Source organism: Coptis chinensis, chromosome 4 (assembly GCF_015680905.1).
Source record: "Coptis chinensis isolate HL-2020 chromosome 4, ASM1568090v1, whole genome shotgun sequence".
NCBI lineage: Eukaryota > Viridiplantae > Streptophyta > Magnoliopsida > Ranunculales > Ranunculaceae > Coptis > Coptis chinensis.
In genome coordinates this window covers 90,295,922-90,362,809 of record NC_141459.1, presented here as the reverse complement: position 1 = coordinate 90,362,809, position 66,888 = coordinate 90,295,922, and the positions used below count along the sequence as shown (strand labels likewise).

At 36.6% G+C, this 66,888-nt stretch overlaps 2 protein-coding genes and 1 long non-coding RNA gene across 3 annotated transcripts; 1 reads left to right on the top strand and 2 right to left on the bottom strand.

The window, feature by feature from the left end:
* Positions 1–10,443: 10,443 nt before the first annotated feature.
* LOC147505564 (uncharacterized) lies at positions 10,444–18,088 on the top strand. The gene is made up of 3 exons (XR_015193357.1): positions 10,444–10,518; positions 11,891–11,959; positions 17,764–18,088. It is a non-coding gene; the product is annotated as an uncharacterized LOC147505564 (long non-coding RNA).
* A 975-nt stretch (positions 18,089–19,063) lies between these two features.
* Positions 19,064–33,831, bottom strand: LOC147505563 (increased DNA methylation 1-like). The gene is given in 12 exon segments (XM_086558059.1): positions 19,064–19,601; positions 20,589–20,744; positions 20,747–20,789; positions 20,906–20,947; positions 20,950–21,007; positions 21,619–21,708; positions 21,969–22,210; positions 24,616–24,695; positions 28,242–28,365; positions 29,817–31,517; positions 31,520–33,159; positions 33,506–33,831. Coding segments are annotated over 11 exon segments (4,404 nt in total). The 5' UTR covers positions 33,080–33,159; positions 33,506–33,831; the 3' UTR covers positions 19,064–19,293.
* Positions 33,832–45,331: 11,500 nt separating this feature from the next.
* ABCG10 (ABC-2 type transporter family protein) lies at positions 45,332–47,408 on the bottom strand. The gene is given in 2 exon segments (XM_086558058.1): positions 45,332–47,153; positions 47,156–47,408. Coding segments are annotated over 2 exon segments (1,863 nt in total). The 5' UTR covers positions 47,306–47,408; the 3' UTR covers positions 45,332–45,440.
* Between the last annotated feature and the right edge of the window lie 19,480 nt (positions 47,409–66,888).

Below are 66,888 nucleotides of genomic sequence, written 5' to 3'. Positions count from 1 at the left end.
CGGTGGTGGTATAGTTACGTTGAGCGTCATTAAGAGTTTTACTAGCATAGTAAATGACAATTGGCTTGTTCTTTCCGGCGTTGCCCTAAGACGAGCTCAATAAGCGTGAGTCACTCTGGCCACACATTAATTCAAAAGGTTTAGACCAATCGGTGGTTGAATTATCTGAGTCAGTAGTCGTATGCGCACTTTAAGGTCTCAAAAGCTTGTTTGCAATCGAAAGTGAAGTCAAATACGGCATCTTTAAGTAAGAGATTTGTTAAAGGTCGGGCAACCTTTGAGAAATCTTAAATAAATCTCCTATAGAACCTGCGGTCCTAAAATGCACGTATTTCCGAACTGAAGTTGGTATAGGCAAGGAAGCAATTTTTTCAATCTTTGCTTTATCGACTTCGATTCCGGCCCTTCAAAACAATGTGACCTAGTACTATTCCTTTTGTAACCATAAAATGGCATTTTTCCCAATTAAGAACGAGATTTTTCTCTTCACAACGCATTAAAACCTTTTCAAGATTTGATAAACAGCTTATCAAAAAGAATTACCATATAATGAGAAATCGCTCTATGAAGACTTCCATAAAACGCTCAACCATATCATCAAGATATGAAGCATACAAATATTGAATGTACCGGTGCATTGCAAAGGCCAAATGGCATTCGCTTATATGCAAAAGTACCAAAAGGGGCGGTGAACGTTGTTTTTCTTAATCGCCAGGATCTATGACGATTTGAAAATATCCTGAAAAGCCATCAAGAAAACAGTAAAATGCATGACCCGCTAACCGTTCAAGCATCTGATCAATGAATGGGAGTGGAAAATGATCCTTACGAGTGACTGCATTAAGTTTTCGATAGTCAATGCATATTCGCCACTTCACTGGAATGCGAGCGGATATGCATTCATCTTTATCATTTCGCACAACTGTAATTCCAGACTTCTTGGGAACAACATGGACTGGACTTACCCAAACACTATCTGAGATGGGGTAAATAATACCTGCATCAAGTAACCTTAAAATTTCTTCCCGTACCACATCCTTCATGGTTGGATTTAGACGACATTGCGGTTCACGTGATGTCTTGGCATTGTCTTCAAGATGTATGCGATGAGTGCACCACGAGGGTCAATGCCTTTAATGTCATCGAGACCATCCAATAGCGTAACGGTGTTCTTGAATGACCTTAATTAACCGTGATTCCCGATCGCCAGTCAATTGTGATGATATGATAATTGGGTGACTACCATCCGATCTAATTGTATGCGTATTTTAAGTCCGAAGGAATAGGCTTTAAGTCGTAAAAGGGAGGAGTGGGTATTAAAGATTCTTGAGGAAAGTCGCCTTCCACAGAGAAAACAGATTTATGTTCATCCAAGTCGCTGATAGGATGGTAGTAGAGTCAATTGGTGGTATTGATTCTAAAACTCATGTACCTCCTTTGAATAATCATCAACATCAAATTCAGAACCGCCAAAAGAATGGAATTGGTGTACTTCATCTTCGTGAAAAGAGTTTGTTAAATATTCTTGTGCGAGGGGTGTCAATCATGTTAATCTCACCATCAATATCATTCTCCTGAATTTGTTTCATCAACTTGAACACATTAACCTCGATTTAAAGATTTCGAAGGACATGGTCATGGACCCATCCCTACAGCTTTATGAGCCGCATTAGCAGCTCTGCGAGGAATGGACGCCCTAATATGATAGGAATGGAGTCACAGCAACTTCGTATCCAAAATGACAAAATCTACAGGATAAAAAAAAATCTTGGACTTTTACAAGGACATTTTCCACAATGCCTTTCGGATGCTTAATGGATCGATCGGCTAATTGTAAAGTCATCGTGGTAGGTTTAAGCTCATGTAGACCTAGTTGTTTGAATAAGTAATAAGGAAGTAAGTTCACACTAGCTCCTAGGTCTAGTAATGCCGTGAGTCGTGATACTTATCACCTAATGTGCATGGAACCGCTGGTCTACCGGTCCTTATATTTTACTATACCATTGTATTCAAGATGGAAGGAAACTGTTCAAGAAGGAAAGCCTGTTGAGGCACATTTGTTCTTCTTTTTTGTGGTGCACATGTCTTTCAAAAATTTTGCATGTTTTGGTAATTGTTTTAGGGCATCGAAAAAGGTAAGTTTATTGTCAAATTTTTAAAGGTTTCCCTAATTTCATCAAAGTTTTCATCCGGTTTATTCTTTGCCAAACGGGCAGGAAATGGTGCCTTAGGGCGAATTTGGCATAAAGGTCCACCTCGCTCATTTCCCAATTTTTTTAGATTGTGACGCCGAACTTGGTGTGTCCATTTGAGGTTCATTATCCAAACAGATTCCTTTGAACCTCCGGTATCGTTTGTTTTATCATCCGCATCACGGATTTGATTATCAACGGTTTTCCCAGATCGAAGAGTAGTGATTGCATTCACCTCACCTTGGGTTGGAGTACTTGTACCAGGTATATTAGTGAGTTCAAAGGCAGTGTTTGCTGGCTTAGGGTTCGGAACTGCTTGGCCAGGAAACACGCCTTTCTGGCTCTTGTCTTACGCTAATTGTTGAATTGATTGTTGGATAGACGTTAGGATTTGTGATTGTTGGTTCATGTAAGCCCGAAGAATATCTCACTTGTCCCATCGTAGTAGCGGGGAGGCATAGGTTGTGCAACAGCTTACTAGTTCACGATTATTGCTGAGAAGTTGTTGATTATAGCCAGAATTTGGATTAGCTGGAACAAGGCTGCGGTTGTTTTGATAGTTAGCATTTGAATTACTTTAAAATTGATTTTGACTTTGTTGGTATTGCTGATTATTTCCTTGGCGGTATGGAATAAAATTGTTGATTGGTCGAACGAGTGGATTTTGCGAAACCCGGAGGAGCCATTTGTTGGTTATTCGGGCGTTTAAATTAGGATGTTGTCTCCATGGTGCATTAGAATGTTGAATGCACATGCCTCCTCTCCGTGTTTGGTTAGGGGTAGCATGTAACAAGGGACAATAAGCATCAAGATGGTCCGGACTAAGACATAGAACACATGGGGAAGTGTTAACGCTCATGGCCTCGTTGTGGAAGTTGATCGCTTTACTTGAACTACAAAAGCATCTACTTTTTAGTGAGGGTTTCTATCGCTTTTTCAACTCGGGATCGGGTTTACCTCAAAAATAGGCGTAGCTTTTGTAACATTATCCTTAGATGACCTAGAAGAATCGGTGTTACCCCAATGTGTACCTTTTTTAAACGTTTGTCAAGAAAAGTATATGCTTCAAGAGTCTCCTTTGTCCATGAAGCAACCGCGCTTCATTATATCAAGAGTTTCTTTTGATGATGAGAAAGTCCATTAAAGAATGAACGAACAAGGACAGACTTTGTCTAGTTGGTGATGAGGACATTCTAAAAGAAGATCAAAAGTTTACTCCATGCTTCCGTAAAGGATTCATGAGGATTTTGACGAAAAGAATTGAATTTTCTCAAGCATTTCAAAGAGTTTTCTTCGAGTGTAAAATTGAAGCATGAAAGCTTGAACAAGTTTATTCCATGTGTCTATGGATTGTGGCTGTTGTCCCGCTAGCCAAATTGACGCTTTATCCGCTAAAGTGAATGGAAACAAACCAGAAGCAAGAGTTGTTCCTTAGAGACGGCTGGATGGTGAAATGTTGTGGCTACTTGTTGTAGCCTCACGAAGATGATTATGCGGTTTTTCATGATCCAAACCATGATACATAGGTAACAAACTAAAACGCTTTGGCGGAATTCAAAATCACCGACAATGTCCTCAAGTTTGATGCGTGAAGAAGGTCCTTCCTGTAGGTCAGATAGAAGTCCGAAAGGGGGCTTCACCGTTCTTTGGATTTTCGTCGCCATAATGAATGACGGAAAATGTGACAAGGAATCTTGTTGATTAATAGATGAAGAACTTTGTGGAGGTGAGAACTTACGAATCGCTTATCGTATTTTCTCTCCTACGATAAGTATGTTCAAATTCTTTAGTAGAACCAGACCTTAATCTCATGCAAGCATAAACTTAGATCTAATTGACGTAAGGAACTTATTATTACTTGAATTTTATAATTATGTTCAATCATTAGAGTTGAACAACGTAGGCCCTAAGTTGCTTAACGAAGCGTGAAAAACTAGAATACGTGTACATAAACCAACAACCAAAGTCACAAGAGAGATATGAGGGAGGCTTTTCCGTGCAAGCACGGTTCTAATTAAGTAACCTCAATCTGTCAAGTTTCCTAGACACCGTTGGAATATGATTAAAAGTTATGGAATTAAAATTTATGCAAGGTCATTTTTTATTTTTTTTTTTTTTTTTTTTTTTTTTTTTTTATGATTTATGCAAGGGTGAAAATACAAACATACAAATACGATCTACTCATACTATACTAGATGCAGTAGCATGTGAAGATACTCTACTCATAATGATAGCTATACCTAATAGGCAAGGTTGTATCATCGATAAATATTTCCATAATGCATGAGCAAATATACATCAAGTATCACGTATATATATCGCTAATTTGTAAATCGATATTACAGAGTCATATATCTACATTCTGACAGGCAAATTTGAATTACTCATAATGTATTTAGATATGGTAGCATGTGAAAATATTATAATGACGCATATATATACTAAAATGTGAAAACGTAAACTAAATGTGCAACGATTTTACCTAGACTAAAATACGACTTTTGTATTGCATAATAATTCGATTTCAATAATACTCATTGAGATTGCAAATGTCATATAGAGAGCAGCTTCACCCCTTAGGGTTTAGAAACAACTTACCCAACTCAGATTTTAACCCTCGTTGGAATGTTCTCCTCTTTCATGACAAAATCGACTTATTAAACAAGACCATTTTCTAAAATGATGATTTTGGAGGGGAAAACAGTTGATTTTGACCTCAAAAATGACCTCCACCGAGCAACACTGGTGGAGACAGCGTGCGCGCCGTCGAGATCTTTCCGAATTGAGCTCACACGCGTTATTCAGAGAATTGTAGCCAAAGTTATGGCCAAAATACCAAAACACATCCTAATTACTATGTATAACTCCTAAGTTATAGATGCTAACATGCAAATAATCACTCACTCAGTAATATATATGCTAAACATGTGACTTAGATGTATATATATAGATAACCATGCAGAACAGTTCTATTTTTATGTATATATACATTAATATGTAATTCATGACCAGTTAACCGCATATATATACTCACAGGCGTATTCACATGATTCATGCATATTACTAACCTAATACGCAAAATATAGTCCATTAACTATAACACAATAACTACATACATGTGAAGCATGCAAAAATATTTAAAATTTGAACCCTGCAAGCTTCCCGCAAGTCCACCAAATAAAAGAAACGTGCCGCACAATGACCAAATGTTTCACAAGAAGCTTAGTGATTCTTGTAGCCTAGTTTCCGTGTCCTAGCATTTGGAACCCGTCCGGTTAAACCAAAACCGAATGTTTATCAAGAGCAAAAATGCGGGAAATTTAAAAACGAAGAAAACATAAGAAAAAGAAATATATGAAAGGATGAGCATGGGGGTTTCCCTTGAGCAATTCCAAGTTTGCAAGCTACAGTCCTTGGTCTTTAGAATGGCAGCCATTTGATCTTTGCACTTTTCAGTGTTTTTAGAAGTTGACTTACTACGTGCTAAAACTCAATAATTCCTTACTCACTATTTTTTTTCTTTGAGAATGTCAGTCTAGTTCGAGTAGGGATTTCGTTCCAACTTCTAAGACAAGAATTTAAATGATCACAACTGGAATCTACACTTTGGAGAACTAAGTGAGAAGGATTTTATAGATAGATTTTTTTTTACACAAGTTATCTAAAATTTGTAAGTTTGTTTATAGTTAAATGAAAGAGAGAGAGAGATAGGGAAGGATTAATCCTACTCATGCAAGGCCTAGCTACAAGTCTTTTAGAAACAGGTCACTACCATCTCAAATCCCTAACATAATATACCTATCTCTAAACATATCATGCTAGCATGTAGAATTGAAATGATATTTCATCTCTGAAATATCATTCCAACTCCTAGTTCTACTTTACAACAATTGATCAGATAATTGTCAATCTCTCATTTTTTGGGGACGGGATGAAAAATAGAACCTAAGTCTTTTAAGTAGTGATTTTGGAATCCTAAATTTGTAGCATGATCCTCACATGAGCATCATTAACCCTCCCCTTTGGAGAGTTTTAGCTCATGATCCTAGGATTGAATTAAACTACAAGAAGATATGTGAAATGAAAAAGAAAGAGAATGAAACAAGAAAACTACAACCTGTTTACCTAAATGAAGAAGAGTTTATTAAAAACTAGAGAGAGTTCCCCCATTAACAAGTTACAAGCTTTTCTCTAAAAACTAAGAACTAAAAAAACAAAATTAAAGACATGGATGTAAATGAAAAGTAAAAGTCAAAGAAGTAAAAGCTTCCAACTCCCAAAATCAGCCCCCCTTTACATAAGAGAGCCTTTTTCTCTTCTCCCACGTGAAACACTCTCCTCTCATTTATTTTTCACTTATCCACAACTAACTCCCATTTGACACCTTTCATTTTTTTTAGATAATCATCACCTAAATCTAACTAACTCATTAACTTCATGCAAGGTGTCAAAATTGCACCAATTATTTGCACCTTTGTCTTGACTTGCATGATGACTCATCAAATCTTATGGGCCCGCCTAGTGGGTCCACGTCACTGATGGTCCGATGGCAACCGGTCTTTTGGCATTTTACAACTTCCCGCCTATTTGTAGAGTTTATCGTGACCGATCGTCGGAGCAGCTCACTTTCGTCGCATTCGAGTCCCGGTTCAAGATATGAGCTTGAAGTTTGATGCTTCGTGCATGTAATCCCGCTTTGATTGGATTCTCGTACTATTTGAGTCTTTGGGCTTTAGTCCGAATTTGTTGGGCTTCACATGGGCTTGATCGGAAGGCATGTGTATACTCCCTATTCCGTGCTTAAATGTTGGCTTTATCATAATTTTTACATTAGTTGCTCCAACACTGCAAAAGTCACGAAGATCGCGATTATTTCATGATTATTAAGCACAAAATTGACCGAAATGTTATGTCTCTACAGGTTTTTATAATACAGTTTTGGGTGCTTATCAACACCATATTTAACTGAAGCATCTGAACCTAAACCAGCAGAACCTGAACCCTGAGAACCAACAGCCCCATTAGCATTATCACCAGAACCATTAAAACTAGACTCAATAAACTCAAAATCCTCTGAGTCATTTAAAACCGAGTCAACTAAAATCGAACTTTTTGAAGTCTTAAAGTATAAATCACCTGGACCATAAGAAAAAGTACTTGGATTACTAGAATCCTTGCTAAAAGAGTGACTTTTGGTTGAGTCAGAAGGAGAAGGGGTAGGAGTAATCCCCAAAGAACCATCATCCTCAGAGCTTGACATGATCTTTTTTCCTCCTATATCCCAATCAATGAGATACTAAGTTCTCAGCCTCTTCCCTTTGACATCACCTTCTTCCTTATCAAAGTCCTCAGCTTTCCTTTTACTTTTGAAACTAATCATAATCTTTTTCCCCTCATCCTTACATACTTCCTTGATTTCATTATCATTTTCCTTGTTAGAGGGTTCAGGAGAAGTGGGAGAGTGATCAGGAGAAGGGGTAGTATGATTACGAGAATCAATTTCCAGAGAATTTTCCCCTTGAGAAGAAACCGAAATATCACTCATTTTTATTTTCTTAGACTTTCTAAACTCTGATGAGAAGAAACTGAAATACCACTCTTTTACAGGAATAAAGTTGAATATCTTCTGAGCTATCAGTGCATGCTTGTGAAGTCCCCAAGATGCAACTGTTCGTCTCATATTCTTGAGATAATACAAAACCACCAACTCCCGAAATTTTCTTGGAACCCACATGCTTCCTAGAGTTGCCAAACCTTTTGAGAATATCAGCTAGATTTCCTGACAGGTTTTCATATGATGGGGGCCGGAGAGAGGAATCAGAAACCAAAATATCATAATTAAGGGGTTTTGCATGCTTACTAATACGAGGCTTAGCCAAAGAGACTGGACTTTTCCTAATCTTTGGGCTTAAAATTGGGTTTCGAAGCTTTGGATTTCGAAAGGGCTTCTCCAGACTGGAAAATACAAAGTCCATAAAAGCAGGAGAAAAGTCCAGAGAGGGTTCAAAAATCATAGCCTCATTGCTGGAAAGCCGAGGATTAGAATCTTGAGAAGGCCCAACATCCATATTGGAAAGATCAGACCCTTTAGAGAGCCCATTAGCCAAAAGATCCAAATCCGATGAAAAAGGAGGTTCCAACCCCTCATAAAACCCTTTAGCCAACTGGTCCGAGTTGAGCCTAGAATCCATATTATCCAAACCTAAAACTGCATATCCAGGATCAGAATCCATACAATCACTCTTCAGGCCCAATCCAGAAACAGACAAAGAGCCACCTGTCATAATCTCAGCTTGGACGCACTCATGAATAGGAGCACTCCCTTGACATTCTTTTGTCAGAGCAGTAGTAACCGAAATGCCAGGTGGCAACCTTTCACTAGTTGTTTCCTTAGAGACAGTAACATCCATATTGGGGGGAATATCGTTAACAATGGATGGCAAAGCACCTACCTCCGTTACCCTCATCTTCTCCATCAGGACTGCCTCATAACACCCAGAATCTTCCGAAGAAAGAACAACAGAGGGATCCAAAAAACATTTCCTATTATTTGTTTGTATCTTAAAATCCATAGGAACAGATTTATTCATCCTCTCCACCTTAGGATCCCAATCTAAAACTTTTCTGGACTGTATACCAATCCCAAATTCAAAAGAAGCAGCTCTAATCCGATTTGAAAAAGGGAGCACAGAAGCAACAAGGGGTTTTTTAATACCAACTTTAAAAAACAGAGGATGATTAATAAAATCTTTACACTCCTTATAATCATGCCCAATCATCCCACAACAATAGCAAAACACAAGAAGCTTTTCATATTTGAAGAAAATCTGAATGGACTTGTTTTCATGGAGATTTACCTTAGCATTACTCACCATCCTTCGTTTGATAGGATACATGACTTGAACTCGAGAGAAGGAGTTCCCAAAGATCGTAACCACCAAATGTAATCAATAGCCACCACTAAACCTAATGCGTAACCCAATCTTATGAATATTCTCCCAAGTAGATCTTTCCAAAGGAGACCAAAAATCTAAATCCATAATCTAAACTCTTGAAAATTATAGTTATTTGTAGGGTTATCAGGAATTCATTGCTTGAGAGACATAATAAAACCATGGACAGACCAAGGACCATTTTCAAGAACAAATCTCATATCCTGTTCATCTTCAAACCAGAATTTGAATAACCCCTTAGAAAGAAAAGTAATCAAGATTTTTGAATTTGTGTTCCAGGACTTTACTAACTCATTTCTAATATCAACTTCATCAAACTTTCTAGACGTAAAAAGCTTACCAATCAGCGATTTCTCCCAAAGTTTTTTCTCCCTATCATTAATGGAGTCCAGGCAGATCTCACCTGAGAACTTGTTTATTTTCCACATAGATTCCAGCTGAAGATGAAGACGGCGTAACTCCTCCTCTTCAGATTCATCGGGAATGAATTCAAGATCCGGAATACTCATATTTGGAAAGACATACCTAGAGGAGGCAGATCTCAAAAACTAAAAAGAACCAAGATAATAGAGGGAAGATTCAAGAGAGAGAGATATAAGAAAGGAAAAACTAATAAGAAACAGGTGTGGAAAGATTAAGAAAGGAAGAGAGAAGGAGGAGGGGGGAAGAAAGTTGTTACGCTCATATTTTCTCTCTCAGCATAAAGAGTTTTTTATAGCCACAGCAATCTGTAAGTCACTATTGTACCAGGAATATGCAATGTAATAACAAAATAACGGCATAGCAGTGGGTGTGCAGAGCAAAAGATTACAAGAAAATTATTTTGTTCTTTTTCGGTTCCTTAAAAAATGAGAAAGACTATTACAGACGATTAATCCAATCACATTAAAATTTAGTTGATCGCATATCTCACCATATCTAGCATCAATGAGCAAAGTCAAATTTGTGGAACATAGTGCGTAACGGTCGACCTCAACCTGTCGGTTCCATTTTTTTGTGTTTTATTTTTAACTCAACCTGTAATGCTTGAAGTCCCAAATGTTCATCTCTTGTCCCCATCTATATAATAAGCTAAGGATTTTTTTAGCACTACAGGACAAAATTACAAACAAAGGACGGTCTAGATCTATTTTAAGAAAATCTAACGACTGTTGTGTGCGGACCACTTGTGAAATTAGAAACCCAAACCTTTGAAAAACCCTTCAAAAACCAACAAAGTTCGTAGACAAGATAAACAAATTGTTGAGTGCAAAAAAGAAGGCTTGATTCAGAATGCTGAAAACATCTCTTTCTCTACAAGCTGAAATACATTGGTACCCCAATTCTAATGGTTCCTCCTTTCTACACTTTCAGTCGATTTGCATCTCTTAAAGGTTCTTTTTATCTCCATCTCAATTAAAGTTGTAATTTTTTTTTTGTTGTTCAATTATCATCGTTGTTGTCTAAATTTCATTGTTGGTGTATTGGTTTTTTTGTGTGTGTGAGGGTGTTGTCTTTTAATTCTACGTTGTTTTTAATTGTTTCTCTATATGTATGATGGGCCCTTTGTTGATACAGCAACTCCACTAATGGTTTCGACTTTCAAGTTAAACATCTAAAATTCTAGACCATTAACTGCATGAAGTCGAAATGCGATATTCGTATAGGTTGTAGCAAGAGAAGATAGCCAGCTCAAAAGTGTATGTAGGAGCCTAGGAGGTGCAAAATGTTATGTTGTTTACTAATTTCTTCGGAACAGATAATATTATCCCATAGCTCATACTACAAACTTATGGAGTATGAAGGAAGCCCATCGAGAATTTAAAACATTATGTAAGGGAGGTTGAGAAAGCACAGTACCAAATTTCAAAGAATATTTGTTGGTGGGTGCTATTCCTAAATCATATTCCTTAAAGCTGGTAACAATTGGCTTCTGCAATAACGTAAGAAGAAGATTGATGTCTTCTATAGATCTATAGGCTTTTGCCAATTGCTAACAACAAAGGCAGAAAATATCCGATATATTTAGACTACATTGTCGATATGCAAGAGCCGAATACATTCTTTTAGGACTATAGTTACAAATTCTGTTAGCTCCCTGGTTTTGATGTGTAACCAAATTAATTATGATGGGACTTGAGTTTGGTGTTTGGGAATCAGTAGGATGACATCAAATCTGTAGGTGCAAGCTTGATTTGTTAAAAGAACTTTTCGGGTACGCTTCTTCTTAATATCTACCATTACTTTTACTACTAACAGTCTTGAGATGGTGAATGAAAATATAAAATCGGTTTTGTAAATGCTGTTGATTTACATAATGTGTAAAATCATGTGGTTAGGATGATGATACGATTGATAATGTAGACTTGAGTTAAGTGAATGGTGGGAAATTACGTATGTGATTCCCGTAGACTTGCACTATCTGAGTTTATTTTCATTCATGTCCTTGCAACAACGAAACAGGAAAGCTTTAACCGAGTACTCCTTCCATCACTTTTCTTCTCACGACAACTTTGCAACCTCCATATACCATTTTCCTATTTACAACTGCTTTATATTGTATGATGTATTGTATGATATTGGTACTGCTTCCGTTAGATATTTGGCAAACTGTTTTACTTCATGTTATTTTAGGTAGTATTTGAATTTTATTTTTTACTTCCAAGTGAGAGGATTAGAGTCAATAGCTTACAATAAGGACTGTATTGGTGTGGTTTTGCTGACAATCACTCATCTGATGATATTAAAATCCCATTTTTGGTTCAGGAGGATATTCATGAGCTTCTCTTGAGTTTCACAGAAGTTAGTTAGAGCTCCCTTAAACCAATATTCCAGGTATAATATTTCACCCGTTTTTGTTCTTAGAACTCCCCTTATTAATCCATCATTTCAGTTATGATACCATTTAACTTTCTGCATAATTTCTTTCCTAGGCAATCATGGTGAAAGAGCTTAATTCATGCCGTGCAAGAGCAAATTGCAACAATATGAAATACTATTATGTGATTTCACTTAATTTGTGTCATAACCACTTTTAAATATCACTTGAACATAGTCCCGAAACGAATTGGTTTTTTTTACATAGATTTACATACACCCACACACATATATATTTGTCCAGTTACATATCTAACATTATATTGATTGTCTGTTATTTACGAAAGTACAACTATATCAACATATTAATGGGCGTATCTTAGGTCGCGACTTCATTACCACAAACAGGAGAAATGAAAGAGAGGGGAAAGGAGTCGTTAATTCACACAGTCAATTCCATAGCACGACATCCTGTTACGCCTCCCAATCTGATATATGTGCCTCCCCATCGAAGATATGCTACGCCCCCGAATCTGGTATATGTGCCTCCTAATCGAAGATCTTCTCCTTCTCCATCTGATGTGCTTCATAATCGAAGATCTACTCCTTCTCCATCTGTTGTGCCTCATAATCAAAGATCTACTCCTTCTCCATATGTTGTGCCTCCTAATCGAAGATCTAATGCAGCTCCCAATAAGCTATCTGTTGTGCCTCCTAATCGAAAATTTACTACAGCTCCCAATAGGCTATATGTTGTGCCTCCTAATCGAAGATCCACTGCAATTCCCACTAGGCTATATGTTGTGCCTCCTAATTGAAGTTCTATTGCAGTTCCCAATATGTTATCTGTTGTGCCTCCCAGTCAAAGATCTATTGCACCTCCTAATCGGAGATCTGTTGCACAACATCTTCGAAGAGAAAAGGAAATGCAAGTGCCTCTAGATCACGATCAAATGACTATAGCACAACAAAATCGTAGACAGAGAGAAAAAGATGTTATGTCTGATTACATAGCAGATTCCTTTAAGAAGACGAGGTCAACGTACGAAGTTGGGTCTTCTTCATCAATGTATGATATCTCTCATAGAGAAAACCAGCCTTCATTCACAAAAGATGTAACAATGCAAAGTTGTGAGGATAACACTATGTAAGTCAAGTGCTTAAATTCTCACTCTTATGTTAAGTTTCAACATACCGTAAAGCGTGATATATCATAGGTCTATTTTTGCAGTGATCATGATATGACTGGATTTGATGAAAGTAAAGAAGAAATTCTTAATTCTCATAGCCATGCACTTCCAGTTCCAAATCGCCGTCACTTTTTGGGAAAGATGGATGTTCTTTGTCCATTTTGTTCGGCCCTTCATTGGAAAGATGAACAGTTATCGAAATCAAGGCGCAACCGACCTTTATTTGGAACTTGCTGTTTACAAGGAAAAGTTAAGCTACCGCTTCTTTCTCCACTGCCTCCGGCACTTAAATCTTTATTCGAAGGATCTAATAAACGTGCAAGATTATTCCATGAGCAGATTCGGCAATACAACGTGTGTAATGCCTTTACCAGTCTTGGTTGCAAATTTAACGATCGTGTGTTACATGGACGTGGTCCTACTTCATTCACTATTCATGGGGAGTTGCGGCATCAAATCGGTTCATTGTTGCCTGATCCAAGGATGGAACCTAAGTTTTCACAACTTTATATTTATGATTCCCTAGCTGCTTTGGATCACCGTCATAATTGTAATCCGAATTTGTCAAGGGAAGTGTTGAAAATTGTACAAGAAACTCTTCTGCAAACCCACAAGTTTTGTGATATCTATAAACAAGCATTTGAGGTTTTAACTAAAAATGCTTCTGAGAATAACAATGTTCTGGTCCATCTACATTATGATCCGCGTTCGGATAGACGAAGGTACAATCTTCCGACAACTGATGAGATTGCAGTGATATTGCCTGGAGATGGGAGTAAGGTTGATGCCATGCGTGATATTATACTTCGCTTGAGAGGAGGGCATGAGTTGGAACGGATAAGCGAATGTCATCTCACTTATTTGCCTTTGCATTATGTTCTTCTGTTTTCTTATGGGGATTTGGGTTGGTCACCTGATTTGAAGTTGTGGTACGTCAAGAGAAATGCTCCAAGCAATGCAAGACTCACCTAATTATTGTATTACGCCTACCGTTTGTTTGAACGACCCACAGAGTACTCATCCATCTTACTGGGGTGTAAATTGTTGCATGAATTTTTGGTTGATGCTTGGGCTGCATATGAACAGAACCGGCTGCGATACATTAGACTAAATCAAGACACCATCTGTTTGGATGTGTACAAGTGCTTGACAGATGTTGCACTTGAGGGATTAAGTCCTGATCAAATTGACCAACGGTTCATTTTGCCTTCCTCGCATGTTGGAAGTCCAAAGCACATGTACGAGATTTTTCAGGATTCAATGGCTATCACCCGGCACTATCAGCACCCAGATATTTTTCTTACGGTGACTACAAACCGTAATTGACAAGAAATTAAAGATGCGCTCAAAGAACACCAAACTTCGACACTTCGGCCTGAAATAGTTGCACGGGTATTCGAGTTGAAACAAAAAGCAATTATGAAAGAAATCTTGAAGAATGATATCTTCGGCCGGGTGGTTGCATATGTCTATACCATTAAATTTCAGAAGCGCGGTCTTCCACACATGCATTGCCTTTTATTTCTCGCGCATGATGACAAGATCCGAAACAGTGAGCAAGTGGATAAATTTGTATGTGCTGAATTCCCAGACCCCGACACCCACCCTACATTGTTTGAAACAGTGAAGAAGTGCATGGTTTATGGCCCCTGTGGTGATCGAGATCCGAGTGCTTCATGTATGGAAAATGGTCGATGCACCAAAGGCTATCCAAAAGAGTTTGTGGAGGAAACAATTATGGATAAAAAAAGGTACTCCATTTACCGGGCCGACATTAATCGGCAAGAAATATTTTGTGAAGAGGAAGAATAAAATGGTTAAAGTTGATAATGGAGATGTTGTTCCCTACAATGCATATCCGTGTCCGAAATGTTTGACGCCATATCAATGTTTGAAGTTTGTGCATCGTGTCAAGCTATTAAATATATTAAGAAGTACATCTACAAAGGCTATGACAAAGCAACAAAGGTGGTGGCGGCAGAACAAATGATGAGATTCAAAGAATATATCAATGCAAGGTATATTGGACCAACGAGAAGTTGCATGGCATCTATTTCAGAATCCAATGCATAAAGAGTTTCCAAGTGTCCAACGATTGGCTTCATTTGGAAGGCATGCATAGGGTTTTTTCAATAGCAAAGAGCCCATGGATACAATTCTTGCCCAAGCCGGAGACCAAACTTCAACACCGATAGCTTTCTTTAAGTTGTTGTCTGGTCAAGATCCGGATGCACGAAAGCATATGCCTATCAAGAATTTCCACGACACTATGTTTTCCACAAAGACTCTCAAGAGTGGACTCCTAGGACTCGTGGGACCTTCCATTGGTAGGATGTATTTTGCAAGCCCTAATGCCGGGAGATTTTATCTACGCTTGCTATTTATTGTTGTAAAAGGGCCTACATCCTTTGCATATCTTTATAAAGTCGGTGATACCGCGGTACAACACATACAAAGAAGCATGTATTGCCCGTGGGCTGTTAGAAACCCGATAATGAGTGGATACAATGCCTAGAAGAGGCTTACGATAATGAAAACCTGGATATCAACTGAGGAGGTTGTTTTGTGTAATTCTTTTAGAGTGTCATCCGTTACTTACCGGATCTACTTTGGAGCAAATTTGCATCGAGTATATGTGATGATCTTGGACACTAGCTTCAAACAAAACATGGCATCCTAGATCCAACTGATGAGCAAATAATAGATTACGGCTTATATCTGGTGGAACAAATCCTTTTAGAATCTGGGAAGACATTGGAAGATTTCCCGCCCATGCCAAAGCAAAAAGAGGATTGGAGCAAAATTGTTGGCAATAGGCTCATTTGGGAGCAACGCCAACTTCAGCATGAAGGCATAGGAGAAGAGGGTGCAGTTGATGTGAGTCGTCTTAATGATGAACAACTTCATGCTTACAACGCGCTATGACTCGATTCAAGATATGGTGACAAGGGCAAACTTTTCTTATTGAATGGAGCAGCTAGTACAGGGAAAACTTTTTTGTATAATACAATTGCAAAGGCCTGCCGCAGCATGGGTCCTATTGTCATCATGGTGGCATCATCGGGAATTGCATATTTGTTATTGTCTGGTGGACGCACTGCTCACTCTACATTTAAGATTCCAATTGATGTGATGGATACCACTTTTTGCGGCTTTGCTAAACATTCCGACCTTGCTGACCTATTTAAAGAAACAAAACTAATTGTTTGGGACGAGGTGCCCATGCAACATAGATACTGTGTTAAGGCTGTGGATAGAACATTTCAAGATATTTGCTGAAATAAAAAGATATTTGGTGGTATCACTACAGTTCTTGGTGGTGATTTTCGACAAACACTACCTGTTATACCGTTAGGCCAGAGAGAGCAATTTGTTGGTGCATCACTACGGCGCTCTTTCTTTTGGAGTTATTTAGAATTTTTGCACTTGGTACAGAACATGCGGCTTGAAATGGCGGAGTCCGAGAATGTCGAATTCACCGATTTTTTGTTGGAGGTGTGCTATTAATGCCTTCTAATTAGAATGTTTTTTCTCTATTAGTTCCATATATAAACGAACTATTTTAGAAACTAATGAATTCATTTTTTGCTTTGATTCATTTAGATTGGTTTGAATCCCAAAGAATGCGTACAATTGCCGAATGGAATCCGCATGTGTACCAATATCCAAGAACTCATCTTCTCTGTCTATCCCCAATTGGATGTTATGGACACACCGTCTCCAACTTTCTTAACTGATCGTACTATTCTTGCTGCCCGTAATGATGATGTGAGTGCAATTAATGAGGTTGCACTAAATTTGTTCCCTGATGAAGCGCTCGAGTATTTGGCTGCAGATAAAATTATCGAAGATGATATTGATAATCCAAGTGGGGCTCACTATCCCACCGAGTTTCGCAACTCCCTCGACCCTTCTAGCTTACCACCTTTCAATCTCAAGTTAAAACTTGGATGCCCTATAATGTTGCTCAGGAATATAGCACCTAAAGATGGCCTTTGCAATGGGACCGCGACTTTATGGTGCTTCAATGTCTTGATAAAGTCCTTCAAGCCAAAATTTTGACTGGAGAGAAAGCTGGAAATCCGGTACTCATCCCAAGAATATCTCTGGCTCCCTCAAATTCAGAGTTGCCTTTCAAACTATCAAGGCGACAATTCCCTGTTCGACTAGCTTATGCCATGACAATTAATAAGTCGCAAGGTCAGTCAGTGAAATATGTTGGCATTGATTTGAGGACACCGGTTTTCAGTTATGGACAACTCTATGTGGCTATGTCCAGATGTACTTCTTCAAAAAGAATATCCGTTTTTCTTCCACCTAATGCAAGAAATTGTACCACAAATGTCGTATACCCAGAAGTTATTCTCTAAGGACATCGATACCAATGAGAAAAGGCGAGTGAGAAATTAAAGAATGCTACTTTTATTGGTTTAGAAATTAAAGAATATGTTGTATCCATATATATGCTATGTAAGTTTTTATGATAGTTTTTTTTTTTTTTTTTTTTATGATAGCGTGGATACTTAAAAGTAAGAATAGAGATTATTTCATTTTGAGAACCATCTCTTTTGTAAACAATATGCTAAATGTATCAAGTCTAAAAAAAATCATGTGTATGTGGTTTGCTTGCAGGTACCAAGTTAAATTGTCATAATTTTTCAACAACCTGATTGCAATCATTGCTCCATGGCGCATTTATCCATATGGTAGCAGAATAGTGTGAACTGTATGCATAGAGGGGAGAATGAGAGAAATGAAGAACTTGATCAGTGGGCATAGAGTATTTATTTTATTTTATTTTATTTTTTCCTTTCGTTACTAGAATTAGCCCCAGGTAAAAAATTATGCAAAGTTTTTTTTAATGTTTAATGAATTGTCTTTTAGTTTTATAAGTAATTTGTGTTATCTATAAATATGAAGTTATATATTTTGGTATGGTTGATCTATGAGAATTGTATTATTTGATTTTCAGGTTATGACAAGATTTAGGTTTTTGAAATATTGAAAATACAAAGGAGACTCTGCTGGATTTTTTTATTTTTTTTAAAAAAAAAATGATGATGCTCTTAATTGAAGACTCTCTCCTCTTATTTTCCTCATTCTCATTCTGATATGTGTTGAATTAATGAATGTATAAGAGTATGTGTAATGAGTTGGTTTGTGAGAAATGAAATGCATAGAATTGCAATCATTAAGCTCAAAGTATGTGTATGAAATGATTATGAAGTATAAAATTGTTGGAAATAGTTATATCATCGATCCAATACTACCATAGAGATGGTCTCTTGGAGTGTTGTTCAAAAACAATGTGTCTAGAGTGCAGGGGCATTCACTAGTTTACAATAAGGGAGGGTAGTCGTACAAGAAAAACCATCATTGCAATGGCTGCACCACTGCCATTCAAGTGTTCAGCAACATAGTCCACAAAACTATGCTCTGTCACTCTGAACCATACATCCTAGCTGTAGAAGAACATGATTTGAGTCTTTATACCCTTGTTTTTGCTTCACTCTTCCACCTTAGCTCAAATAGAGCACACCATGGACTTTTATTCATCAAAAAAAAACACCAAACATAATACCGATTTGCTGCAAAAGTCAACTATGGCACGCATCTCCTAGTATATCACAAATCCCTCTTTAGTTTGCTGCCAAGTATATCCATCTATCACAGTCTCCATCTCCAAATGTAGTTTACTGCAATTATTACGGAAAGTTTTAAACATTAGTCTGTAGAAATGGCATTTTCTACTTGGGATATGGCAATCCAGTTCAGGGGTTAAAGGTCGTCAGGTCAGAAGTTGGATCTCAATGTTCTCAGCAAACAACAAATTTAACATTGAGTTTCATCTGAACAAAGACCGCATAGTCTTCAAAAACCTTTTCCCTTTTCCATTGAATCTACCTTGAACAACACAGAATACATCCTAAACTTGAATTACAAATGTGTATTTTTTATTTTGATATAACAATTGTACGCTTGTTCCTTTTCAATTTCTATTATATCATGTTAATAGTTTCTATTCTCGATAAAGCCTTTCAGGCCTGCCGCACCATACATTTTGACCGCTCCCTAGCATTGCACGAGTTCTCTAATATAAAAAATCTACGTCCCGCACAATACATGGGCTCTTGCTACAATTGTGTTGAAAAAGGACTCCCATCACATGTATCCAACGTTTCTTCTTTTTAGACTGCAGCGATCAACATTACGAAAATTTTCATGTTCTCTAACTTCAAGAGTTGAAAGACAATCCGGGGACTGTGGTTTCTCAAGACATCTGTGCACAAGGCTTCCCTGCTCTTCACCCATTTGCAGCTTCTTGAATTCAAGCACACTTGCAGGTTCTGAGCCAACTTCTACAAAGCGACAGTTTTTGCTGGATTGTAGTGCAGACTCTTTGAGAATAGCCTTACGAAGACCATATTCCTCTGATATATCTAATCCTGAGAGCAGACCATTACTCGGACCTGCATTTTGCAAGAAACTTTTAAATGTCACACTTGCTGCACCTTTAAGGGTAAACAAAACCAAATGAAACGATTGGAATAAATGAAATTTAAATTTGAACAGAAGAAGCAAATTTGACTACCTCATTCTTTTTCTATCTGGATTACGAAAAATATTATAAATTATAGGACCAACTATATATCTGGAGGGTCCTCCAGGTCGTATATATTTCATTTTATTTTGTTGAAGAAGAAAATTTTAAGAATCAATCAGAAGAAAATTTTATATGGTTTAAATGTTTGAGTCGTTAGATCTAAACACCAAAAAGCATCATACCAAACCCCCCTCAGCAAAGGAGCTCAATGATACACCACAGAGACCATGAAAGAAGACACTGAAGCACTTCTCTTCTTTATTCCTGTTTCTGATTAATCGGTGGGTGAGATTTACTGCGAGGAAAGGGGATTATGGATGAGCCATTTGTTGACCAGTGTGGGATTGTGTTGTGAGGGCATCAATTTCCGCCTCCAGGAAGTGTATACTACAGGTTATTGCTATGGTAAGCCATCTCACAGTTGTCCAAACCTATCGGTTTTTTCGCCCAGCTAACACCTTCGGTTACAATGATGCTCACGTGGTATCTTAAGCTTCTACATTCTTGGTTTACAGGAAGTTTCATCCAGTTCGATGATCTACTTCAACGATCCCTGCCTTCAGGGAGTTGAATATGGAAAACAAGCAGAGTTGGTGGACGAGGCAAAGAGGGTAGAGCCATGATAAAAGCTGATTGGTTTGAGGTTTGCAATAAGTGGTGGATAGGGCAGGGCGATTTGGATCAGTAGCTGCAGCTTTGTTTATTTGCTTTTTAGCTTCATGATCTGTCGCTCCTTTTACTTCTGTTATATTATAATACTACCAAGAAAAACTTATACATGTAGATACCCAACCGGTGACTGGCAAGTGGCAACAATTAACCAGAGAACTGGAAAACCCACAGAAAGGACTACCTGCTTTGATATCCATAACTTCTTTCTTATATAAGCTCTTTTGTAGCGTTACTGTTCGAGGGAATGTCATAAAATTGATGCTGCTTAATTGCTCTTTCTCTTTCTCTTCCATGGGCGTGAAGCCAAAACCACAAGTCCATGTATCAACTAAACTCGAATAGCAGATACCACAAGCTTCTCAACCTTGCATGATATTAACATCTGCAATGCCAAGATAAGAATCTTAGAAAAGCCATAAACATACAAGGAAATGTAAGCAATAAGCGCGGCAGGAGTGTGTATCAATCATTGAACATGAGAGGTAATGTTCAAATTACCTCTTCAATTGCATTTATAAGGCGCCTACACATTCCCCTGGCGGGCGATTCTCACTGCGAGTGGCAACAAGGGGCATCTCTGCAACTGTGACTCCATGCACTCTGCATAAGAAACGATTGAGACAAATCTTTATTCTATATTTGAGAGATCAAGTTTGAGAAATTGAAACTGGAAAAGCTGCTTTTAAGCAACTAAATGATGTAAAAAAGAAAAAACGACAAAATGATGTCATTCATGTTGTCCTCTGTAAATAGTTTTGATAGTTTACGAAATCCCACCATCTTAAAACCTTACCTATGAAAGACCACTTCATGAGTGCAAACTCCGGGTTCAGATTTCTCATTTTATTTTTATTTTTGGGGAATGACTACAAAATGTTAATGGTAACTGTAGAAAGTAAGTTCACCACACTTATAGTATTACATTTCTCTTCTTCAAGATTTTGCATTCCTTAGAAGAAGAAATAGTATTAAGGAGAAAAACATTGTTGATAATTCAAGTCGGAGCCCAATTTTATATAATGAAAGGGCACAAAACACCACCTCGACCCCCCCTCCCTCACACAAAACCCCTAGGTGCCAATCAAGCATTCCATTTACCAGAAAGGAGAACAGTTCATAAAAGGTACAATTCCTTGGAATAATACACTAACACCGCGTAGGGGCTTCATTATAATAAGACAAATACTTTTATCAACATAATAAACTCTTACCTGATAGTTGCTGCTACTGAAATAAGCTCATCCCCCTTTTCCAAAACTGCAGTGTAGAAGCCTTGAAAATTCAGACGTGCAAAAGCAGAGCTGAAAATCACAGACAACAAATAAGTTTCACATTCAAAGTCAAGAAGGTACAGGACAAAGACCATAACGATGGAATAAAAAATTTCAGTAGAAACACATCACTGTACAATAGTATGAGGCCCTCTTTCAAAAAATACTTGTTTTTCTGGCAAAAAATATAAATAAACAGCAAACAACCATATTGAAGATGCAACATGCAAGAGAAAGAATGAGTATCAATATCAGTAAGAAAGGAACAGACTCTAATATAGGACACTCACCCCCAATTGTACAAGGCTTGTGGTATCATGTTTATTCCGGTTCTAGGATCCACCATTGGAAGAAAGCATTCCTCCATAATAGTAAGAGCAACAGCCAGTTTTGAATTGCAATCTGCTGTCAGAGCAAATCTTTGCGCAGAGTGAACTTTTGGGTCACCGTGGTTGCATCTCAGAAGAACCCATGAAAAGCCATCAGCAATAAGGTTTGAAATGCCAACACGAGACTGAAGACCGGAATAAACCTGCATGTACCAAATAGTCACTTTCTTTGCGTAACATAGAAGATAAAACCAAATAATAAGGTCACAAAATGGTGGACACGAAGCAACTTGAAACATCAAAAAGCAAGAGTTGCTACTTGGTGCAAATCAGCATGTACAGAAGATATCCATGGGTTGACCCCACCACCTGATACTTACAATCCCAAGAATTTTGAATCAATTGACCTGGAATGAATCGAAAGATGAACCAATGAGTTTTACCTTCTTGTTAGTTGGTAAATATCCTAGTTTGAGGAGGCCTAACCTTTCAATAGTAGTAAATGTTTGTTTACCAAAAATCCAGGGTTAGCACGTACCCTCACCCCTTATTTGGATCCACCCCTGCTAACCTAGACACAATTCCATCCACATACACGCACCATAACTCTTATTTCAATAGTAGATAGACTTCCGCAATTCATACAAAATCTCATCAACAAAGGAAACTGGATTCAATTGTCAACAAGGAACCCTGTTTTTCCACATTTATATATTCCTCACCCCTTTCTGCAAAGACTACGTGCTTTTTGAGACTTAATTCCAGTATACACTCTAGATAAGTAGGCAGCCATTAAAGGTCCATTCTCTTCCTCTACCACAAACAACACCCCTTATAGCTACATTAGTGTGGTTTGGACATTTTTTGCCAAACAGTATTATTACTTGTTAGAAATGAACCAGTGAGACCTTTCCACCAATCATACAAATATTTCTATCATTCAATCCCATGGTTTACCATGTAAACGAAATTACACATAGGCTGAGAGGCATGTTAAAAAGTAGAAAACTGAATAAAATCTGTTACATGGACATGCTTCTCTTGTAAATATGCAAAAGAAGCACATTCTCTGTATGGTGGAAACATCATACTTATTGTTTACTCAAAGCCTGAGTTCAAACTTCCATAGTTTTGGGAGAAAGTAGAAATCCTAAAGATAAGAGTTGAAAGTGAAGTGCTTAATACTGCACAACCAATGAAAAGGCACCTAGCGTGAAAGGATGAAGGTTGCTCCAAGAAGTTAGTCCCAAACTCCCAGTGTTAGGCTCCATGAAAGGCCTCAAGTAAAGACTGATCTGTACGTAGTACTGAGGTCTTTTGAGGAAAACCTAAGTCCTCCAGGAGGGCAAAGTGGGGACAGTAACAGCAGTAGAGTGGATCAGGTAGTCACAGTATCATATCCTAGCAGAGGATCTCTCGTCCTTGAAGAGTCGGAACTGGAATACCTAAGGGTGTAAGCTGGAAAGGCAACTAACTCAAAGTGGTGAAGGTTACACCAGGAGCTTAATCCCACATCTTTTGAATTCCATTCAGGACTTTAGGGAGGTGAATTATCATCTAATTGTTCACAGCCCAAAGTTGGAAGAGTTTTTCCTCTATAGTTACAACTTTATTATCCTAAACCCTTCAATCTGGTATTTCCCCGGTGACAGATCCTTAGACATTGGGCCTCCCAAGGCTTGCCCAAAGTTGGTAAAATTAAAGAACATTATGATGTAGTTTCCCCATCAAGGTTGTCCTTGTCCATATAATGGTAACTGATTTTTTCAATCTTAATATAACAAAGCTGTCCATACGATTAACTGACTTTCAATCTTAATATAACAAAGCTCTCTGCACATATTGTGAGACAAAGAAAACAAAACAATGAACTGAAGTTTTAGCTAAAACCAAAAATTGGACTAATTACGAATAACTATGCTATGGGACGAAAATCCTTGTACAACAACAATCCAAACATGCATTGCCTAACAAAATGTAACGAACATGATGCTATGTCGTCACAAACTCTTCCCTAATAGTATTGCCTCTTTCTTGTGAATTTTGAGGAATAGAATAGCTTTCAATCCACAAAATCAATTATCATACAACTATAACATTCATGAGATCTTTACAACAATATGCATTTTGAATAATATAAAATATTTCAACAATAAAAACACAAACACACACCGCAAGATAAATCTATGTCCAACTGCTTTTTTGTATCTTATTAAAATATTCCAGGATAACTCTTATATCATCCAGAAGCCAGGCATGGTTCACATGTACTTCTCGTTCACATGGATACTAAGTGGCTGGCTTTATTGGTAGGGGGGGGGGGGATGCAAATACGAAGCTACGAAAGAGAAAGCATTATCACTATACGAAATGAAGCAGCGGCTTCCTTAAATATGTATATTTTATACACAAAAATTTGGTACGCTGTCTGGCGCATATTGTCAATCATCTTTCTCAGAATGCATCCACCGGGTGCACATGTAACAAAATGTATGATTGGAGAGCCAACAAGGTTATATGTGCTCGGGAACATCAAAATTTTCTCTACCTACACCAAAATCCAGTCTTATGATTTAAGCATATTACAAAGAATCATACTGGAACATACCTCCTGACAACTTTCTCCACAAAACCAAGTATCAGAAACTTCTTTACAACAGCCACCTTTTGTGAAGCAAGCGCTGTGATCTGTTCAAAAAATAACAAATTATTAGGAACAGCATTACCAAACTAACATAATACTTTCTTCTATCAAAGCAGTAGACAGAGAGGAAACGTAATAGATTAACGTTATACACATCATCTACACGACTACATCTATGGAACCTTCACCAACCAAGGGTAATTATATAAACAATTATAACATGATATTGAAAAGAAAACAGCAATGGGAAAAAAAATCTAATCTTCTGCCATCCTAATGAAAGACTTGTATAATGATTTGCTTAGTTGTTTGCAAGGCGTGATGTAGCTTTTATTTGAAAATGGAGTGCTTATGGTCCATTTGGAAACCGACCACCTCATCGACCATTTGGGAACTTGGGGAAAGTTCTTAATGTCAAATATTGATCACCTCATCAGCTAGGAGTACAGTAGTAGAATGAAATTCAGTTTCTGAATCCACTGGGCACTTTTTTCCTCCGTGTGATAGAAAGGTCTATATGGGTGCATTCAGTAACCTATTTAGCAATAGTGAGGTTCACAAATCCAAAATTGCAACAATGGAATGTAATTTGCTCGGAACAGGAAAAAACGAGGATTGCAGGAGAAGAGAAGAAAAGTCTGCAAGGAAAGACCAACACATTCAACTCCACGATTTCAACTATTACTACCTGAATCCTAGAAATAGAAACAAAAACATCGTAATAATTGGATAGGACTAGCAACTGACTCCATTAAACAAAACCCAAAAAAACAAAGGTCCAAACTTCACTTACTATCAAGTAAAATGACTTAAGTTCCAATATCAAAACAATAATATGAATGCCTTATTAAATAATGACAGTTCGATTTAACCTGTTCATCACATAGCAAAGGAAAAAACTATAGCCGAAAATAATTTAAAACAAAACAGAAGGGAACAAAAAAGATGACTGAAACGCATATACATGCTTGTGCTGATCTAAAAATTTAAATAAAAAAACCAATAGACTATAAACTCTCAAATAGCTTATGCTCAACATAGAAATGAATTGCAACTGGAAAGATAAATAGACAGAAACACCATAACAAATTTTCACTCTTTTCACAGATGCCACTTGTTGGTTGTTACCTAAAAACCAATCCCATGGAATGATTTATGGAAACTGTGTATTCAAAATACCAAATTCTCTAACAGTGTAGTCCATCGTAGTTGACCAGCACGAGATACATATCCTTTATCACGAGTGGAAAATTTATTTAGTGCAAGGGAAAGCATGAATATTATCCGAGAAGAGAAATGATTACTACAACTGCATATATGAGAATGACTGGGTGGGTAAGATATTAAAAATGAGATCAAAGAAACATGTCATTGGTTAGGAGCAAACAGAACTTCTAGAAATACACAGAAGTTATTGTGAATGCAAAGCTAAAAATGCATTTCAAATAAATATCTACAAATAGACATAAGTAGCACTATGTTGCCAGCAAATCAACATTAAGCAGGCAGCTCCCACCCCACCGGAGCTACTTTCATCATGCCTTTTATTCCCCTGAGAACCTAAACAATCAACACACGCACTACCTTACCAGTAAATTTAATCCACACCAAAACACCAAAAAAAAAAAAAAAAAGAGAGAGAGAGAGAGAGAAAAATGTAATAAGTTTTCTTTTATACTTTTCAACAAAGAGAACTATATAAGCTCGAGGTCTTCAACCTAACTTCCAAAATCAGGTGCTCATGCATGCAGTTTAGGTTTGAAAATTAAGAGTTTTTAAGGGGGAACAATTAATTAGAAATACAATTTAAAAGCATAAAGGGCAATACTACTAAAAAGGAAATAAAATTATTATTAGAAAATGTGTATCAAGTGTACGTAAGATAAGGAGACAAAGACCATATTTAATTAAAAAAAAAGTCCGTCAACTTTCATAAAGAGTCCTACTTACAAAATGGGGAAGACTCGATATTCTAAAGTTCCATATCCAACAGAAGATACAAATTAACAAGGGCTGGACATGCAAGAATTATAAGTTTAAAGATTTAGCATTACGAAGAAAGTTAATTAGACATATCAATGTTATTGTTTGATCTGACCTAAATTACTTGGCTTCTCAGGAATTATGTTTGGTTTAATCGAGGAATACATTAGGGAACTAATAGAGCAGATATGTACATAAAGGCAGACCAGTAAAATGTTATTAGATAGAAACTGCTTTTAATAAACTATTATGTAATTCATTGACACAGTTCTCTCACTAACTTTCTTAACGAGGCAAGCTCTCGAAATCTGGAAGAACTTCTATACAAAATGTGAATAAAGAGGACGCTGTGGGAACCACTGGTTTCCGAGTAGCTAGAGTACATTTTAACAGAGTTACTTGTGGCAAAGTTTAACTCAGATGTCAAGTATAGAGGAGGATGTCATGATAACTCTGAAATCCTGTTCATGGAGTAAGCATGAATAAATTATTAAGTATCTACCATAAGACATGAATTGAGACTTATCAACTTGTCATATGCATAATCCAATTGGAAGCAGGGAACAGGGAAGTATAGTTTGTGATTATTGCTAGAATGCTAGATATTCTCGTGCACTAGGAAAATAGTAAAATAGCCAAAAATGTTAATTTCTCGAAAGCTCAATAGTGTTTGTACTACAAAAACATGCCAATTTTGGAAGAATACACCCCAGATGATCATATCTTCATACCCTATTTAATCAATGAATAATCTACGCCAATCACAAAAAAAGTGATCCATACTCTCAAGTACAAAAGAAGTGAAGGGACCTCTTCAATGAAAAAGGATATGTTGTTTCTTTCATTAATTTGTTACTGCCATCCTATCATTCCCTTCAGTTCCCTGATCGTTGGATCTCCTTTTCCCACTCTTGTCTTTATATTTTTTTTTCCTTCTTCTTTTTCCCCTCTTAAAGTAAGTATGCTTGACCAGTTAACCTTCTCAATTCTCAAAAATACTTGCAAGTGCCAACTAGCAAAGTTGGTAAAACCTTTGGGTGATGATACCAGAGGTCTGGGGCTCGAACCCCACCAGCATCAAAGAGTTACTGATCTCATTTAAAACAGGCTTGCCAATAAATAAAAAAAACGGTTAATTACATTTTCAAACTTTTAGTAAGATCGGGGAACTTGAATCGTCTTTCTCCCAAACCACGTCCATACAGTTACTTTCTTTTTATCCACTTTTTCTCAATAGGTAATCTTTTCTATTATCAGCTTTCCTTTTTTTCCTTTTCTCGATCAGTAATGTGTATGTTTAAGAAGGCAACTTTGTAGGATGAGATCCCACTCCGATACAACAAAGGTGAAGTGAATCACAAGAGCAATACAAGAAAAAACTACAACGGAGAGAAATTAAAGCAGTCAATTTTTGACAATGTAAAGTTCTGTTCTACTTTCCACAGTTTAAGATTTAGTACTCAACTGTACTGACCTGAGGATAAATATATAGCAATGAATCATTGACGATTTTGTTTTTTATTCAAAGAAATGATCCACAAAGCAATCAATATTAAATCAACTGGATAATTAATTTAATCACCACAATCTAAAGGGGAAAAAGTTACATTTATCATCGCACTGTGAGCATTTTAATAAGATCGCTGTACTTGAATCCTTTTTCTCCCGGACCACATCCCTGCAAATCTGACAAGTACAGCTCGGGCAATACCAGTTTCCTTCAGGGAGCTCCTGAAGTCAAAATTTGAAAATTTAAACCAATATCAAAGACCATGCAGAAAGTTATATTACTTAACAAAAAGCATAAATAATTGTGAACAGATGTACAATAAAGAAAAAGCAACACAAACTTCATGAAGGTAATCCAAGAGAAACAAATAAATGATAAATGCATTCTTACATATGATGTGGTTGTGCAATTTAAAGAGCTTAGAAAAGAAGCCACATACTGATGATGGTCTTTTCATTTATAGAAAAAAGAAGATGAAGTAGCAAACCATGGTGAAAGGTAAGAATGTAACAACCCACACAGCCACACATACACATACACATACACATACACATACACATAAACATAAACATAAACATAAACATACACTAAGTGTACATATGAAGATCATGTCAAGAAAAGGATCAGTCAAATTGAATATGTTGAACTTGTCATAGTGGTGATTAAGTTTGGTCCTTTGGTTTTATATATCAGTCTACACTTATTTTTAACTCTATCCATAAGGCTAGACATGCTCAAATGAGCTCCTTTTGAAAGGGTGATCTTCATGCTGGGGAGATCATCTCACCAAAAATCAGCCCATAATTCATGTGATGAGTACACTTTTTTACTGTGGAAAACTATCAACTTTTTACGGTGGTACACAAGAAGATTGTCTGAAACATGTAAAACAATGTTTTGTCAAGGAATAATGTTTTTATGGTTCTGGTCAGTAAAATACATATCAGAGAATAAAATAAACTGAACACAAAATGCTTTGACAAAAAATAATATGAACAGAAAAATCAACAAAGAGGTATTGCGAGTTTTGCGACCCAAATGCTCCATAATAGTAGTCAAAGGTTCATCAAATATGCCACATAGACCACTTCCAATGCCTAATGCTCCAAAACAGTTACTTGACATTTTAAATTTTGACTGATAAAAATATTAGGATTTTACCATATCAGTCAAGCATGTATATGAAACTAAGTTGACATGAAAAATTTATGGTCAACTCGGGAAGTATGCCCATGTTTCTCCACAATAACAATATGACTCAGAACCTCTTCAAGGCGGGAAAGTTCTCTAGTTTTTCAGTTTTTGTAGTTTATCAATTTATCAAAAAAAATGCTACTTTATGCAAGAAAATGAATTTCATAAGATCTTTTGAAGCAAGAAAGTCCTGTTATCTTTTACCAGAAACAGAATGAACGTCGTTTCCAAGCTTTCAAGGAGTGGATTACTATGACTTTATTTGTAATTGGGACTCTCTTGTACTTTGAGGTTGTATGGGTATATATGTAGGATCTAGTAGCTTCTTGCTACCTACGATCATTTATGTAGTATGTATATGTATATGAGTTCAATATTGAATGAATGAAATCAAATTTTACCGATCAAAACAAAAAAAAAATGAACATCTTATAAACAAAACATTGTTCAAAAGGAACAAACTAGGTGAAAGACGAACCTTATCAGACAAGCAAGTCTGGTGAAAGGTAGACGGGCAATTATCGCAACATATCAACTCACCCCCATCACCACATATTCCACATGTATCATCATTCTCATCTGCCTCACCGGCTTCTAACTCTTGTCTTCCATTTCTCCGGGCCTTGTATTCAGCTGACCATGCCTGAAGCTGGCATAGGGTGATTGATCTACCGGACTCCATGAAAAGGTTTGAACAGGGCCTGTACAACTTGAAACCAGCATGAACCTTGAACTCAGACACAGAAAGAAGTTTATTGCAGCACTTACATAGGATTCCATCTTTTGTCACCCAGCCATCTTTAACTACTGCATCATCCTTTGGGCTCCGATACTGGAGAACTTCATTCACGTAAACAACACCCACATCAACCAACCAGGACAACACTGTTCTTGCTCCCGAGGAGGACCACTTCCCATCTGTATACTGCTTTCCAATTAGCCCAGGACTTCTTGGGAGCAACTTGCAACTGCCTTTTCGACTCTTGTGCCTTCTTTTCACACCTTTTTTCTTACCAGCTTTATGGGTAGACTGTTTGCTCGGAGAGCTGAATTTTTTGTTTACTACAAATGCCGCAATCAAAAGGTCATCATCTTCAATCTCGCGTCCAGGAAACCTCTTTCGTTTCTTTCCATTGTTGAAATTTGGTTTTCTTGACTTGGTCATTTTTCTGAAAGTACGAGGGTCCAGGCACTCATTATTCACATGCAAAGGGACTTCAGCTGCAGCATTGCGGAAGCTCGATTTCACATAAATATTTCCATTAGAAGAAATAGAAACCAATTCTTCATTATTACTTCCCTCATGCTGAAACTTCTTACATTTTGACCTCCTCAGAGAATGATGACGTAAAGAGCCGAGAGACAAGGATTTCTCACAGGTTTGACCGTTGATTGTATCATCTTCACAGCATTTATGCCCTTTTTTTGACAGTCGACCGATTTTGACATCTTGGCAGTTTCCTGATTCAATGGTGTCGGGCACAGATAGATCCAACTTCCCAGGTTCACTGTATAATTTGGTGAGTTTGATTTCTGATATTTTCTTGCATTTCTTATATGTCTTCTTTGTCTGAAAATTTCTGAAAGCTGCAATTTTTTGTTCCATCTCAATGTTGGAGACTTTAGCAACATCCGCAGAATCTCGGGCCAAGGTGACATTTTGCAGTGGTCCTTCCAGCTGGAAATATCTTGACTTTGTCGTGATAACTTCTCCATATCTGGAAGTTGTCACCAGATTTCGTGAATGACCTGCAGAATAATTCAAATCTGAAGATGTGCTATCTGAGTCGTATGGACTCTGATTTCCCTCCCACTCTATAATTGCTCCAAATTTTTCACCACTTTCTTCGCAATCATTAACTGACATATCTTGAATAAGTTTGATAGAACTTTGCTTTATACACCTAGATTTCTGTCCACCAACATTTGGAATAGTTATACTGCTATCCTGCCGAGGGAAAACATTGACTGTCCCTTCAACATCAATATCTTCACTTTCATAAGCAACTGGAACATCATGGAGGTATGTATCTTCTTGGGGAAAGGAAACACTCGGCTGACAACCTTCCAAAGAACCATGATATGAAGTCCTTATCTTACTCCTGAAGGTTCCCGGACACTGTTCACCAATTGCATCATCACTTTCTGTGTCTACAGATACACTTCTTTCCTCTCTCAAACCTATAGATACGCTTTCAAAGCTTTAAACAACCGTCCCTGCCTCTTGTTATCAAAAATGGGAGAACTACCATTCTTGTGATACTTACTGCAAACTCGTCGATTACAATCAGCCTCTTTCTCTGCAATCTTTCTAGCAAAGCGAGTACCATGAACACGAGTCCCTGCCTGAAAAAGTGTATTGCCCATTACAGAAGAAGGCGTCCGATCCTTCAATGAGAATTTCCCCTTACGTCGCTTTCTTGATCTGAGCTTTGCCGCTAAAACATCTTTTCTCATCCTCAAATCGAATAATGAAGTGGGGACTGCTTTAACCGGTTTTCCATCTCTTAGAGAACTTAGTTTTCTATCAATGAGTATTAATGTAACAAAGGGATCCAAAAGAGTCCATTGACGAGCCAAGGCAAGAGAAGCTTCTACATGCTGCATTTCTCTTTCCATATATGCTAGTGTCTCTGATATGTCAAGCCACAATTCATCGATTGTAGACCACTGCTTCCCACTTTCTTTGTTCAGCGAATTGGACTTACGAGAAAACAAACTTTCACCACATGATCTCCAAGCTTTATGCAATTCATAAAAAGCCTTCCCCTTAGGTGATATATAAACATTCTCCTGATAATTTCTGTTTTTTCTTTTTCGCTTATCAAGAGACCAGCCCATGGAAATGAATAATTGATTGAGATGGAAACGAAGACGTTTGCGTTGATCCTCTATGCAGTTGGGTCTGTATGTCATATCTAGTATATCTGTGTTCAGAATAACAGAATCCTCGGAGCTTCCATTGTCACCTTTGATGGCTCCAGAACAATGAGCAGCACATGCATCGTCAACCAAAAGCTTCGATACAATTCCCTTGTGAGAAATCGGTGATGCGATAGGTATACACTCGGTAGCTTCCTCTCCATCTGTCCTAAGAAATTCTAAGCATTCACTTTTAGAGACTTTTACAACTGTTTGACTCCCACTGTCTACTTTCATATGTTGCTCAGGAAGATAAAAGCTTGATACAATACACTGACAGGAAGATTCAACCAAATTACATCTCAATACTCGATCGCCATTGGATGAATCTAGACGAAGCATCCCTGGAGCTACCTTGTCAAAGGAGCTCAACTGATATAGATTTTTCTTCTCATTGGGCAAACAATCAGACAATTTTTCATCCACAGGCACAGAACGCTCAACAACTGAAAACTTAATATGCTTACAACTCACACCAGAGAAATTCCTTGGACCGCAATAAGAATCTTCTCGTGCAAAACCTGAATTAACAATCTCTCTACTTTCTCCTTCTTCATTCTTCTTCCCATTAAGATAACCATTATCTGCTCTACAAGAATCCTCCAGACGTGAACCTTTCACTGAATTCTCGCTGTTTGAACTGAAAACAACATTTGCATGCTTGTTATCCTCACGCCCAAAATCAAGACATCTTTTCTTATTGCTTCCAGCATCGTTTCCATAAAATATCTCTTCGAAGATCCGACGTTCCGCAATTGAACCCTCAAATCCATCATCATGTAAACCCTCGATTTTATCACCAAATAACATTCTTGTCATCTCCTTCAAATCCCACTTGTGCTAAAAAAACTTTCCTTCCATCAGAAATCCAGTAGCTCCAACGCACAATAGTTCCACATCTGGGAAAACACAATATCATAACAGAGAAAGCAACGAATATATAAAAAAATATATATATATACTGCATTACTTTTATATATCATTTACATAATAACACAAGTACATGAATAATACCAAAGACAAACAGAGCTCAAAATTACAAAAAGGAAAAAGAAACCGAAAATTTGCAAATTAACAGTTGAGTGAGTGAATCAATGATTTGCAGAGGTGAATCAGAGTTGGCACAACATAATACGAATAATGAAATGGGATCTATCTATCCAAAGTTTAACCCATATCATTTGAATCAAATCAAATTTCAAACAAACGGATAACAGATAATAAAAAAAATAAAAAAAAACTGACCTTGGAAATGTCGGCGAGAAATTATAAGGGAAAGAAAATTAGGATTTGAAGGTTGTTGTTGATGATGTGTTTTGCAGCTGAGATTTGTTGTGGGCTGAGCAGCGGAAGAAGAAGAAGTGGCAAATGTGAAATGAGGAGTAGCCTCGCACTCCCTTGGCGTCATCGCCTTTTCTTTTCTTTTTTGTTTTTTAAACTCAAAATTAAAATAATAATAATAATAATATTTATTTCCCAACAAACACTCTTGTAATAATAAGTTGTAACGTAAAACTGTTATTACAGTTTTACAAACTAGTACATTGCGCAATCAGAGATCAGAATGTCAGGGAGAGAAGATTGATTTATAAAGAGGGTTAATTAAACGTTATTTTTTTTTCAAATATAGATGGGAAGCAAAATAAAATTTAAAATTTGAGTGAAAGACGAGAAAAGATGACTATGGTAACACCATATAATTATTGTAATTATTTGGCCCAACTACCGCATGAATCCTAAAAACACGATACAGTATATTGGAGGTTCAGATAGAGAGAATAATTATAAGGTTTTAAAATGGATTGATGCATTATGTGCCCTTTCATACAACTAGCAAGATGCATGTGTTCTGCACGTGGTTTACAAACAAATTTATTATAAAGTATATATGAAGGTTAGAGCATCTCTAAGTGGTAGTATAACCTGCTAAATTCTTCAAATTTGAAGGAATACTTCATAATTTTCCGAAATTCCAACTCTAGGTGGTAGTAAATTCGGTCGTATAACTTGTTCGTTCGCATTCTTGTTTGCAAATTTGACAATTTGAATGCGGATGTGGAGCGACATTGTAAATATCACCCCAATTTTTTTTGACTTTGACCAGCATGACGCGCCAGTAGTACTGTTGCACGCCTACTAATGTCGCGCGAAGTTTTTTTTTTTTTTACTTTTTAAATTTGGTGCGACAGTGGGAATGTCGCGAGAGTTTTTTTTTCAACTTGGGGACGACAGTCGCAATGTCGCGCAAGGTAGTCTTATTCCAAATTTGCAAATGATATTTGCGACCACCTAGAGTTTATCAAAATTTGCGACCAGCTTCTTCAAAAAAATTCTTCAAATATGAAGAGTATGCTACCACCACCTAGAGATGCTCTTAGTAAAGTATGCGAATTTGGGTGATGTGAACATTGTTCATGTGTAATATGCATATATAGCTAGGGACTTCTTTAAAATTTGTTTGACGACCATTACATTTAAAACACGTCCTAAAGCACCAATCTATTATGGAATTTATTATTGATTGGGTTTTTTTGAAGAAAATGAATTGCATCATAACTTTTGACATGCATTCTGATATTGACGGGGTAAGTTTATCATGCCCGAAATATAAATAACACTTATAAGCAAAAGGCAGAGGGAGACTCCACTTATTGGTTTGAAGCATAGAGTGCCAAAAAGCGCCTAAAGATCATGCATGGTTTTGTTCATGTAGCAAAAATCTATCTTTGTTGCTTTCATCACTACACTTTGAGGGGTGGGTAAGGCCCAATACAATGAAGCTTTGGTCCGATCCGGCCCATCTTACAATACTATAATGAATAAACCAGGAAATACCTCCAGTAATAATAACCACTACTCTCGGCATCCAAAAAAAAATACGAATACTATACTAACATGTTTGAGTATGGAATTAGTTCCCTTCTCCATAATCCACATACCTTATGATGCTAAGCTAGCATGTATTTTCCGTCTTCAAAATCATGATGTTCAATCTAACACTTTACATTTTATATACAAATTAATTGGTGACTGAAATTACAAACGCAATACATGCAATCAAACACAATTCCAAAAGGACTAAAAAAAATTACAAATTAATAAGTTGTTCCTAACAGTCACTTCAAGATAATTTATAAAACAATCAGAAAAAAGAGCAAATACTTGTCAGTGCGGTTATCATATGAATTAAGAGAATAAAATCCCTATAGAGTAGATAGATAAAAGACCGAATAGAAAGAAAAAATTTAAAAAGAACATGTATATTGGCTTGCACTCATCACCATGCATACCAAAAAGGGTGAACGCATATAAACCTCCATTATCATTTGCAACATACGCTAAAGGAAATATCATAGCAAATTGTAAATTAAAAATGATTTGTTCAAGTTTTTTTTCACAAACACATACATAAACTTGATAGTAATATTTTTTTTTTTTGGTAAGACTGTTTTAAATGAGATCAGTAACTCTTTGATGCTAGCGGGTTCGAGCCCCAGATATCATCACCCAAAGGTTTTACCGACTTTGCTAGTCGGTACCTACCAAACTTGATAGTAATCGAGACATTAGAGGACCGAAACACTTCTTCATATTGATGAACAACTCAATTTAATACTAAGCATATCTATAAATCACTTTGATACAAAACAAGATTTGGAGGAAGTAATTAATCGATGTTTTAGGGGAGTTAAAAAAAAACAAAAAAACAGTTAAAACAGTAAAAGTTTCAAGCTTCGTTCCCCGTCTCGATATCCATGGAGGGTACATAATCGGAGTCAACATTATCCATGGCCTCGTCATCACTGATAACTATAACCCCTAGATTGGCAAGTGCGTGCTGCAAATTTTGAACTTGGTGTTATAGTATTAGGCTTCAGTTGCGAACTTATGATATTTCGTTCCGAATAATTACTTGGTTTCGAAGATTTTGGACTTGCATACGTGTTTCACGTAGTTCACGAAAGTTAAAATCAATGATCTCAATTGAGGTAGCTAACGGCCGCCCTTGCCGACACTTGTTTTGAATTATCCCTGTATAGTGTGGGCAATCCAAAAAATCTCATTTTTTTAGGCTACAATTTAACCCATACCTCATACCTGCCGTTGATGAAATTCGATCCGTACGATGGTAATTGCATTCTTAGGATCCGGGACACCTCATCGAGTAAGTTCTTGAATGAAATAGGAATCTTGTTGTACTCCATAGCCTGTAATTAAATCTCCAAAAAAGGAAAACGAATTTGTTAGAAGAAGTTTACTAAATTTGAAATAATATAAAATTTTCAAATATAACAGTGGATAACACAATAAAAAAGTATAACATACCTAGTTTGTCCACTTGAAGATTTAGAGTATGAAAAGGCAAGGAGACTAATAGTTGAGGAAATGTAATAATTGTTTTGTTGTTGTTGTTGTTGTTGTTATGTGTGTGTGTGTTTTAAAATTGAAGATGCTCTAATAACAATGACGGTGCCAAAATGACCACTAATAGATATATTCACAAAAACAAAATAGGCATATATAGTGCGAGGTTACATACCGGTGCTTTGCCGAACATGTTTGCCAACCTCTCTAGCTAGCATACGATACCATTTCATTTTACGATTGACAAAGCCTGATGAGAAGTTTATCAAACTATATATATAATAACGATGAACTGAATAACATATAAGCCAAAAAAAAAGATGTAACACTCTCAAAAATATATTGATTTGGACAAATTCATCAAATATTTAATTTTGTCGTCTAGAACTTGTCAATCAATAAAAATCTCAAAAAATACAAAATAATCAATAAAATATTATTATAATAGTGGTAAGTGAGGTTTCGATCCACATCTTAAAGTAAATAACCAAGGGAGAAGAAATTTCATAAACCAATAGCTAACTTGGTAATTAATATTAAAACAATTGTTGAGAATTTATAATTTATTATCTAAACTAAAAATAAAAGTAACTTGTAAGGAAATAATAACTAACTAAATCAATTAATTTTCAAAGATCAATTTATCAAAACCCTTGGTAGAAAGTGACTAACTCACCAACAATTATTGTATTTCATTTTTATACCTCTTGTTAATTTCTCTGAAACTTCACTAAATCTTAAATGCTAGTTCTAGAATTAGTGGAAAATATAACTTTAAGAACATGATAAAACATCTCAATATTAAATTCAATCATCTATTCTCTTTGACTCAAATGATGAATTTTTAGGCATTCAACGTCCATAATAAGAAGTATAAAAAATCCCAAAAATCCTTAATAATTAATAAAGTTGAGTCTAAAAGATTTTTAACAAAATAAATAAACTAACAATGATAGAAACCATGCACATTTAACCTTAGTGTAAAAATCAATTAAAAAGATATATCATTGTATTTCATGAAATATACATATAGTAAAATAACAAGAATTTCATGGAGATCTTTCACTTCCTACCATAAGGTGGAAACTTAGCCCTCCATGCTATTAATTAACATGAAATAATAATTAAAGAGAAGAGATATAATAAGTGTTGAAACCGCCTTTATATGTTACACATTCTATAACACTCTTCCTCACTAATTAAATGAACTAATTAAAACTACAAAACAAAATTTCTACTAATTGAATACTATAATGGAGATAGAATGGGAGTGTCTTCAATGCCAATTTTCTTCTCTATTTATAGCTTCCACAAACAAAATTTTGGTGCATATAATATCTTATTCACACAAAATGGAAATAATCTTTATGATATGGGAAGAAAATATAAGATAAAAAAATATAGGAAATGGAATATAGAAGAGATATTATCAAGGCATGAGGAAGGAAGAAAATATTAATTGGTAATCAAATAAAAGATAAAATGAAAATTATATGATTTTGAATTATGAATGGAGTGATTGGCAAGAATATGGAAGATATGGGGGAATATATATGGTGAAAAAATATATAAGGTATTAAGGAATGATTTGATATAATAAAATCAATTGAATAAATAATTAATGGAAATAGGGATATTTAATGTGGTGAAAATAGTAAAAATATATGGTGGTAGTTGCAATTATCATTTCTTGATCCATTTCCTTTCATAAATATCAATTCTCTAACATTTTATTCCATTCTTGATAGCATAATTTATTTCATAAGCTCTCATTTATTGATTCTTTAAATGATCCTCATTGGCTCATGGGATCGGGTTTTGACCAACATCTTCAATTCATTTCCTACAAAAAAATATTAAACCAAATTAATAAAACTTATTTTGCATAAGACTTTTCCAAAAGACTACACATATACATGCAAATAATCCGTTATGGCAAAAAGAATGTGCATAATGCAATGAAATAAATATAATGTATGGTTTTATGTAATAAAAAATACTAAATTAAGCATGAATGATATAAAAATACAATTTTAGGACTATCAAAGATTACCGAAGTATTGAATTTGTAGAAACTGCGTTGCTTGAGCCAAGGTATCCTCATGTACAATCACGTCTAAAATATATTGAATGTAGACTCACGTGTTACTGCAAATCTATTAGGAAAATGTTAGCACCAGCCACTAATGTGTTACTGAAAAAGTGAATCGAATTGATTCGGTCAAATCAAAACGACAATGGATGGAGGATGTATCCACTCTCACAGGCATTTTTACAAAATAAGGGTGATACTAAACTACATGAAACAATGGTCAATTGAATAACATCTACTTCGATCTAGCTCGTAGGCAAAAATACATGTTTTTATGATTGAAATCTAAACTTATTCATTGCAACAGTTACTTCCATAGGATAAAATTAAATAGCCACACCTCAACAACCTCCAAAGGATAAAATTAAACAACCATGCCTCAACAACCTATGAGATTGTAGCACAATAATGCAAACACCCAATCCATTGCTCCTTGAAATTACACTTTCCTCTAGTCTTCCATGATAAATACTTACGTTTTTTTTTATGAAATGATGTTGGAGTTGGGCAGACCCCACTTGTATTAAAGCATCAAATAAGTTGAAGTTACATCTTCCTCTAATAGTACTTAGAGCATTACAAAGGGAAGGAATGAAACAAATGTAATCATGAGAGAAAATGGAGAGCTTAGCTAAATGATCAACAACTTTATTAACCTCTCTGTACACATGGGTGAAGGATATATCAGAAAGACTTGTAGAATATCTTTTGATGGCAGCAACAACATTTAAGCAATGCCATGGTGCATACTCAACACTTTTCAGAATTTGAATAGCTCTCATAGAGTCAGATGACACCATTATTTTGTTGAAGCTCCTGCTAACACAGTCACTCAATCCCACCTCAATCGCCTTCAGCTCTTGAAATAAGACTAACCTGGTACAACCACCACCTGAGTAGGCAAAAATAGCCTCTCCATTTTCATCTATGGCTATACCTTCATAACTTGCTCCATGAGAATTCAGGGAACCATCTCCATTCAATTTTATATACCCTAGTTGAGCCATCTACATTGTTGAATCTGCCTTTGCTTGTACTTGAAAGTTAATCTAAGTCTCTCTGCAACCACTCGAAGCTTGATAGAATCTGTTATTTCATCGACCTTTACTTCCAAATAGTACTTCATATCAGTCATTATTATCCTGCTGACATCCCTAACATCCATAAAAGCCCCTTCAAACCTTATGTTGTTGCACTCCTTCCATATATATCCAATCACGACACAGACAAACACTTTATAAAGCTCTACAGTTGTAGACTTACCTCGCAGAAAATTGAGAATATAACACCATTCCTGATTGCTTGAATGATGCACATGATTGCCTAATCCTAGTTCATGTTTAACTGCAGCCCAAACTGTTTTAGAATAGGGACATCAAAGAACATGTGCTTGATATTTTCTTTACTATTGTTACATAAGCAACAAGAGGAAGAGTTTAAGACTTTCTTATGGATAAATCTATCTTGGGTAGGTAAACTACCCGAGAAGAGTTGCAAGCATTAAAAGAATATTTGGGAATCACCAATTTTCCCCATACTAGCCCAAACCACTTCACTTTTCGTCTAGTCCTTCTTAAACTCTGGTATGCAGATTTAACGGTGAAGTCACCTGTTACAGACTCAGTCCAAACTACTTGGTCCTCATGAAGCTCATGAAAGATTTCAATACTCAAGATATTGGATTTGAGTGTACCTTCTGGAAGATTAAGGACTAAAGAATTCTGTTGGCCTTGTTCCATCAATTCACTAACTTTTGCATCTTCTGGTAAGGAAATAAGAGCTCTAGCTTCAATATTAGAGTACAATGGCGAGCCCATACACCATATGTCATGCCATAGGAATGTCTGAGAACCTTTTGCAATTTATATTTCTGATGAATCTCTGAGCATGCTTCCTATTATTTAAAATGGACCTCCATGACCAATAACAGTCTCTAGGAATTGTCATAGTCCAAAAGTATTTGGATTTAGTTTGTTCCTTCCAAATCCAACAATTTCATATATTATTCTTTCTTCTTGCTATCTTGTAAATGAGTCCACATAAATCACTTCTATTCCAAACAATTGAATCCACTATACCTAGTCCACCTTCTTGCTTACTATATAGTAAATTCTCTCTACAAGTCTGACATTTTTTTTTTCCATTAGAGGACCACTCCAAAGAAATTTAATGCATATCTGAGAAACCTTAAGCAATACACTCTTTGGTAGAAGGAAAGTTCTAGTCCAATATGAGTGAAAAGAGGAGAGTACTTATTGTATGAGTTGAAGTCTTCCTACATGGCTCAAGTGAATACATTTCAATTTGTGATTCTGCCAGTGACTTTCTAAATAAGAGGGAGACAATCCTTGATACTTAACCTGGATGAAACCAGTGGAAGACCCAAGTATTTAAGAGGAGGATTAGTAACTTGAACTCCAAGTATATCGGCAAGGGCTATACCATCATCAGAAGAAATACTTCCAGTGAGCATAGAAGATTTATTAAAATTAATATGAAGCCTAGTAGCTACAGTAAAAGATGCTAGCAAATCTTTTATGGCTATAATAGAATCCATATTCCATTTAGTGAATAAGAGAACATCATCTGCAAAGTATAGGTGAGTAATCTTTGAGCTCAAGCATTTAGGGTGGGCCATAATAGTCTTATTAGGAAAGCTTTGCACTAGGAGAGAATTCAAAATTTCCATAATGATCACAAAAATATATGGAGACAAGGGATCACCGACTGGTCACCCTGTCTTAGGCCCCTCTTGCCTACGTTAATTCAAAAGCAAATAGATCTAAGTATATATATTATATATATAAATATCCACAAAGCCTTTTCCACATAAACCTATTACAGTAAGAAAGATGTTTACCTTTCTAGGTATGCTTATGGTTATTAGTGAACTATGTAGGAAGAAACCACATGTAACTTCTCACTCTACAGCAGCCGAACTATATAAAAAATGTAAGCAATCTATTTTAAGTAGAACTCTCTAATAACTGATGCAAATAATACAAAACAAATAACAAACTATTTATTCATATGAAAATAAATACCAACATTTCTAAAGGAAAAAAAAACGGAATAACAAAAGACTAATATGGACTGAACATGTGAAAGGTTAAATAATTCAGCCACCTGCACCCTTCAAAAAATAGTAATAAGGTAAATGTATTATCACTTTGACACTCACTCACTGAGTCTGGTATCTTTGTGAACCTGGCAAGCATGGAGCAAGCTTCCCAATAGCACTGTGTTTATTAGTGTCATGGGAACACCCATTACCAGTTCTAAAGCCTCTTCAAGGAAAACCAACTCACACAAAGGTGACCATGCAACCATAGTGCTCAATTACATGCTCAACTTAAGATTAAGCTTGAATGACAACAACACCCACACACTCTAAATCCTAAAAAAGGTTATACCATCAATCCAGTTTTTAAGGTCATGCATCAAAAGCGTTCATAGCTTCCTCTCCGATCCAATGCCAAATGATCCTAATTCTAATATGATTCATTCCAACAAAAGACGTTTTTCACAGGAAGCCCATGAAAGATGCCGAGAGAAATTCTATACTCGCACACTTGAAATACATATAAATCAATGCATTTCCCGAAATAACTTTAGCTTCGAAGTTTGTCAGTTTAATGAATACTAAAGAATGAAAAGAATCACTCAACATCAGTTTTGAAAGATCAAGAGTTAATAAGAGAGTATTGAGCTTAATGCATCGAACAAATCATATATAGACATTTACATATAAGTACATACACTAAGAAATTTACTTCTTTCTAAGTGTAGTTAGCAATACATGCACATGAGACAGAATGAATCTAACTCATTATTGATGCAGGTTCTGCTACAACTTAATCAAGAATTTTAGCCAGCAACTACTTGCACACACACACGCGAAATTGAGTTTGTGCGATGATATAACGTAGATAACCTGCTTGTTATCCCAACAACAACAAAACCTTCTCTTACGCTAGCTAGAGAAAGAAAATTAGGTCTTGTACAACAATCTCGTACTCTCTATGCAAAAACTCCTCCCATTACATATCATCATCTTTAAGGGAAAAAAAAAAAAATTCCAAGGTAGTGAAGGTACATGCCCAAAACATGAAAGACTTTGTTCGTATGGATCGTGAATTTAATTGTTGAGACTTTGTAGATTCTCCTCAGGCCCAACTTCTGCACATTAACTGGTTGTCATCTCATGTGTGGTAACAAATATATCAAATTAAACTTTGAGGTGTGATCTGACAATGATACAGAAGTTTCCAAATGCTATAGAAATTGTTAATTACAGTCCAAACCACACTTTCCAGGACAAGACCATCTGATTTCGTCAAGAAAGGATCAATCCAAACCCACAAAAAGGAGAAAATTGAAGCAATCAAGATAGACCACACGATAATGATTGTAGGTGTCTTGTTTTGTCGGCCTAACATACCCTTCAGGAAAGGATAGAGATGCAAAAGAGCATGCAATATTCTGAAACAATACACAATAATTATAGCAATGGATTAAATAACAGCAGCAGATTAAATAACAACAACATAGAAAAACAAATAACGCGATAAAAGCAGCACTTTGTATTAATTTGTTTATAAGGAAAGGTTAATTGAAGAAGGCACATGAAGAAAAACAACACTTTGTCTCATATGTATCCGGCCCTCTGTACGTATTCTCGGTAGTATTTTCATTTTTCAAACGTCTGATAATTAAATCGCTAATTAAATGGCATTTATACATGCCGGCGTACCATTCAAAATGATGCGTAGATTTGGAATTTTAATTTATCACCGCATGAAATGACCAATTTCTCCAATTAAAAGGTGTGAAGTAATACTTTTATTTAAAGATAAAATGGTTATTTAAGGATAAAATGGGTATCATAAATTTATTAAAGGCGAAAAAGACTAATAAGTGAAAAAGTATACGGGTGTTTTAATTTAATTATTCATTCAGGAGTATTATTCAGAAGTATTGTGTAAGAAAAATATCTAGATGAATTTAAATAGCCAGATTAATTATAGAAAAAGCTACTAATATAATAGAGATTATCCACAATTCCTGTGTGGTCACGCGACTAGCACAGAAGAGCTAGAGGAGCTATAAGAAGAATGCGATTTCCTTTATTATAATACTGGTTACTGGACACCATAACAAAAAGACTGGTTACTGGTTAGACAGTAGTTCCTGTAAAGTAATATAATTATCAGAGAATCATCACCAGATTACTAGTAACTCGGTACACTCTGGAGCCTGGACAAATTACAAGGAATCCATTTTACTTCGTAGATTTGCAAATTACTATCAACAATTCGTTGTTAGTTGTTTGCCTCCTGTTAGACTGTTACCACTTACCATATACCATGAATGACGACGTGCTGGCCGGCTTGGACTTGGACCTTATAAAGTGTATATGTAAGTATGTAACTAGGGATTTCTTGGTAGAAATTGAAAAGGCTTATTGTGCCCCATGCAAATTTTTAATTTACTGTTACAGTGCGCAATGGGATGGACTTGGACCTTATAGTTGTTGAAAATTGAAAAGGCCCAACCCAACAAATACGAAAGTTATTGCTGGATCTGGATACTCAAGATTTCGGCTCTTGTCCTGTATTTCCCATTACCACTCTGCCTGTGCCTATGCGGCTATCCCTATGCCTATTTCCAAAAGGGGTTTAACGACTTTATGTAGAACTCAAAGTCTCAAACCCCTCTTCCAATTAATTAGAAGATCTGCCTTCTTTGGTTCTTGCATAAACTGCTCTCATCCTGAAGCTCACTTTCACCAAACTATGTTCTTCCTTTTCTCATGATCACATATTGCTCAATATCAATCACAGGTAAAGATGGTCAGCATACATACAGCCCACACTGTCTTTGGCATCATTGGGAACGTTTTATCTATCTGCTTATACATAGTTTAGGATTTCGGAATTATCGGAATTTCAGAAATCTGGTCTGAGTTCAACAAATTTTAAAATGCTACTCAATAACTCTCTGTCAAGCCTACTATATCTTCAGGGGGTGCTTCTTAGTTCTTATTATCAAGCTCATTGTTGCATTTTATCACAATGGCTTGAGGGGGTGTATTAGACAGAAGAAACCAAATGAAGCTTGGACAGCAAGGAATACAGTTTTGGTGACTTTGGTCAAGGCCAGCTCAGCAGTTTCAGTTACAGATGATGACATCACAAGAAGCTTCTATTGTAACAAACTGATCACGTGTATCGTTAGTATAAATACCAAATCATTGTAAGAGATCATTAAGTTTTTGTGTAATAAAACTTCATTATTTCTACAAGTTCCATAACAGTTTTCTGGATTATGTACAGAACCAGGTCTTTCATTCCCTGAATCCTATAGCTCTCATGAATTGAGTACGGTCATGCTTGCCTGCCTAGTCACGAGCGAACTCGATGTACAAAGTACAATAAAGAACTTTGGAGTTCAATTCTGTGTGTAACAGATAATTAATTGAAGTTCTTTCAATTTATTTGCGAAATTAGAGATTTTAGAATGTTTTTAAGATAATCATGGTTCGGTTGGTTGTCAAACAATTGTACAAAAAATCCCCCGTGAACATAAAAGACATCTCCCAAGAAAGCTCTGTATGTGGGTAAGAAAGAATATAATTCCATAAAGATTTTGACATGAATCATAATAACTAAGTAGTAAGTACAGTTCCTGCATCTACTTATTTTTCTCAGTAATAAAATTTCTTTAGTTTCTTGTCCTATAACATCTGTACCATAATATGAAGAAACATAGTAGTCTATACCCAATGATGAAACCCAACATTACACCTAAATTGGTCCATTTTTGAGATTCCTTCAAACTCTGTTGTCTCAAGAACTCATCTCCATACAAAATGCACACTCCAGCCTCACTCCCAACACATTTTCCCCTTCCTTTCTCCCCTCCATACTCATTTATCAAAAAACACTCAAAAGGGTACTTGAATAAACTCAAGTAATGCATGAAAATCCAGTACGTCGGAATGTTCTTCTTCGATATAAAGTAGCCCGAAAACAGGAAAAATGATCCCATAAATCCAGCAATAAGTGAAGTCCCCATGATGAAATTTGGAACCAAAGCACTGAAACATGCGACGAAAGAGTTCGACATCAAGACAACTAGCCACACCACTAGCGAAAAGAAGAGAAACCCATCAATATTCTTTCGCAAGCCAACTAGCCAGTATACAGGGGTGGTGTAGAGAAAAGCAACTGTTAGTAAGAATGGGAGGAAAACAAGGGTGTTGGCTATGACATATGAAGAAACTCTATATGCTCCTCTTGATGTTTCTCTCATTAGAATCCTTCTCTCTTGTAAAAAAATTGGCAGGCCTTCTGTTGTGGTGGAAAGTAGGAATGTAAGTGTGAAGGCAAAGAATCCGAGTCGAGTTTGTAATGTTACTTTTCCATGGTCGTTGTTATTAGTGTTCATGAATATAGTGCCTAGTACAAAACCAGCCACTAAAGCTTGGATCATTCTTGCAGCAAAAAGTTGCTTGGTTCTGAATATGTTGTTGCAGAATCTCCGGCCTAGTATTAGTACCTCTTCAAATCGAGAATTTGGGTAGAAGAGACGTTTTTCTTCGATGAACCTAGATTTGCGTATTCTCACAAAATGGTTCTGATGGGCGCCACCACTGGACACAACCAAGGTTTGGTCATTAGGAGGCATTGGCGCTGACGCTGCAACAAGACATTCCATGGCGTCTATGGCAAATTCAAGCACATTGACATGCCTTGGAATGCAATGGCCGGCATCCATGAGCCGCTCCTCAAGAAGATGTAGTGATCCGTGGTGACAAACAGTTCCATTTGAAAGTAACACAAAGTGATCGATAAGCTCTAGAATACGAAAACCTGGTTGATGGATAGTCAAGACAATTGTCTTACCTTGATTAACCACCATTGTCTTAAGCATTGAAACAACATGAAGAGCTGATGCAGAGTCCAATCCTGATGTTGGTTCATCGATTAAAAGAATAGGTGGATCATGGACTAGATCAACTCCAATCGAAACTCTTCGCTTTTCACCACCTGAAATCCCACGAATAGAATCAGAATCGCCACCAATTCTTTTCCCTCCAATGTGTTCTAACCCAAGCTCCTTCAACAGCTGCTTCACTCTTACCATTGCCTCATTAGACCCTCCATATAGCCTTAAACGGGCGCTAAACATTAGCGTTTCTTCGACAGTTAACAATGGAAAGAGTGCGTCGTCTTGCGTGATATACCCCGAAACTCTTCTAAAATGTTTACCATCCATGGGTTTATCATTTACTAGAACTTTACCAGAGATCCTACTTAGTGGTACCTTTCCAGCTAGAATTTCCAACAGTGTAGTTTTTCCAGCTCCACTAGGACCCGCTATCGCCGTGATCTTCCCTGGTTTAGCTTCACAACTCACATCCTTCAATATGTACCAGTACCAGTAGTACCAGTATTAGTGGCACCACAACGAATCCAATTGAACTGTTCAAGATTTTGACATAGTTTGTAGGATAGGTTTTTGGTTTCAATTCTATAAGGAGGTTTACGGCCTCCGAAAACTGGATTCTTCACTGGTAGTTCCATGAAGGGGAAGAGTTGAATGGAGGTGGAAAAAGAGAAAGAGAAGTAGAGTTCAAGAAAGATGTAAAAGAGGGAGAACAGTATGAGGAGATGAGCTAACACACCAACTTAGTTGAGTATTTCTATACACCTAGCAAAGACTTGAGAATATTTTTGCATGCATGTGTTCAGTTAGCTAGCTTGACTTGGTCACATTCTTTTTGAGGATTTTTCTTGTGTTTTGTATGAAAATTGGTGGGGGAAGCGTGGTTTCAAACTAAATTTGAGTTGGAATGCTTTTTCAGGTGAACTTAATATTTGACTGTTAAAGAGAGAGTTGGTGCATGTTGGTGGCCACACCAGACCCCCTTAACTGACAGGATTGCAGTTTCTTCTTTCATCAGCCGTTAGAGTGGTAGATTGGCAATTCCAAGAATTGGAGTAGAGAAGTTGGGTATACTCCATGCAGTTGGGTGATATTCAACTCCAAGCCATGACTTAGCTTGGCACATCTTTGGTTGGTCAACAAATGAATGTTTAGATGGATCATTCCAAAAATGATACAGATCGATGATGAAACTCAATCACATACATACTTCTTAGGAGTTGAGGGTACCGAAATACTACTTGTCAAATAACAATTCAATTGGGGAATCCTGCTCCTATAATTACCCAAGGCTAACAAGTTAATAGCACGATCTATTTTCATAAAACAAAAAATGAAAAAGAAGAGAAAATCAGGCTACAGGGCGTCAAACAGTATTAGCATCAAACTCAAAACCAGTTAGGCTAGGTCCAATGGTTTGGTGTGTGAAAACACCAAATCACAATAGTACAGTAGATAGGGTTAGTGGGATGGTGTTTATGTGTCTAATGGATTTTAGCATATAACAGTAAACAAATTATTTTTTTCAATTCTAGCCGCCATTGGCAAGGGTGGGTGCAAAACATTTTTTTTTTTTTCTAGCTGCCATGGGAGAGGGTGGGTGCAAAATAAATTTTATTTTCTCTGGCCGCCATTGCCTTTGGCGTATGGAAGTTTCTCTTTACTCTTTTGCCCTTTCTCCCATCTGTCGCTCTCTTTATCATTGAAATTCAACAAATAATCAACGAAATTCAACAAATAAATAAGAAGAACAGTAAAAGAAAATCAACCAAAACTCTCGCTATTCAAATCTCCCGTATTTTTTATTTCTTTTCCCACCCAATTCTTCAATCTCTTGCCGATACAACACCCACTTCCACAAACAGGTATGATTTTACTTCTATTTCTATATTTTTGTTTTTAAATTTTAATTTCATTGAAACTCTGGAGTTGATAATTTCATATATTTAATTCATTGATTGAAAACACGGGGAGAGAGAGAATAGGAGTTAAAAACCAGTAAGGTTCCACTCAGGTTATTATGGTATTGATAATTTAGCATCAACATCTAACTGAGTCTCACGAAATGACAGTATTAACAAAACCAAGGAGGGAGGCATTAGATGTGACAGATTTATAGAAATTAGTTTCAACTCAGGTACTTGGTAAGGATGGATTCAACGACACCTCCATCTATGGGGTGATAACTATTGTTGATGGCTTGCACTTTTTTGGTTGTGTCTATGGTTAGTAGCTTCAGCATCCAAGAGTCCTGCTTTTCCAGGGTTGTGAGCTTTGTATCTCCAATAGTCGGCCTATAGACTGCCCTAGTTTCCCTACCTCATTGTTTGTTAGTCACTGACTCACTGTTAGCAACTAAGAATGTTGAAAGGCATATCAAGTTGTTGTCTCCCATACTATAGTGTGGTCTAGTTTTGTGCCATTCATCGGTAGAAAGAAAATGAAGATAAAGTCTAGATAGTTTATTGCGACACTTAATTTTATTTGTCGTAATGCCATATCATCTAGTTTTGTGTCATATCATAACTCGCACTTAATTTTATTTGTCATAATGCAAGACCCATTTATTTAGTTTCATATTATAAATTATGTTTGATTTTGGTGTTAATTTATTTCTCACCAGTTACAATGTTTGGCATTTTACACAAATTCAGAGGTAAGGGTACAAAGTCAAAAAAGTCAGGGACACCAAATGCCCCAAATCCAGAAGATGTACGTGTAGGGACTTATTATTATGAGTTTAATCCTAGTTCTTATCACCGTGTTGTTGTAGAGGAAAGTACACACATATCCTTTACTCTTCGTGAAAGTGGTGGAACGAAAGAAAAAGTCAGTAAAAAAGGGACTTTGATCCTAGTTCTTATCACCGTGTTGTTGTAGAGGAAAGCACCCACATATCCTTTACTCTTCGTGAAGGTGGTGGAACGAAAGAAAAAGTCAATAAAAAAGGGACTTTGGCCCCTGCTATGGAATGGTTAAGCCTAGTGAACTTTGGAGAATTTCAATCGATGCTTCAGAATGTTGGTTTTGACGTCTTTGCTCAAATTGACATTTGAAAAGTTTGATAGACAGTTAGTTGAAGCAATTGTAAAGAGATGGTGGAACTCTACCCACACATTTCATTTTCCATGTGGCGAGATATGCTTTACGCCACTTGATTTCTCAATGCTTACGGGGTTGCGTGTTGGATAAGAAAAGATTGTAGCTATATGAGTTATTTGATGAGGCTATCAAATATTTACCTTTTTTAATGGAGGATGAGATTTATAAGCGGCAGCATCAAACTGAGTCATTTAGAGATATATACAACTTATGTAGTGCAAAATAGTGTTAATGAAAGAGAAATAGGGTTTCGTGCTTTCATGTTGTATGTTATTGGAAATGTATTGTTAGCAAACTCCCACAGCAAGGTTCATTTGGAATATCTAGCTAGTCTTACTCTGATAGATGAGATCGGTAGTTATGACTGGGGAGGAGCTGCATATACGCATCTGATCGGGTCTTTGGACATGGTATGTCGTTTTGGTATTGACAATGGTAGTAAAGCTGTGGTAGGGATGTGGCAAGTCATTGAGGTAATTAAAGTTAATTATTTTTTAAATGGATTTGATTAGTTAGTTATGTCATAATATATTTGTTTTTGTTCAGTACTGGTATTATTTCTATTTTCGAAATGGCATGCACGTTCGGATACTTGAAGATCCCGACCAATTTCCTGCTATAATTAATTGGGGTCCAACTTACCGTCATAAGGTTGCGGGTGAAGCTCATTGTATTCTAAGTCTAGCGCGATAGCAGGTAGAGTCTCGTACTCGGAGTTCTATTGTATGGCTACCATGGGTAGATTCCATATGTTCGGAAAGTATTAGAGTTGATTAGTCGGCGATGCATCTTGTTTGGACCGTTAGTAAATGTTTGATAGCATTTGCAATGCACACATTATTTTGCCGCGTGACGACAAACCGGGTTTATTGGCTGCATCATATTTCTTCATCCAGAAATCACTATGTTTTTTAAGACCACTCCTAATCCTCGAGAATAGGTGACTGCTCATTCTATTGCACTTCCGAAATAAAACTTCATCATATGTGGGATTGACACCGAAATAATCGGCATTTAAGAGAGCATTTCCCGTTGCCCTATTACGGTTCCTATAAGCGTGTCCTGTGACAGACCCAATACAGAGAGTTGGTTGATTGGAGTTTTCAATGATATGAGCTGCTGTAAAAAGATTAAATTGAATTGCGAGTGCAGCTGCTATCAACACTTCTTGTTCATGCATGAAGTGTCTTTCAATATGTCGTCTTCTCTGGGAATCAGAATCATAATCATTGTCACTATTAGAATTCATTTTGCTAGAAAATAAATTATGGAAGAAAAATTGAAAATATTCAGAGAAGTTGAGTTGTGTGAGAGAGCAAATTGGTTTATGTTATCACTTAATGGGCATAATGTACAACGTACTTTATATCTTTTTGCAATTTAGATACTTTACTCTTTTTTTTGCACTGCAGTACTTTGTACAATGGTTTTTCTTTCAGGTAATGACCATGGGCCAAATTCCGGTCAAAAAATGCTGACATGTCATTTTTTTTGCTACTGTGGCGTCATATCACTGTTTGGTATGCCACAACAGCTGAAAGCAGCACATGAAAGGCACGTGACCCATTTTACTCTCCTTCCCCATTTTTTCCGCGCCCATTTAACCTTGTTTGAAAATTAAAATGGGTATGGCTGAAAAGACATCAACTAACAAGTGTCAAAACCTAATAAACAATGCATAAATATTGCCTTGTAAATTGAAATTATTTGAAATTTGAATATATGTGTGAGGATTGAAAAACGGATTAATCAGTTGGATGTATTTATTGGCTTAAATTGCTATAAAAACTCAAACAGACTGTTTTTTTTTTGCTGGGTAAGAACTCAAACAGGCTATAGTTAGGTTTATTTAGTGAAAACAAATAATGGTGAAGGGAAAGGTATTTGAAATTCAAGGAGATAGTAAACAATTTGATAAATCAGTTGAAGCAGTTCGAAAAATGATGCAAACAAAGAATGGTAGGAGGATATTTATGGAGATTGCGATGGAAGATGATGAGATATGTTTGAAAGTTTGTACTAACTGTGGCAGAATTTGTTGTATTGAAATGATGGAAGAGAATGGAGAGGGAAGTGAAGCTCGATGAGAACGAGAACCAAGTCCAGAAGTTCCATCAAGATTTGAGAGACCTCAGAGATGGCTTAGAAGATCACCTAGCCTAGCAGAAGCAGAAGCAGTAGCAGTATCACCAGCAACGCAATCAACAACACCAACAATAGTAGGGCCATCTAGGCAGCAAGCAACACAATCAGCAACACCAACAGCAGCAGGGCCATCTAGGCAGCAAGTTAAAGAGGTTGTGTTGGCTCTAAATGCTGCTGGTGTATGCATGACGAGCATGATGAAGAAGAGGTTGTGTTGATTGAAGTGTTGTTGTGGTGTTTGAAGTTAGGCTTGGATCTGTGTGTCATGTTCTAGGTTTAGTTTTTGTGTGTTATGTTTGTTTTAATTTCACAGTCAAGTGTGTCATGCTTTAGGTTTAGTTTTTGTGTTTTAAGTTTGTTTGTTTCCTACTGTAAGAGGGTTTATGTGAACTGGTTTCGTAGAGAAGAAGAAGTTGTGAATTTGGTATTTAATTTTTTTTCCCAGTTTTTAAGGAAAAAAAAAAAAACGTGTTTTATTAATGCCACCTAATGAAATAAACGGACACGTTGTGTATTCCGGTGACCACATTAGCATTGACTGACTAGAATTGAGCCAAAGTCTAAAAGTGCAAATAAACTAATTGTACATAGTACTGCAGTACCAAAAAAAAAAATAGTAAATTATCTAAATTGCAAAAACATGTATAGTACGTTGTACATTATGCCCATTAAGTGTTTATGTTATAATATAGATAGTTGAAATCCACGACTTTGATGTATTATAATTTTACACTTCTTAAAAAAGATTATGCCCTTGGTATACGACATAATTTCTTACACAATTCTGTATCTTGCACACACCGCAATAAATAGATTACATGCATGATTCATTTCAATCTTGCCCACAACCCAATGACCCTAATCAATAGCGTACAAACCACAAGAAAATGAAATCCAATAATTCAATCTTATCAACCTAATGACCCTATAAAAAGATTGTCTTTTCCTCTCTCAAATGCACATTCCCACAACCATCAGTAATACTTTATTTATGTATTATCAATAATACTATCTTCATCTCTCTCTCTTTCAGTAACAATGTCAAGCAGGGGAGCATCATTTAGCGTTGATGAAGACACAGTATTATGCCAAGCATGGTTGGATAATTCAATTGATCCAATTACCTGAACAAATCAATCAGGCAACATGTTGTGGGATAAAATTAAAGAACAATTTGAGAATCAGAGGATGATACGGGGTTTTATAGAGGCACGAACTATGAGAAGTGTTACAAGTCGTTGGCAACTTATAAATAAAGCAGTTACTTTATTTCGTGGATGTTTGAATCAAGCCGAGGATATGAACAGATCAAGAACTAACGAAATGGACATTGTAAGCTATTATTTTATATATACTCAAACTAATATTTTTTTTTTCCTTTTACAGATGGAACAGGCAAGCAAGTTGTATGTCACCAGGTCTTCAGATAATAAACCCTTTAAATTTGATCATGCATGGTTTATTTTGAAAGACTACGAAAAATGGGCACGCCATTCAGTTCCAACTACACCTAGTTTCTCTCAAACTAATTTTCATAACGGGTCTCTAGCTCTATTAAACGAACAAGATGGCATGTGGGGAACACCTGATTCTGAAATGCAAGGACCTGGTTCATCAAAAAGACCAGATTGTGGAAGAGACAAATCAAAACAAAAAAAAAAAGAATTGACAGTCAAAACGAAACTTCTCTCAAAGAATTAGTGCGACAATCTCAACGGGCAATGGAGGCCATTGAGGCAGCGACTGACCGTGGGAAAAAAGTCTATGAAAGTGAAGCGTCTAATCCTTCAAGGATTAAACTTGCAGAAAAAAAAGAATTACGTGAGACATTGGCATGGGAAAAGGAGATCATGAACACAAATACATCGACTATGACACCTCAAGGAAAAGAATGATACAAAAACGCAAAGAAACAAATTTTGAAAGATCAAACTCTTTGCAATATACGAACTGCTTCAAGAAATTTGCACTTTGAAGAATATGGGGAAGAAAACGATTGATTAATTTGATTAAGTATTTTAAATGCTTCGTACGTATTTGATGCATTTTTAATGTATTTCCTTTTAATTTGTTGTTTTTTTTAATTTTCAATAAATATTTTATTTCAATAATTAATTAAGTTGTTGCAAATCGGAATAAATTTAATCTTAAAATTGAAATTAGAACAAAGAAATACAACTAAAGCAAAAAAATATAAAAGGGTAGGATAGAATGGTAATTGCACAAACTAATTTATTAAAAAAAAGAATTCAATTCTAACCGCTATTGTGAGTGGCGGGTGGAAATATGAATTGAAATTCTAACCGCCCCAGTGAGTGTCGTGTAGAGTTATTGAGTGGCGTGTAGAGTTATTTCGAAATTAAATCGAAATTCTAACCGCTACCCACAGAGGCGTACAAATTTATTTTTATTTGGAATTTTTTCTCTAGCCGCCACTTGTTCTAGCATGCAGAGCATACGCTATATCGTTAAAAGTGATTGTATACATAGCGAAATTTATAAAGATAGCACTAGCGGATTAACGTTTTAACGTACCATTGGATCACATTTTATGTGAAATTTGGTGTTCTGCCGCACAATTGGACTTACCATTAGAATGGAGTGGCAAAATAACATTTACAATATATATCAAGGTTTCACACGTCCCATATGGGATTATTATAACAAACATTTCAAAACGAGTACCGACACAAAGTTTACTTTAAAACTCAACATCTATATAAACCTTTCAAAATTAGTTTTAATTTGAAAATGTAAAAAGTTATAATGAAGTAATCTAGCTATTTAACTCCTTGGAGTAAAGGGCCATTGTTTAACTAGGTAAATATGGCAACTGTAGATAAGACCATAAATCCGGATTTCAGAATTTTTGGAATTCTGACAAATCTAAAAACCGAAATTCATCAAATTTCGACTCTATCATATTTGAAATTTCAAATGATTTCGGAATATTCTATATTTCGACTTTATATTCAGAATTTCAATTTTTTGAAAAATTGAAATATTGGGCGGAATTCTGAAGTTTCGTTCGGAATTACGATCACTAGATAAGAGTATAAGACCATACTTATTGTTGGATCGGTTTGTGCCGGATTCTGGAAAATCCAAATCCAAAACCGAACCGATAATATTATATTTCATCCGAAACCGAACCAAAATGATAAAATATATTGCAAACCGAACCCGAATTGAAAACTATAAAATCAATTAAATTCTAAATTAAATCAATTAATTTCAACCACACAATTGATAAATATATACAAAATTAATCATAAATATTTTTCAACCACACAATTAATAAACATATACAAAATTAATCATAAATATTACTAAAATATCATCTTATCAGTTCGGGTTCATATCGGTTCGGTGGAGGAGAAACCAAATTACCAAATCCCAAACTATTTTTTATCAGTTTGGTTCGAATCGGTTATGGATTATCGAAACCCATTAACAACATACTTACTGATAGCCATTCTTTCATCAGCCCACACTTTTTAATAGTTGAAATCATTTTCTTTGGCCATTTAGCATTATTCCTAGTCTTCCTAGAACAATATAATAATCCCCACTAAAACTAATAAAAAAATAGAATAGTATTCACTGAATCCCTGACCGTTTATTTGTTTTCTCCAATTATCGAATTATAAAAGGCATGAATACTGGACAGCTTACGCAATGACATCCAACTTGCCGCAACTACAGAGCAAACAGGAGGAGAGCGCACAATAAGAACAGAAGTCTTACACTCTCACAGTCTAGCTTACCAACTGTCCAACTTGGAACCTAAAAGAGTGGTGAGAATTTGTACATCCATATGAACAACTATATCTAATGAAGGTTGCCTATGGCCATTGTCACTTTGTAAGGTCATTTAATCTAATAAATTAAGCTCATTGTATTATAAAAGTGCAACAAATCATTTAAAATGATTAACGACTAGATACAAGTTTATTAAACTGGGGTCTCGATCATTTGGTTTAATCGAACACTTGTTGTATTGCTATTGCCTGTAGTCAGGCCGGGTACAAAGAGCAACAAATTGCCTTTTGAAGTTTTCACCAAAGAGCAAGTTTGTACAAGTAGCCAAGTAGGTGCTAGTATGTCTCTGTAGATGCTGGGATTGAGGATAGCATGAGTTCATCAAATGCAAAGTTAGACTCCTTCAAATGATTTAATAAACTCAAATCACCATTATTAATATTTAGTATTATCTTTTGGATGGGCATGGTACAAGTTGTAACTGTTGGAATAATGCTCCGAAAACGCTGATCTTCTGGGATATGAAAAGGAAGGATTCGTACATCTGACCCAAATTGGGATTATGACTATATCTTTACTATTTGTAAATTCGCAGGCTCGTCTACAATCATAGAATAGTGATTTATTATGTTTATGTACATCTCGGCTCTTGGTCATTTTTTCTCATGACGGATTTGCCCCATTAATAATGTTAAACTCCAACCAAAACATAGTTTTATAGATACCAAATTCTAGAGTAATAACCTCAAATGTCTAAACTGTTGAGGATACAAATGTAATTCTAAAATATTCTAACCTCAAAATTTAGTCAATAATAACAGCTGCAAAGTTGCAAACGTGCGTAGCACGTGCCTATTAGCTAGTGAGTATAGTATAGGGCTATAGGCATACACACAAAACATTCTCCACCCCCCTACAACCATAGTTCTGGATTTCCGAATTTTTGGAATTATGATAAATCTAAAAATCGAAATTTAGTAAATTTCGACCCTATTACATTTGAAATTTGAAATTTTTTTTTGAATTTTGATTATTTCGACACTATATTTGGAATTCCGGTTTTTTGGAAAATCGAAATTCCGAGTAGAATTTTGGAGTTTCGTTCGGAATCACGAACTATGCCTACAACATTAAGACACCATTTGGACATAATGCTCCTGGTTGATAAATAGGTACAGTTAGCATCTAATTTGATATTGTACTTTAAATTAAGATGTGGGAAACAAGCTCACTGAAACATGCACTTGGAATTGGAAGATCCAACAACTAGGATATCATAACTTTTTTGCTCGATGTATATTGTTGGCTAATAATGAATCGTTTAGTCTAGAGTTTTTTTGCTCGATGTATATTGTTGGCTAATAATAAATCGTTTAGTCTAGAGTTTATGCCTTTCTGACTAAAATCTATATAACAAAGAAGGGTGATGTGGAGTCGCGGGGCCTCCATCCTATGGTCCAAATATCTCCTCAACATTTCATACGGCTTGTGACATAGCTAATCCAAATATTTTAAGGGTTTGTGCAATTTGTTAAACTAAATCAGTACTATATGATCTATCTAAAAATCACCCAAAAGTCAATAATTGTGGTTGGGCTAGCCTATAAACTATTGGGCCTGCCTATACATTGTTGGGCCTCCAAATTTGACATGATACTGCACAATTGGTTGGATTTTTTGGGTGGGCAGTTAGTTGGACTTTTTTCGTCGGGTTTTTACTTGGATGCGCATCGGGGGAGCCGTGCCGCACGTATCTGTGCCGTACGACACGGACAAATACTAGTTATATTACAAATATATTGTTGGTTTTTTTTAGGAAATGTTGTATACCTGTAATTCTAACTTATGTATTTTCACTTTTCACTATTATTTGAAAAACTCCAAGAAAGTTGAGCTATAGGGATATATACTTCCAAAGGTGGCCTTCCGAAATAGCCTAATTAAGAACATCTCTAATGGACATGTAATGAGATGTCATGACATTTCCAATATTTAATACTCTTAGTTAAAGCTTTTATAGATTATTTTTACATAGTCTTATTCTTACAAATATATGGCGCCAAATAGGTATTAGCTACTCCATTCCATTTCTTGAAGTAAGTTTAAACATGAATTGTATCTGTTTAGAAGTTAATAAGAATAGTCACTCACCAAATTAGCATAATGCATTTGTTTCAAATAAAAAATTAGAGTATTTGAAAATGAAAAACTTACAAGTAATGAAAAAATTAGAGTATTCGTCAATGGTGGATGTGAAGAGAATAGTCACTCACCAAATTAGCATAATGCATTTGTTTCAAATAAAAAATTAGAGTATTTGAAAATGAAAAACTTACAAGTAATGAAAAAATTAGAGTATTCGTCAATGGTGGATGTGAAGGAGTGATATTCTCATTCAGGAATATCAGGCACGTGTCCAGCATAGCGAAAATACCATACCAACCTCATGCCATCGTCCCCCGAACTGCCTTCAGAGCGACTTGCATCATTACCTCGCGCACCCGAACTACGAGATCGCTCCAAAGCAGCTCAACTCGCACATCCTCACGCAGAACGTTCTATCTCATGACATCATCTATCTTCTAGAAGCAATCATTGCTAAAACCATACTTACACATTCCATTACCGCAAAATACGAACCACCGTAACCACTCCCCATGATTACAGAATTCCTACCAACTCTAGTCCTACACGCATCCTTGATCTCAGCCACACATCTGTATTCATCAGTACATGTGTTGCACAGATCTACATGCTCGACAACTATAAATACCCCATACATGAACTACGCCATACCTGATTCAACTCTCCCCTAGAAGTGAGAGTTTGATAGATAGGCAGTTCGCTCAGAACGAACTCGGTCTTTCCAAATCTCCAAACCCATTCTCCTCCTAACCACATTTGTAAGGTAGAACCAAATCAAACCTTTACATTGGCACCGTTTGTGGTCTCAATTTCTTGAGAAACCACTTTATATAAACAAAAATTCTCAAGCCCAGGAAGCATGACAACCATTGAAGCTCAAATCCAGGGCTTAGCAAGTCAACTAGGTACAATGAACGAGCACATCACCCTGCTCAGGTAGGAGAATGTTGCATTACGAGCACAAGTGGACGCGCAAAATCCACCTGGTGCCATAGCAGAGGACGGTATCAACGAAGTTAATCAGCAGATTAACGAGCTGTCGCAAAGAATCGATCAGAGTGCAGTCAAGAAGGATGCCACTCAGATCGTTCAGAAGATGCTAAAGACGTACCGGACGTCCCCTTTCACTGCTGAGGTACTAAGTAAACCTTCCCCTCCAGATTTCGTCCAACCAAACTTTGCAATGTACGATGGTAGCACATGTCCTGGTCAACACATGGCTCGCTACATTCAGAGCCTCGCACTCTATAGTGCCCAAGAGTTTGGCTATCTCCACTGCCGTCTGTTTCATGCCAGCCTGCAAGATGGCGCTCTCGATTGATTCTTTTCACTTGAGCCAGACTTGATAAAGAACTTTGAGAATCTCACCGATCTGTTCGCTAGCCAGTACGTCCACAACAGGCGCAAAAATGCAGATCTAGATTCACTTTTTCAGCTCTCACTAGGTGAAGATGAAACCATCCGTGCCTTCTTAGGTCGGTTCAAAACCGAACTACTTTGCATGGAGAGCGGCCTCAAAGAGTCATTTGCCACATTGACATTCACCAACGCCTGCCGTGTACGCAACACAGTGCTATCCAAATCACTCTTGAAAGAATGTCCAGAAACTTTATCTGAGCTGTATGCTCGAGTAGACAAGTACATCAAGTTGCAAGAGGGCCTTAAACGTCAAAGATTAACAGAAGAACAACAAGTGGCAGCGATCTTTGAGGATGCCCCACCTTAAAAAAATGACCCAGACAACAAGGACAGAAGTTTGGAAACAGAACGAACAACAGCTGCGATGGTTAGATACCGATCTGAGTGCGGCAGCCAGAAGATCAACCAGGCAAGCCCTATTGTGCCTTCCATCGAGCAAAATGTCATGATACCAATGAGTGCTAGGGGCTCAAGCACTATCTCCAAGACCTCGTCGAGTCGGGTAATATCAAGCATTATACCTATATTACTGATGGCGACTTGCGCCATAATCTCATGGCTCGCAGAGAGCACAACATATCCCCAGTTTGCCGCAATAGTCAAGCTCTCTCCCGCAACAGAGGACGCCCCAGCGACCATTCACATCATGATCGTCGTCAATACTCATCTGACAGAGATAATGACAGGACGATCAACATGATCACGTTCCATGATGATTATGTTACCTCCACTAGAGAAAAGAGGAGACGCGTAGGCGCTCTTCAGGAAGTCTATCAGTTCTCCTCTCAGGAAGCACCTGCTCCACGCAGTTCAGGTCACAACTTAGGCGACATAACTTTCCCGGAGGCCGACCTTAACAAGGTTTGCCTCCCCCATAATGATGCCCTAGTTGTCCACGTCAAAATCAGCAACTGGACAGTCAAACGTGTCCTGATAGATCCAGGTAGTTCATGTGACATCTTGTTCTATCACACCATCAAAGAGATGAACTTGCCCATATCGGTCTTCATAGATCCAAATAGCCCCTCTCTATGGATTTAATGGCTCTTGATAAGCACCCAAAACTGTAATATGAAACCTCATTGAGACATATAAATTTGGTTAATTATGTGTTTAATAATCATGAAATAAATATATTTTCATACTTTTGCAGGTATTCGCAGTAAACATGAAAATATTGGTTAAACCTGCGTTAAAGCACGGGGAACGACGTATATATGAATTCTTTCAAATCAGCTATGTAAAGCCCAACAAATCCGCACAGAAGCATCAAACTTCCGAAGCTCCTATCTCTTAAACCATGACTCCGAATGCGACAAGTGAGCTGCTCAGACAATCAGAGCGATGAACTCTACGCATAGGCGGAAGTTGTAAAATTGCCAAAAGACCGAAGCACCACTGGACTGCACGTGGACCCACTATACGGGCCCGCAAAATTTGATGAGTCATCAATCATGGAGCATGTCAAGACAAAAATGCCAAATTATTGGTGCAAAGTTGACACATTGTATGTAATTAATTAGATTAGGTGTTAATAGTGAAAAAAAGGGCAAGGTGTCACTGTTTTAATGTGGTGGATAAAAATGAAGTAAATGTGGTTTAGTGTTTCACATTGGAGGAAATGAGATTTCTCTCAAATGGAGAAGAAAACAAAACAAGGGGGGACAATCCATTTACTCCCTTGACTTCTTTTCCTTTACCATGTATTATTTTAGTTCCTTAGCTTTAGTATTTTTTTAGTTTTTGGTTTTGGAAACAAAAGCTTGTAATAGTTTTAATGGAGGAAACCTTGTGTTCCTCTTGAAAAATTCTCACTTCTTCATGCAAGTGAGTTTATAAATAGATAGTTTCTTCTTTTTGTTCTCTATTTTTTTTTACATTCCACACTTGTTTTAGTTTTAACCCAAGGATCATGAGCTAAACCTTCCCTTTGTAGGGAGTTAATAACACTCATGTGAGGGAAAAGTCTTGTTATTTGGTTTAGTAGGTGTTTGAGAAGAACAACTAGGCCTACATCCTATCCCAAAATGATAGTTGGTGTATAGTCTAGTTAGGGATCAAGTGATGAGCTTAGAGATAAGTCATTGTTTGGTTTCACATGCTAGCATATATGAGCTTAGAGATGAGTCATATTTGTTAGGGATCAAATTTTCTTTTAGTAGAACTTGTCTATGAGTTTTAGGAAGATTTTAATGCACTTATAAAAATCAAATAACAAAAGTAATCTTCACATGAGGAGAATTAACTCTCCGCTTTTGTTTTAGTAAAATTTTATTGTGTTTTAGTTGCATGATTTCGTAACTTAATGTTTTTAATTTTTGTGTAGTAAAGAAACCAAATATTTAGTATTAATATAATCATATTTAAACTTACTCACTAGTTCCCTAAAAGAGTAAAAACCAAGTTGTAAGTGGTCCTAGAATTTAGGTTGGTTCGAATCCTTACTCCAAACTATATGAACACGAAGATCGTGAGTAAGGAAAATCTTTGAATTCGCACTTTCGCCAAAGAAGAGATTCAAATCTCTAACAAAGCAAAAGGCAAAAAGATGAATATCAAAATGGCATACATTTTGCATTCTAAAGACTAAGGGCTTGTGCTACAGACTGGAAATTGCTCCAAGGGGAACCCCCACTCTCATTCTTCTTTCCTTTTCATTTCTTTTTTACGTTTTTGTTTTATTTTTGTTATTTTTGTCTCGCAAAAGACCTGACCTCTCTCAAATTTTTTGTTGTATTTCCAGGGACAAAAAGTTAGGACCGGGAAAGTAAACTACACAAGATTCTAAGGTTGCTGTGAAAATTTGAACTCATTGTGGCATTATCGACACACGTGCACGGTACTGGACTCGCGTCCGCAGGTGTAACCCGCGTCCACGGGTGTATTTTCTCTTTTGTTGCTCCTTTTCTACCTCCAGCATCCACTGATAAATCCTGATCCATATCCAGGCCTAACTCTCTGGAACTGTGAAAAAAAAAATTCAATATCTTCTGGGATTAATTACGTCGACAGATTGAAACATCTGTTTCATTTCTTTGGCGGACTTACGGGAAGCAACAGGTTCCAAATTTTTATTGTTTTTGCATGAATGCCATGTACGTAGTTATTATGTGCTAGTTTATGGATTATTATTTACGTGTTAGCCTAGAAATATCCATGCATCATGTTCATATACCTGTAAATATTTATATACGATTAACTGGGCATGAATTACATCTTAATGTATATATACATATAAATGGTACTGTTTTGCATAGTTATCTGTCTTTCTACGTATAAGTTTCTATTGTTGCATGTTTAGTATTTCTCTACGTATAAGTACACGTCTTGTATAATACTTTGATTTTGTCAAGAAAGAGGAGAACATTCCAACGAGGGTTAAAATCTGAGTTGGATAAGTTGTTTCTAAACCCTACGGGGTGAAGTTGCTCTCTATATGACACTTGGAATCTCAATGAGTATTGCCGAAATCAATTTATTATGCAATACAAGAGTCGTATTTTAGTTTATGTATAATACGTTGCATGTTTAGTTTTAGCATTATCGTATTTATATGCATACATATACTATATTCGCATGCTACTGTATTTAGATATGTATGAGTGATTCAAATTTGCCTGTTACTGTTGATATACATCTATGTAATATCGATCTACAAATTAGCGTACATATATGTATTACTGATGTATATTTGCCGGTACGTATGAAAGTATTTATCGATGATACAACCTTGCCTATTCGTATAGCTATAAGTATGAGTGGAGTATCTTCACATGCTACTGCATCTAGTATCGTATGAGTAGATCGTATTTGCATGCTTGTAATTTCACCCTTGCATAAATCTTAAAAATAATAATAAAAATAATAATAATAATAATTAAGAACGACCTTGCATAAATTTTAATTCCATAAATCTTAATCATATTCTAACGGTGTCTAGGAAATTTGAAAGATTGAGGTTACTTAATTAGAACCATGCTTGCACAGAAAGCCTCCCTCATATCTCTCTTGTAACCTTGCCGTTGGTTTATACACACGTATTCCTCGCTTCACTGCTACATTAGCAGTAGCTTAGGCCTACGTTGTTCAACTCCAAAATCTTTAAGAGAATCATAAAATTCAAGTAATAATAAGTTCCTTCTGTCAATTAGATCTAATTTTATGCTTGCATGAGATTAAGGTCTGGTTCCACTAAAGAATTTGAACATACCTATCGTCGAAAAAAATACGATAAGCAACTGCATAAGTTCTCACCTAAAAATTGTTCTCCTTCTGTTAATTACCTTCATCAAGTTCCTTCGTTGCCATTAACTTCTGCAGTTATGGGTGACGATCCTCCACTAGCTGAGAAGCCCCTATCGGACTTCTATATTGCATTACAGGAAGGACCTTCTTCCTGCATCAAACTTGAGGACATTGTCGGTGATTTTTGTATCCCACCAAACGTTTTTAGTTTGTTACTTGTGTATCATGGTTTGGATCACGAAAAACCATACAATCATCTTCGTAGGCTTCAACAAGTGGCCACAACATTTCACCATCCAGCTGTCTCTAAGGAACAACTCTTGCTTCGGCTATTTCCATTCACCTTAGCAGAAAAAGCGTCAATTTGGCTTGCAGGACAACAGCCACAATCCATAGACACATGGAATAAACTTGTTCAAGCTTTCATGCTTCAATTTTACACTCAAAAGAAAACTATTGAAATGCTTCAGAAAATTCAATTCTTTCGTCAAAATCCTCATAAATCGTTTACGGAAGCATGGAGTCGCTTTATTGATCTTCTTTTAGAATGTCCTCATCACCAACTAGACAAAGCCGTCCTTGTTCATTCCTTCTTTAATGGACTTTCTGATCATCAAAAAGAAACTTTTGATATAATGAACGGCGGTTGCTTCATGGACAGAGGAGCTACTGAACCATATACTTTTCTTGAAAAACAAGCGAAAAAAGGTACACACTGGGGTAACACTGAGCCATCTAGATCATCAAAAGATACTGTAACAAAGGTTACATCTATTTTTGAGGTAAAACCCGATCTCGAATTAAAAAATTTGATAGAATCCCTAACTAAAAAAGTAGATGCCCTTGTAGTTCAAGTAAACGATCAACTCCCAAAACAGGTCATGAACGTTGACACATCCCCATGTGTTCTTTGTCTTAGTCCTGACCATCTTGATGCTTATTGTCCCTTGTTATATGCCTCCCCTTCTCAACTATCAGAAGAGGCATGTGCATTCAACATTCCTAATGCACCTTGGCGACAGCATCCGACTTGCGCTTTGGCGCCAGAATAACCAACAGCTGGGGGCTCCTCCAGGTTTCGCTAATCCACCTGTTCGACCAACCAACAACTTTATTCCATACCGCCAAGGCAATAATCAATAATACCAACAATACCAACAACTTTATTCCATACCGCCAAGGCAATAATCAACAATACCAACAAAGTCAGAATCAATTTCAAAATACTTCGGATGCTAACTATCAAACCAACCGTAGCCTTGTTCCAGCCAATCCAAATCCCAACTATAATCAACAACTTCTCAGCAATAATCGTGATCTAGTACCTGTTGCACAACCTGCGCCACTTGTTACGGATAGGACAAGTGAGACTTTCTTAGCTTACATGAACCAACAATCTCAAATTTTAACGTCTATCCAACAATCACTTCAACAATTGGCGCAAGAAAAGAGTCAGAAAGGCGTGTTTCCTGGACAAGCAGTTCCAAACCCTAAGCCAGCAAACACTGCCTTTGAACTCACCAATGCACCGGGTACAAGTACTCCCAACTAAGGTGAGGTGCACGCAATCACTACTCTTCAATCTGGAAAAACTATAGACAATCAAATACATATGCCAGATGATCAACCAAAGGAATCTGACGGTTCAAATGAATCTATTTCCAATAATGAACCTACGGAGGATTCACCAAATAAAACAAAGTCAACATCTCAGAATTTAGGAAACAAGCAAGCGGACCCCTTTGCCAAATTCCGCCCTAAGGCACCGTTTCCTGCACGCTTGGCAAAGAATAAACCTGATGAGAATTTTGCTGAAATTCGAGAGACTTTTTAGAATTTGACAATCAACTTACCTTTTCTCGACGCCTTAAAGCTATTGCCAAAACATGCAAAATTTCTGAAAAATATGTGCACCACAAAAAGGAGAACTAATGTTCCTCATCGAACAGTTTCCATCCATCACCGAACACAATGGTATAGTCAAATACAAGGACCCTGGTAGACCAACGGTTCCATGCACCTTAGGTGACAAATATACGGCTACTGCACTATTAGACCTAAGAGCTAGTGTGAACTTACTTCCATATTACTTATTTAAACAACTAGGTCTTCATGAGCTGAAACCCACCACCATGCTCTACAGTTAGCCGATCGTTCCATTAAGTATCCAAAAGGAATTGTGGAAAACGTCCTTATAAAAGTCCAAGACTTTTTCTATCATGTCGACTTTGTTATTTTGGATACTGAAGTTGCATGTGATTCCATTCCTATCATCTTAGGACATCCGTTCCTAGCAACTGCTAATGCTCTTATTAACTGTAGGGATGGTTCCATGACCATGTCCTTCGGAAATCTTTCGGTCGAGGTAAATGTGTTCAAGATGATGAAACAAATTCCAGAGCCTGACATTGATGGTGAGGTGAACAGGGTTGATAGCATTGTGCAAGAGTATTTAACAAACACTTTTCCTGAAGATGAAGTATACCAATTTCTTTCCTTTAGCGATTTTGAATTTGAGGACGATGATTATACACAAGAAGTAAACGAATTATTAGAGTCACAATACCATTATTTGACCCTATGACCGTGAGGTCCAGCGATTTGGAGGAACATCAATCTGTTTACTCTATGGAAGATGATTTTCCTCAAGAATCTTTAATACCCACTCCACCCGCCCCTGACTTAAAACCTCTTCCTTCAGAATTAAAATACGTACATCTTGATCCAGATGGTAGTCATCCAATTATTATATCATCTCAATTGACTGATGATCAAGAATCCCGTTTAATAGATGTTATTCAACAACACCGTTTTGCTATTGGATGGTCCCTCGATGACATTAAAGGCATTGACCCTAATGTATGCACCCATCGCATACATCTTGAAAAAATGCTAAGACGTCGCGTGAACCGCAGCGTCGTCTAAACCCAACCATGAAAGATGTGGTACGGGAGGAAGTTTTAAGATTACTTGATGCATGTGTTATTTACCCTATATCCGATAGTATTTGGGTGAGTCCAGTACACGTTGTTCCAAAGAAATCTGGCATTACAGTTGTGCGCAATGATAAAGATGAATGCATCTCCGCTCGTATTCCAATGAAATGGCGAATATGCATTGACTATCGCAAACTTAATGCAGTAACTCGTAAGGATCACTTTCCACTGCCCTTCATCGATCAGATGCTTGAACGGTTAGCCGGTCATGCGTATTACTATTTTCTTAATGGTTATTCAGGATATTTTCAGATAGTCATAGATCCTGCTGATCAAGAAAAGACTACGTTCACCTGTCCTTTTGGTACATTTGCATATAAACGAATTCCTTTCGGCCTTTGCAATACACTTGGTACTTTCCAACGCTGCATGCTTCACATTTTCAGTGATATGGTTGAACGTTTTAT